General features: G+C 47.6%; 1 protein-coding gene across 7 annotated transcripts; it reads left to right on the top strand.

Annotated features, from left to right (window-relative positions):
• Window positions 1–2669: 2669 nt before the first annotated feature.
• NSMF (NMDA receptor synaptonuclear signaling and neuronal migration factor) lies at window positions 2670–56170 on the top strand. Of its 7 annotated transcripts, XM_074924098.1 has the most exons (16): window positions 2670–2898; window positions 11505–11566; window positions 22821–23300; window positions 27767–27842; window positions 30019–30024; window positions 30585–30653; window positions 34868–34920; window positions 36935–37024; window positions 38649–38770; window positions 40411–40494; window positions 41572–41605; window positions 42135–42205; window positions 44350–44429; window positions 46099–46201; window positions 46576–46651; window positions 48473–56170. In XM_074924098.1, exons 1-16 carry the CDS (start codon window positions 2792–2794, stop codon window positions 48568–48570), a joined length of 1611 nt encoding a protein of 536 aa, XP_074780199.1. In that variant the 5' UTR covers window positions 2670–2791; the 3' UTR covers window positions 48571–56170. The 7 variants fall into 7 exon arrangements, with proteins under 7 accessions (XP_074780199.1, XP_074780198.1, XP_074780201.1 ...); XM_074924097.1 differs by lacking the exon at window positions 30019–30024; XM_074924100.1 differs by lacking the exon at window positions 30585–30653.
• The last annotated feature ends 1629 nt before the right edge of the window (window positions 56171–57799 follow it).

Raw genomic sequence — 57799 nt, 5'->3', positions numbered from 1 at the left:
GATTTTCTTTTATTTTCTGTTGTAGAAACTCTTCGGTGACATGACTGTGCAACAAAAACCGGGGCGGGGGCGGGGGGGATAGTCATGAGTAGAAGTTTAATAGGAGTCATCTTCTGTGGGAAGAAATCCAATGCACTGCCACTGGGTTTAGCTTTGTAACCAAAAAATATCACTGTGAGAAACTTTAGGGTGTTTCCGGGTAGATATGGTGGGGATTACATCGGGATAGAGTATGCCTGTTGGTTTTGGGGTGGGTTTTGTTTGCATTTTTAAAGACTAACATTTGCTACAACTGACAAAGTATTTAAACATAGAAATAAAGAGCATTTTCTCCTCCAATTACACAGGAAAGAAAGGGGGGAAAGCACAAACGAAAGACTTGGGCTGACCTTATTTTTAAAGTACTCCCATGTATTTATCTTTTCTCCCTTCTTTTGACTGGGTGTGCACCTTCAGATCTCTGTCACTGTGTTTCTAGTGGCATTGAATTAGACAAGCATGTATCAGCTCTACCCCACTTGCTTCCAACACACAAGACTGAGGTGTACCCGCCCTAAAATCTCCACCAACGTGGGATCAAGACCGTGACATTTAAAGAAGTCTTATCACCAAGTTCAGCGCTGTGTAACACAGAGCTGTGTTCATCCTGCTTGAGATACAAAACCCCCGGGAAGAGGAGCGATGCTGATCCGCAAGAGCAGCTCTGCGGGGCGAGCGGGATGCAGAGGCCAGCTCCCTCAGCGGCAGTGATGGAGCAGTCGATGCCACTTAGTACCTCTCCTGCGGTCAGCTGGTCTCCGCTAAAAAGCAGGGTGATGTCTTTATTTTGCACACATGGCACTTTTTCCGCTCAGAGCTTGAGTCTAAGCCAAGATAAGTTTCTGAAAGTTTTTTATTCACAGTGAATTCCCCAGTGTATAATAAAATTCCAGCTGATGAGGTATTTACATCCTGCTCCTTGTGTCCACACACAGCAGGGTAATTGGGTACCTTATTCATCTTTTTTCTGCTCTCTACACAAATTACCTTATTTTTCAATTTGTTGATTAATAGACCAAATAGTCAGACTTAATTTTCTCAAGTCCTCATATGTTTTCTTGCAGATTTGACTTTGGGGTCTATGGAGAAAGAGGACTGAAGCTTCTCCCAAACTCTCAGTCTCTCCATGCAGGGTCTCTGAAGAACAGTGAAACGTGATCTTATGCTACAGCCTCTCCCCAGGTGTACGGACACCACAAGGTGTGTGTTTATCTGTTCTCCCTCCTTCAGCTGCCTCTCTTCACAAAGCTTGTAGGAAGTTTAATTATCTATAAAATTTCTACCCCTCTGTCAAATATGGCTGAACGAGTTGGCCCTGAATTCCTGGGATTCGTGCACTTGCTTGCAGAGTCAGGGGCACCACCCAGGTGCTTTTTCTCTATATATTGCAAATAATATTTAAAAACTTGCTGCCCTTGCTCACTCAGTTGCCCTGAAATTAAGATTTATGAAATACCTTCTCAAGGAAAATAATTTTCCCAAATCCTCCCAGGGATCAAAACCTGAAGTTGGTCTGAGGGCTGGAACCCCTCTGCTGTGGAGTTGGGGTTGTTCTGCCTGGAGGAGGCTCCAGGGAGACCTTGTTGCAGCCTTTCAATATACAGAGGGTTTAACCGAAAGGTGGAGGAAGACCTTTTACCAGGGCCTGTAGTGAGAGGGCAAGGGTTTTAACGTGAAAGAGCGTGGATTTAGGTTGGACATAAGGAAGAAATGTTTTAAGATGAGAGTGGTGAGACCCTAGAAGAGGTTGCCCAGAGAAGTAGCGGATGCCCCATCACAGGTGTTCAGGGTCAGGTTGGACGGGGCTTGGAGCAACCTGACCTCGTGCAAGATGTCCCTGCCCGGGCGGGGGGTTGGAGAAGGTGATCTCGGAGGTCCCTTCCACCCCAAACCATTCTGGCATTCTCTGAGATTAAATCCCCCGAGGCTTGCCTGACCAGCAGCCACCCAGCCCTTGCGCTGGGTTTGTTTTCAAGCCTTTGATGACCCCGAGGAAGGAGTTCGCGCTGGCGGGTGACGCTGGACACCCGCCTGGTCCTCACGCCTCGGCCGCCCCGGCAACTCCCGCAGTGGCCCAGGCCCCGCCCCGGGGCAAACCAGGGGAGGGGAGGGGGCACCTGTGTCAGTCCTGCCCCAGCCCTGAGAGCCTGACCTTTGTGAGAGCGCGGCGGGACCCCGGTGCAGCCGCCTCCCGCCCTGCTGCGGGAAACACACCGGGCACAAAACCTTTCGCCGGTTCCGTCAGAGGCAGGCGGCAGTTTGATGTCAAAATGACTGCTCTGGGGGTTTTTTGCAGGTTGCGGGTCTGTTTCCCGGCGGGAGCGCACACCCCCCCCGGGCCTCCCCGCGGGTGCGGGCACCAGCCCGGCAGGGCAGGGCCGCGCTGAGCGCGGGTTCCGCCGGTGGCCGCGCCGCGGGGCCCGAGCGCCCTTCCCGGGGTCACCGGCCCGCGGCAGCGGCGCCCCGGGCCCGGCCGCCCGCCGTGATGTCAGGCGGGAGGAGGCGGGGGCGGAGGGGGAGCCGGCGGCCAAATATAGCGGCGCTTCCTGGGCGGCCGGGCCCTGCCTCCTGCCGCAGTCAATGAGGAGGCAGCGGCGGCGGCGGAGCGCAGCACTCGCCGGGGGCAGCGCGGCGGGGCGGGGCGGGCGGCCGCGGCATGGCGGGGCGCTGAGGGAGCGCGGCAGCGAGGGGCGGCGGCGGCTCGCCCCGGCACCCGGCCCCGCCGCGGCATGGGCAGCCGCGGGGTCCTGCGATGAGCGCTCCCCCGGCCGCTCCCCCCCGCGCGAATATGGGCACAGCCGTGTCCAAAAGGAAGACGCTGAGGAACGAGGCCATGTCGTCCGTGGCGGCCAAAGTGAGGTGGGTGCCGGGGGAGCGGGCGCCGCCGAGCCTGCCCGGCCGTGCCGGGGAGTTCTGCCCGCGGGGGAAGCGGGGGAAAGAAGGCCCCGAGCCCCCTAGGACGAGCCGGCTGCGGGCACCAACCCCCGGCGTGTCCCCCAGGGCCGGAGCAGCGGCTGTGCGGGGCCCATCGGGGCGGGGGGGCTCAGCCCCCGGGGCTCGGGGGCGGCAGCAGAGCTTGGCGGGGCCCCGGCGTGTGCCCGCGACCGGCACGTCCCCCGCGCTGGGTGCTGCGGTGCCCCAGAAGCCGCCGGCTGGTGTCCGTGGGTGGGCGCGGGCCCCCCGCACGCCGCCCAGCCTCAGCCCTCGGGAGGGGATCCCGCTGCTCGCTGCCGGCGCGGCCACCGGCGCCTGCAGGGTTATCCGCTGCCGCGGCGAGGAGCAGGTCAGAAGTGGATTTGTCAGGGCTGGATCTTTCTAATCTTTGGGAACTGGAAGCGCGGTCGGTTTGCTTGGTGGTTTGTCCTCCACGGAAATGCCGTCTGCGTGTCCGAGGGCAAAGGCAGCAGCTTGCTTCAGGGGGTCTCGCTTCTCTGAGCGCAAACCCTACTGCGTGAAAATCGGGCCCAACCTCATCTGCCCTTTCCGGCAGTGCCCCACGCCGCTACCCCTGACCAGTTAACAGATTTGGGTTCTATATTGTGCTCGTTATGTTTTTATATTCCTTCTTCTACAGTATAGAATTTCACTTGCTGCCCGGTCCCAGTGCTTTTTGGTATCAAACATTTACTGCTTAATTGCACTTAGGTTTAAAAAGCTATCGCAGGTAAGCTTGGCTACAGTGCCCTTTGCCCAGAGGGATGGAAACGACCCTTCTCCCACGCTGCGGTGCAGGTGTCACGGCATCGGGGCATTGGCGCAGGTTTTTAGCTGCCCCTACATCATGGCTGTGCAAGAGGGTAGGTCTGTCCATGTCTCTGCTACATCCAGACTAGGTCTTTGCTGCTGAAAAAAAAAATGGGAAGAAATAAACTTTTCAGCTGCATTATATAACATCTCCTTTGTGTTAGACAAAATTGCATTAGAATAACCTGGAGTCATGTGTAGGACTCGATCCGTGCTACCGAGAGATCTCAGCCACCTCTTTGTGACTGTAACTCAGCATTACGGCATCTCTACTGTGCTGGGAGGAAAGATACAGGCTTTTGGCTTGAAGTGAAGAGATCTATATATTGCTGTCTGTTACACTGTAAAGAAATCTATCCTTCAAAGTCTGGACTGCCTCTGGAGAAAGCTGTCCGGGCAGAGCCTGGAACTTTTCCACACATTATAATGCACCCTGTTTGTAACCAGTAAGGAAAACCTGAGTCCTTTCAAAGATCTGGAAGTGGGATTCTTTTTGGCAGATGTCAGCCAAGTGGATATACAGAAATGACACAAAATGCACCAGAACTGTTGTAATGGGGTTCTGGGAGAAGGATTAGACAGCCAGTCACACAAACAAAATATTTGGTAATTGGTAAGATTTCAAATGGTAGTGTGGGTGTTTGGGAGCGACTATCGTGTTTTGAATGCAATGGCTTGCTAGCCTACACCAGCATGGGCAGATGCCACTCAAGTAGTATCAACTGTGTAGAGTCCAGGAGGTGCCTCTGTGGTTCTGGTTTGCTGCATACCTGCTAACTACTGACCAGCTGCTACTGGTGTTACGTGGGAGCTCTGAGGTGTCTCTTGGCGCTGGTGTGAATTGTGGTGGTTTGACCAGAAAAGTTAGCTGAGAGGACTTGGGCTGGGGAACATAAAGTCCCCGAGGTGTGTCTGGTCATGTAGACCACGTCACAGGACAGGTGCTCTTTTGTGACTCCCTGTTCATGCCCCATAAATGCCTAATCGAAAAAGCCTTTGGGGACGGCAGAGAACTTGTTGAGGAACTCCCTGCATTGCCCCTTTGCCTGGAGAAGGTGGTGGTTGGGACAGTGTACCTCCATCCTGCCGCTCCAGGCCTATCTCAGTCCCTGTTTCGTGTGGACTCTGCCACCCTCAGAATTTCTACAGCAGTAATGATCCACCTGCTGAAAGGTTTCTTCCAGCCTTCCCTGAGCACATCGCATCTGCCCTGGGTCCTCCATGCATGTGTCCTTATCTTCCTTATCTACAGTGAAGACTCTGCAGGACAGTAGGTAAGACTACAGAGACAGACTATTCTGCCCTTCTCCAAAGTGTGGGGGGCTTAGATCACCTGTATAGGTAGCACTGCTGCAATGATCAGGTTGCCCGTGGTTTTGTGTAGGCAGTTGTGGGATCATGTTCTCATGCTGCAGGAGGAGATGCCCTGGGATTGTTTCTCTGCACCTCCTGAGCTCTGGTCTGTGCGTATTTCTCCTGAATTCTCTTTTAGAGAGAAAAATCATCTCCTGAAATTCCAAGTGGTCACTGATGTATAGTTATTATGTGTGGCTGGAGTGTGTGTGTGCATTTGACTGTCTTACTGAGCAGGGAGCATCGTTTGTTTGCTGTCGTGAGTAATGTGATCTAAGCAGAAGGTGCGAGCTCCCTAGATTCTTAAATTAAAATCTCTGCAGAGCGACTCAGGGGAGTCTCCTGCCCAGGAGAATTAATTAAGCTCCATGCAGTTTGTTGTGTGCTAGGTCTTTTAAATAGCTTCTTACAAAATAATGGCATAGCTGCTCTGTGCTAGCACTGTTGAGAGCATCCACAGTGCTGCCGGCTTTGGTCTCTGTAGCCTTGTCTTCCCCTGAGAGGGTTACAGGGTGCTGATCCCTTGTATGGCACCAGGGAAGTGACTGTGCCTTGGTGTGGTTGCTTTGCTCAGATCTGAAGTGCCTGTATGTGACATCTCGCTTTCATACTGTGTTTCCTTCCTATGTGTGCTTTTTTGCCTTGCGGCTCCCGGGGCAGGAGCGCTGAAGGCAGGGATGACGCAGTCGTCCTTGAGTCACGACCTTGGTGCTGCCCCTCCGCTGACAGCTCCAGGCTGCTGCGCTTCGGGGTCGTGCAGGTTCTCTTCGGGGTCCTGACCTGAGTCGTGTCCGACACACACTCCTTGGCTTCCTCAGCACACTTTTAAGGGCATAGATGAACCAAAGCCTTTAGAAATGTGCTCTCTTTGTCCTTGCTGCTTTGATGCCCACAGGCAATACTGGCACCCCAAATGTGGCAATAAAGTATGTCTTTTCTTGCAGCTCTGCTTTGTATTGCTCCGGCCTACAGCTTTTCCTTGGGAGCGTGTGATAGTGTGAGCAAACACACATGAGACTTTTGCTGGGTGTTTGCTATAGTTAGCACAAGAAATATTTGAGTCAAGAATGTGGTTCATCTTACCCAGTTTCAGGACTGTGGCATCTAGACCAAGATACCCACAGAGAGGAATGAATTTGGTCTCGTTCCCTCTCTAATGACTAGAGAGAGCTAGAGAGTGAGTTTAAACAAGGCCACAAAGCGTTAATTGCTGCAAAAGGGTAAATCTTGCACTAACAAAATGTCAAGGCACATGAAGTTTCTTACTGTGTGAGCAATTTTTCAGTTAGATCAGGGTTCTTCATGGAGTCTAGGTTCCTTTTTTCAGCTTGTGAATTTTCCTGTGAGTTGTATGAACTTTCATGCTTTGATTATCTTGGTTTTTAACTTCTTCCTGCTCTGTCCTCTCCTTCTGTCCAAGCTAGACTATGGGGTCTTTGACTTTAAGATCCATTGCTGACATCTGATTTCCCTTTCTTGACAGTGAGAATTTAGAATTTTAAAAATAAAATTTTCCAGCTACCATCTCCCTACATAGATATTTCAGAAACCCATTTTTTGTCAGGGTATTGTTACTATTAGGTTTAAATAACGTAGGTGTCAACAGTCTTTTCATGACTGAGCTGTTAACTGTGGATATGCTGGCAGTGTTCCCCTCTCTGCTTAGTGACAAGAGCAGGATTGCTGCTGTAGGAGGACGTAGGTCCTGATGATGCAAGAGGTCTCTTCTCTTCTGTTTTCCTGAGATGCAGCACTGTCAAATGCTGTCACAACAGATTCCTGCGGCAATTCCTCTGGGCAGTACTTCTGAAGGAACACAAGAAGGTGGTGGGTGTTCTTTATTTTTCCATGTAATACTCCTGAATAGTCCAGGAGTATCCAGGTTTTGCTTAGCTTGCTGCTATGCTCTAAATGGAGTTATCTCGGGTGTTTTGTGTATCTTTGAGTGTTTCAGTACCAATCTCTTCACATAGTTCAGCATCAGTTTGGTGGATTGCATAAATTTGTGTGCGTCAAGGCCCTTTTTATCCTGTTGATGTGATTATTTCAGAGGCATGAAGGCTGTTCCATGCTCATCACATTGTAATTGAGATCTTTGTTATTTGGTGGCTTTCTTCCTTCTAGCAAATGTATGTCTAGACTGTCTATGCTTCTTTGCAAAATCTCAAGTTTCTTGTCCAGACCTGTGTCAGGCTTTGACATCTAATGCGCAGTGAGTACTAAAAAATGCCCTCCGAAGGGCAGCTGCCTTTGTCGCCTGTGTTGTGCTACCCCATCCCACCCTCTGCGCTCTTGAAGCCATTTTGATGGAGAAGAAGCTGGAGAAGATGGTGGTGTTTTCTCTGAGGCAGTGGCAGTCTTGTCTTTACTGGTTAGACTCAGTAGTGCAGCGTACCAAGGCTATGGTCCCTGGTTGATGTCCTTTTGTCAAAACAAGCTATGCTGACTGTGTAACATGCAGGTCTGATTTGCTACTAAAACGAAAACCTCTCTCTAGATGAGTCAGGGCTAAACTTGTCATGTCATCAGCTGATTACCTCTCAGTACTACCTGCTCATTTGTATGCAGCATTTGCAGCGTCATACACTCAGGGTTATAGCTCATCGGCCCGTGTTATCTGTAAGGCACCTTCTACTTTATCTCATTTATGTGAAACAAGTTTCCTTTTTTATCTCTTGCCAGTTAAATTATCCCGAGGTGTCTCTGCTCCAAGCCCAGTTAAGGGGTTATCTGTCCAGCCATCAGGTGGCTTGATGGGACTTGAACTATGTTGACTGTGATAGTAAGGGCAAAACTGAGCTGAAAGAAAAGCACGATTGTGTGACTTGTATTAATACAGTGTGTTGATAAAAGAAATAGAAAAGAATGGGATGAATAGAGCAGCTACCATCTGTTTGAATTCTGTTCTGGCTTTATTTCGATCAAGTCAGTGGGTAGCCAAGGAGAGGGGGTAAATGGCACGTTAATGATATGGGCAGATGATGGTAAACTGGGTGACTGTGAGCGCAGTGAGGGCAGAGAGGGAACACAAAAGGGTTGGCAAGGGGAGACAGGCATAAGGAGCTAGCGTGGCCAGCAGAGTCCCCTTGGCAAAGGGCACATGCAGACATCTGTGGGAGATCAGCTGAGGCACAGCCAAGGAAAAGCCAATGGCACTGGGAAGCAGGAATGTAGAAGGCAACCACTGTGATAATAGGCAAAAAAATTAGTCTGAAGTTTGCGGTGTAATTGGCTGGAAAACCCCCGCCGAACATTGTACCGTGCAGGCATCGTTGCCTTATTAGCTGTCGCTGGATAACTGTGATCAAGCGTCGGCATTCATTTGCTCTTAGGCTGGCCTTGCAGCGTCTGAGAGCAGTGGAAGTGGAACGGTAGTGGCAGAGCTGTGGGTTCAGCCCAGCCCAAGCATCAATGTTTTTGAGTGAGTGCACTTCTCGAGTGTGCTTCTGACCTGCAAGGAGAGGTCTGTTCTCTAGGAGCTCTGGCACTTGCGATTTTACCCTCCTCCTTCACGTGCTTGGGGAAACAGGAGAGCGAGGTCAGGGACACTGCAGCACCTTCAAACTCAGGCTCTTACTCTGAGTGACGCTATTTTCACCGAGGAAGAAGGTAGGATGGAGGGCAGCAGTGCTTCTCTCTGGCTCTGTGTTAGCCCTTTGCAGTTTGGGTCTTTGGAGGTGCTTGGTACTGATTTTTTTGAGCCTGTGTTTGCAAGCTAAGGGTGAGGCATCGTTTCAGATTTTAAGGGAGACAGATCAGCTTTGGACATTAGCAGAGAGATAAATGGAGAGAATGACAGATGAACTAACATGCTCTTGGAGCTTTTAAACTAGTTACAGACTAAATTTTATTATCATATTTTAGCATTTTTTGTGTAAATCATGATGTTTTCTCACTGATAATTTACCTGAGAACTTGCTTGCTGTTAATTTTTTTCTACAGCTGCTGCACAGAAGCTTTAAAGTCTTTCTCAAGGGTGGAAGCACCCTGTTTGTGAGTCTTGATGATGCCTTGTAAGGACAGACGTTTCCATGGGAAGCCTTGGAGTCACAGAAGTCTTAGTGGAAGAGATCTTGGAAGTGTCGAGCCCAGCCATCTGCTCAAAGCAGGGCTGTTGCCAGTGCTACGTGAGATCAGCTGTGGCTCTGGCTGAGCCTTAACCACCTCTCAGGTGGAGTGCAGGAGTAGCTCAGGAGTGCTCTTGCAGCTGCATAGCCTGATGTTAGAATTGTAGAATCGTGGAATCATTTAGGTTGGAAAAGACCCCTAAGATCAAGTCCAACTGTAAACTGTCAAGTCCACCACTAAATCATGTCCCTCAACGCCACATCTACATGTCTCTTAAATACCTACAGGGGTGGTGACTCAACCACTTACCTGAAGTTGCCACGCTCCAGCTCCCAGCTTTACATTTGTGTGTTTCCCCAGGACCAAGTCCTGCTTTTTGCCCAGACAGAAAGACAGTGGTTGCAAGGAACAGCTGTGAGGCACCTGTCCTGTTCCATATGGTGAACCATGATGGTCATCCTTTTGTTTTTTGTAGTGAGGATTGTGTACTAATTGTGCAGCTTCCCATTTTACACAGCCTCTGCATGACTGTGTCTAGGGGTGCTCAGGCATTGAGGAAGACAGTTTGGGCAACTGCCACGCCAGGCTAGGGTCCAAAGGCACAGCCTGCTACTAGACAGGCAAGAATCTGGAAACAGAGAAAACCTCGGCACTGTATGTTAGCCTGGAATTATGCAGAAGGTTAAACCTCGCTTCTTGCACAGCTCCAGCGGCGCTGCTCCAAAGGATTTTGCATTTGGCCGTGCTGAAATTTAGTCCCAGGGAGATTGAATTACTCGTTCATATTGATCCCCTCTTGCTGGCTGTGGATGACAAATGGACTTCCCACTCCTTCCAGCTCTAGTTGCTCAGGGAGGTACGTTGTAGTTTTGTTAATCTTTTCCCCTTTGGGAGGAGGTGTATAAAAGCAGTGAGGGAAAATCCTAGCTATAGAAGTTGGGATATGCTGCTGCGTCAGATAGCAAAGCAGAAGGTTGTTTTGGAGGTCAAAGCCGTTTTCCACTGAGATGTTTAATGGCTGTTATGAGCGTAGCCTTTTGTGGCAGCTTGAACTGTAGAGGGATGTTCTGAGGTTGAGCACCTCTGAAGGTGGAGGACAGTGGACACGATGCCTTGGTGTGGAGAGTCTTCCCTGTTGCATTAGGTCTTTGTCTCCTCCCCCAAGAGTTACTGGTGTCCTTGCAGGCTGAGAGTGCTTGGCTACTGGGCTTTGTTGGCCTGGCTTGCCCATTAGGTGGGTGGTTCTTTTCTCTCACTTTTTGTGATCCTTCACCCTGGACTGTCCATTGGCAAATATCAGCCTGATTGTGATGCTGCAGACCTTGGAGAGATTGTTGTACAAACTACAAACCTGAGGAAAATGGATGGCTGGGGAAAAGCTGGTATTAGCTTTCTTGAGTCACAGGTCTGTTGAGTACAGGAGAACAAGCACAGCAGCTGGATGTTACAAATGGCCTGGCAATAGAAAAGTGGAGATTGTATTTACTGTATACCAGGGAATGCATGCTTTGACCAAGGATTCCTTTCCTGGGTGGGTTGCAAGCAGAAAGCTTTTTCTTGGTTGGAGGATTCATTGGTTTTCTCTCTTATGTAGGCCTTGATGTGTGATAAGGGTTGAGCCTGGTTGATTCTTAATATATTTCAGTAAAATCTCAGTCATCCGTGGAACCTGAATCCATCAGAGAATCAGGAACTGCTTTTGTGGGGTGTTGTGGAAGTTTCTCAAATGAGGTTGTCCAGTAATCCAAATACTGACATAGTTGGTGCTCGAGAATTTAGGGTTAAGGTAGGTAAAATGGGTATTAGCATTAATGTCTAAGCTGTGATAGCTCACAGATAGGAGTATTCAGAACCGGAGTAGAAGGCTGGGGTGATGGTTGGGACTGGGGTAGAGATACCTTCTTTCCTGAACTGCCAGGAAGGGTTTAAGGGTTTAACTTGGGGAGGTTAGAGACAGTGATCCAGTTCCTATGTGCATCACTGAAATAAGGCCAAGCTTAATGCAGGTGCATTTCATGGGGTTTTTTGTTTTAACAGAGAAGCTAAAGCCTAAAATAGTTCTGTGCTTGTCGTCTGACTCTGTTATCCCCTTTGGCGAGGGGAAGACTGAGGTGTGTTAACCAGGAAGCCCCCACTGCTATTGCAGCATGTTTAAATTAGTGTCACCTGAAGCTGAGGGAAAGGCAGCTGCAGGAAAACAGCAGCATATTGATACTGAACTGTTCTTTCTTTCCTTGGCCTTTAACCATTACCCATCTCTTTCTCTCCTTTGACGCCTTCTGTGATGCTTGGATATGCAGAGCAGCAAGGGCTTTTGGAGAATATCTTTCACAAAATCATCCTGAAAGTAGGAACGGCTCAGGTAAGAGAATTGACATGCCTTGTTTGTATCTGTATGTGCATGTGTCTATTTATTAATAGGCCTTGAAATGAAAAGTGCATTTATTTATCATAATGGGTTAGTGTGAGATCTCAGCAGCAGAGAGGCAGGAAGAGTCACCCTCTAGATCTGTGTAGCCCTTGAGGAGAAAAGGTAGTCTGGTGACTCAGGGGTTGGGTGGGCTGTGGGGATGAGTTCAGTTTTAGTGGACAAGTGCCCTGTTATAAATTCACCCCTAGAGCTGATGTCCTTGGAAGAAGTTTCAGCTGGAAAGTGAAAGGCTGCCCTGCACAATGCTTCTACACTGGTTTATCACTCCTAGGTCTTGCTTCCACTGAGGAATAGAAAAAGGTGAGTTATAGTGTATTAACTGACATGCTTAGTGTTTGTGCAGCAGTCTGTCTTTTCTGACAAAGGTAACATCTGGATTTATTCCCAGGGTTTGTTTCTACAGGGGTTGAAATGAAATTTGCCTTGCCTAGTGAGGACACCACCATGTGCTAGCTTGTGTGTTAATTTTTTAGACCATCCCTGTCAGCTTGTTATGAGTTCTGCTTGATGGGCAAGAGAGCACCAGAGAAACACACTTGACTTCTAACACGGCTGTGTTTTCTCTGTGAGGAAAGAAAACATTTTACACATAGTAAATTCACTACAAAACCTATAGAAAATCCTGTGTGAACACGCAGCAGGTTGTTCTGTAGCGTTGAACTATTTTGCAGAGGATGAAGTTATTAAATAGAATGTAATATAGAGTGATGTTATAATTTTATGTAAACTGTTAAGTGTGTGTGTTTTTAAACCTCTACAGGCAGGAAACACCTCTTGCTAAAAGAACAAGACCAATCACACTAGTCTTTGACAGCTGACTGAATGAGTCCCTGCCTTTTGTCTTGGATCTGGTCTAATGACCTTCAAGTTGTCCTTGGCTGAATTGTGCTAACTTTGTGAATGGAAGGGCTTTAAAACAATTTACTGCAGTTTTCTTTGATTTTTTTTTTTTTTTTTTTTAGGCATGAGAAACTCCAGTGACACGTTACTTAACATTTAGTCTAACAACCCATGGTGGTAGGAAGGGAAGGGTAAAAAAAGGCTGGGGCTTAATGCAGCTGAGCTGGAGAGTCTGTGAGGCAGAGGGAAGGAGGAGACAGGCCAGGCAGGTCTGAAGAGGCTTCCCAGAATGGCAGGATTCCTTTATCATGGCTATTTTTGCAGCTGCTTCTGTCAGCTGGAGCCTTTGCTGGTCCTTTTCTGCAGTCCCCCCCAGTTCCAACAAGGAGAAGTGTTGTCTCCTGCTCACTTTGTAGTGCCCTTGTGGTATCTGTGGGGTCCCATTCAGGCCAGACAGAGAATCTCTGATGTAGATGAGGGGAAATTGCAGATATGTTCAGGTGCCTGAGACCTGGGGAACCCTGGTGAAAGCCGAGGAGTAGGAGCCTCTCTGCGCAGTTATGAAGCTGTTGTTTTACTCAGCCTTACGGGTGCTCCTAGTTAGTTCCTCTCTGAATGTAGATAACAAGAACATGGCAACGGAGCTGATGCGACTCCTGGGTAATGTGCTGCTGTTGGGCACCTCAGACCAGCACTTAAGCCCTCTCTGTGCTCGTAACATATTCGTAAGCTCTCCAGGGAAGCCTTCTCATACCCGCTTTCTCCTCGGTGTGTCAGGCTTGAGACAAGTATTTGAATTAAAGCAAATTTAGCTGCTGCAGATAAGAATCAAGCAGCGAGAGGTACACATGGAAATACTACAGTCCTTATGGGATCCTTAAATATAGACTTGGAAATAAAGAAAGTTGCCTAGAAATTACTCTAAATGTTTATAGAAGAGGAAAAAAAGAATCATCATTTTTTAAGTCATCTTTTGAAATTCTGTAGTGTATAATTTAACACAGTCTGTAATATTTCTTTAGAAATAACCATGCTTGGAAGGTTGCTGTCCTATAAAAATGTTGAGAGTAGAAAATTTGGCTCCCTTTTGTTCATCCCTGTAGTCCAATAACAGAGAAGTCAACTCCTTCCTTCCTGCAGAAATTCTGTGTATCTCAGTACTGCTTTTGCAAGTTTCTGAACACATCACGTTTGGCTCAGCAGAGCGCTTAAGCTCTATAATTAGCTTTCATCCAGTAACTTCAGTGAAGCAAAGGAGTTTTCTTCTACGTAAGTTGAAGAAGTAGCACATATATAAAAGTACCTGAATCTGCTCCAACTCCTCAGCTTGGCTGAAGAAGGCAGGGAGAGGCAGTGTTGTGGCTGTACGAGCCCACCAGTGTCCTGTAATTCAATTCCTATTTGCGCGTGTGTGTTAGTGGCTTAGGCCCAGCCAGCTCAGCACACTGAAGAATTGAGTCCTTGGTGCATGTATGTTCATTGCACTCTGGGCTTTTACCGTGAGTGTCTTTACCTGGTGGGATAGGACTGCTTTCCACTGTAATAACCCTAGCTGGATGTGTGGGTGTTCCCTGAACTGCCAGCAGACTGCAGCTGGGATTAAGGCTCTACCCTAAATGTGAATGGAAGGAGGCAGGCCTTGACTTCAGTAGTTTATAGTCCATAAAAAAAAGCTTTAAGAAAGGTTTAAAGTCACTGATGAATGCAGTGAGGGGAAAGGGTTGTGGTCTTTGAGGAGCAGGAAGGTGCAGAGTCATCAGTAAGACAGTGGAAGCCTAAATGGAGGAGGGAAGGGCAGGATCCTGCCCTTCTGTGGATCCAAGAGTTAGAACCCTCCCGTCTCCATGCAGAGCACAATCCTCATGCAGAAAATGAGGTGGGTGTGAATCTTTGGGATGCCAGTTCCTTTGCTACTTCACCTGCTAATTCAATTCCTCGGCAGAAGCGTGGAGCTCTGTAGCTCCCCAGGCAGACACAGGAGACCTGCCATCTGGATGGAGATGCCAAGTGTGCAGAGAATGCCCCAACTCACTCCATTTCTGCTGCACTTTGTTCTGTGAGGATTGTCCATTTTGGTTTGACTTTTTTTTATCTTTAGAGTCCCTTGACTTCAAGAAAAGGAGTTGCTATAATGGCTTTTGCATCCCACCTACTTCACATTCCACAGCTGACTGAAGATCTTATTCTTTGGTGCTCATTTTTATACCTCAGAGTCTATTCCTCTGGAAAGCTTGTGTGTATGTTTGTGACAGAATGTCTTTGAGAAATTGGGGAGTGGTAATGAAGAACTACAGAGGGATTGTGTATCAGCAGGGTGGGACAGCTGCTGTGTCCGAGCATTTTTGTGAGAGGTGAGTTGTTTGTAAGGCTTTGTTCACCTTCGCTTTTCAATGCAATTGCAGTCTATCTATGCTCCGCTTCCTTCACTAGGGTGGTGGATATGGAACTGAACATCAGGAGGTGGTAAAGAGGATTAGAGGGTACTGCGGGGGGTACGTGGAGTGAGAAAAAGGTGAGGGAGAGTATTTGTTGTTGGTTGCAACTTTGGATTCTTCCTGATGTGAGGTCTGAGAACTTCCATGGCTCAGAGATACTGTGTGGCTATCCCTATGCAACTCTTTAATGTCTTAGTCTGGAGGAGGATTTTCCAGGTGACTGGAGAGGAACATTTACCTCTCCTCTATTGCTTGGCTCAGAGTGCTCTGACCGTGTTCTGTGAGGTTACAGCAGGGGATGATGGCAATACAGATTTTTCTTCTCTGCTTCTCTTTTGGAACAGAGCAGCTGCCTGGTGATGGGGTCTGAGTTTCTGGCAGAGGGTGAAGGACCTGTGCCTTGGGGATCACTCAGTTTTTTTTTCTCCTGATCTTTAAGATATTCTGAAGAATTAGAAAAAAGGGAGGGTTGGACTCTGCTGCAGCTGACAGGACAGGGATCTGTTAAGGGAGGTGGTGCTGAGGTGGTAATGCATCTCCTCTCTTCCTGCCTCTGTTCATTGCTGGCTTATTCATGCAGGCTGAAGGTCTGGGAGGGTTCCCAAGAAGAGCACTCTTCCATGTTCAGCATTCATTCTGACTGAAAAGCCATTACCAGAGTCCTTGCTGACTCTTGTAGCTTTCTGGTACCTTCCAGAGACTTTCCATCTTGTCTGTGGCTTGGTTTTAATGTAGGAGTGGGTGTCCCTTGGGACAGACTAGAAGTGAGACTAGAAAAAGGATTTAAATGTTGTGAAAGGGAAGTGTAAAAAGGCTGTAGAGAGCAAAACGTAGAAATAATCACTCAGAGTCTCACCAGAGCTCATGGGATAAGGAGTTTTGGATGTTCCCAGAGTCCCCTTCTCCCAGCTGAGGCGTCAGAAGCCCCACACTGTGATACCGCTTTAGATTTCTTTATCTTCATGTACTGGAACTAAGAGGAAGAAGATACCCAGGGTGTGGGGCAGTGAAGTTAAAAATGACAGCAAGCAGAGCATCTGAGAAACTTCCTCCTGTCTGGGGAAGCAGCGATGCATCCCAATGAGTTGGGATTCAGACACAATGATCCTTTGAGGAAAGGAAGGGAGCTGTGCTGGGTTTTTTTCCTGGTACTTTTTTATCAGGCAGTTTCTATTCTGTTTGGTTGGGTTATTTTGAGGGCAGCTACTGCTGCTGGAGCTGCTTGTTGTAGCTGGTGGTCTGCCCACTGCAGACTGGCCGCTCTGGGCAAGTGGTGCATGAAAGGCTCTGGAAGCAAGAGAGGAGGAAAGACCCCAGCAAGTATAAGGTCTGCTTGGTGCTGCAGAGATGATGGGCCTTGGGCCAGAGCTGCCTAGCAGGTCTTGACCCAGATTTGCTGTGGCTATTGCAGAAACAGCATGGCTACTCTGGTTTGTACTCTCTCAGTACAAACCAAAGGGGATAGTTACCTGAAGCAGGAAGAAGTTTCTTTTTAAGCTCAAAAGAAGTAATCTTCACATCTTTTCTTTGGCTTTGCATGGTGTTTCAGCTATCAGTGAAAACACAGTGAAAATAAGAGGGCACTTGTGAGCTTCCCCATGGCAAATAGCAATGGGCAGTGTTGGCAGGACAAAAACACGTTTACTGAGGCTACTGTGTCACGTGCAGAGACTGCACCAAAGCAACCGCTGGTGGCTGCACCCTGGGCTTCTGCTGCTTCAGAAGAGGGTGTGAGCGCGTGTGGAGGGCAGCAGCCATGCAATTCCTGACACTGCCAGGAGCTGACATGGGGTTTGACAAACTCCAGCGTGAAGCTTTGCAGGTGCTTCAGGCTGAGCAAGTGACCTGTGAGCTGTGGTTTTTATGAAGCCACGAAGTAAGGCTGCCACTACACAGTGCTCTAAGAGGCACCTTCTATGTGCCAGTGTTCAGACTGTGGAGCTGCCAGTGGAGCCTGATTCAGGGTAAGAGCACCAAGTCTTTCTTTTCTCTAGAGGATGTTTACCCTGTCCCCCGGAAAGACCCCAGCAGTGCATCTGGCCCAGCTCTCTTGGTGTATCCCTGTGCTGATGTGGTGTGGCCAGCCTTGAGCTATGGAGGTGGCCTTTCTAGAAAGACCTCAGTGCTCCGGAGGGGGTGTAGGCAGTCTGAATTCAGGGCAGAGCAGGGATGTGAAATCTCATCTCTGAGGGTTTCAGGCCACTTCCAGTATTGGCCAGCACAAGTATGGTATGGGTGTATCCTAAAACTTGCCGCGGAGCATGTTTGCTTATGAAGTGAATAAAAACATAGGTCACAATGTTACCATGGCAATGTTAAGGCTAGAGGTGGAGCTGCTGCTTGCTCCTTTGGGTCATATCTCACAGTAACAATTTCATCTATTCACATTAATGTTACAAGCCAAACTAAAAGGTTACTCATCTATGAGGCACAATGTCAACAGCGTCTTCAGTTTGTTTGTTTTCTAGGCCCATTTCAGTGCAGAATACTAATTGGAACCATTTTGTCATAGTTAAGTGACCTTCTGTTTTCTCAGAGCAGCTCCCTTATTGAAGAATCTGCCCTTGCCTTTTCTCTGTGGCCTTGCAGTGATGTTTCTTCCTCGGGAGCAGTAGGGTCAGGGTGCCCACAGAAAGTCACAGCAGGGCTGGCTTTGTCAGGCTTCAGGTAATCCCATAGTGAACGTTGTGCGTGTCGTTAGCTCACTTGACTCTGAAGCTATTGTACAGCTGAAATGCCACTGTGACCTCTTTTAAACTGTTCTATCTCCATTTTTATATCCCTGCCTCATGCTTCAATAATTTGAACAGATTTCCTGGGTTTTACCATGCCTATTTCTTGACTACGTTTCAACCCTGCAGACCAGTGAGGTCAGCTGCCAGCCTGTCTCTGGAGACAGGAGCCCTGTGCTGGCGGGGTCGTGTTGCGGTACGTGAGTGTTGGGAAGGACAGAGCTGACATGGTAGGGAGCTTTGCAGTATGGCTCTACTGCATGGTCAGAGAGGGAGCAGGGGAGAACAGGACCTGACAGCCTGTTGGCACACCTGGGGTCAGTGACAGATGTTCGGGGGGTCTCGGTACTGAAATTGCAAGAGAAACAGCTCAGCTATGCTGTTTGAAAACATATTTCTGTTTTTGTAATGCCCTGGGCTTTAGCCAGTGCACCCATCTGCTCTCCTCATTGAGGTTATCACCTGGACTCCTACTGGTGTAAAATAAAAAAAGCATTAACTTCATTACTACTACTATGAACAATGCAACAAGTCCATATCCTGTAAAGCTAAAATCTTTACATTCGTCTTCAGTAGCTGAGACAGTTTTTTCATTTAAAGTTGGTACCATAAACTCAGGTCTAGAGAGGTCCAGCTGAGGTGGAGCAGAGAGGGAAGAGAGATCTGTTTCTCTGAGATTTATTTTTTCTGAGATGACAGATTTTTTTTAATAGGGTTTATCTGAATTCCCCTTTGCCACTTTGCTTCTGATGCTGGAGCTGAGGTTTTAAATCTAAGGTGTTTTAATCATCAGTTTGGCTGCTAAATACAGTAATAAATTTGGGACTTTTTTTTTTTTTAAAGCTTCTGTCTATGCCTTGTGGCTATATTCTGCCTTGATTTATAAACTTCTCATCCCATGGGGTTACAAGGCAGTTTGCAGCAGATGCGAGTTTGGCTTGGTGAGTCCCTCCACTGTTGTGAATGGGCATCAGTCAGCTGGGGCTTATCCCAGCATGTTACCTCCCCTCAAGAAACATTGTGACAGCAAAAGAAAATGTGAAAGTCCTTTCACGGTCAGAGCAAGTGCTCAAGTTAGGGTTACTGAATGAGAAAGGATGTACTGTAAGTATCTAATAGTAATAAGTATCTAATTATCAGGGACTACATGTACTGATAATGATTTATCAGGGATTCTTTCTTTCCCAAGATACTTCAAATTAATCAGTGCTGATGATCATCACTGCTGGTGGTTGTGTCTTTGGTGATACACGTGCCCTAATGACTGTGTTGGGCAGTGCTGCATGGAAGGTGAAGAAATAAATATCTGAGCAGAGCAAGTGAAGCCAAAGAGATGTATTAAAGTATAACAAATATATTAATAATAAAATAACAAGGGGGGTGAGAAGTGGACTGACCCCTAGGACTGGACTGTTGAGCCCCCAGGCTCTGGACAGGCTGTTAGACTTAGCCCAGGTAGTTAGGGGAGTGATGAAAATACAATTTGAATGTTTCTGTTACCAATAGACACGTGATCTGCAGATCAAGCACTTGGTCCTCTTCCCTTGATATTGCTGTTAAGTATCTTGGGCACAATGAATCCATGTAGGGCACAAATCTAGACGAAAAGACATCTGTTTGCGGAACCTTGTTTGCTCCAGGGTAGCTTTGCAACTGTGTTAGACCAAGATGTTGCTGATGAAGGCAAGTGGAAGAACAGAGTTGTTACCAGGTCAGCTTCATCGGAGTGGCTGGAGAGGAGGGCGCTGTGCCAGGCTTCCTGCGTCACGCTGTCCTGGGCTGGCGTGGCAGTTTGATGGAGCAGCTGGTTGTGGGAGAGGTGGCAAGAGCAATGTGAAAATGAAATGGAGCAGCAGTAACCAGGCAGAGGGTGTTAACAGCAGTCTGCTTCAGCTGACTCTTAGAAGACAATTCCAGTTATTGCTGAAGTCCCCTGTTGCTGTTTCTCGTTTCTCTCCACTGAACATCCCTGTGGCTCAGATTTAATTCAGCACTGATTTCTGGACCAGCTTGACTTCTTTCCTAGCAGAAGCAAACTAGAAAAGTAGTAACCAAAAATGCTATAGTGGAAGCAGGTGCGGTGCTTTGGCACCTGGATCCCGTTCACTGCAAGCACAGACAAAGGAACTAGTCACTGGTAACATCTCTGGGCTGCTGGTGTGCGTGAATGCGTGTGTGTGTGAATCTTAGCACAGACTTGCTTGCTGAAATGGTGCAGGTTCACTTTTAGAAGCCAGTAATTCATTATGATGGATATTTGAATCTCTTTTTCTTCCATACTAGGTTTTTCCTGTAGATAAATTCTTCATTAACTAGAAGTCTTGAATAAAGCTTCACATTCCCTTTCCATATAAGGTGCTTCTCCAATATGTAGTTACTGAAGGTGCTAAATTGAATGATAAGAAACAATTATCCCATTGTTTGACAAAGAGAAAGCATATTGGTGTGGTGGCAGGCCTTTGCAGTGTCCACCATGAAAGATCCTGGATAAGTACAAGTGAAAACAGGGACAAGTAAGGTAGGAAGAAAGGATTATCCTTGCATTTTTCATGCTAGGTCAGACAGGTAGTTTATGTCAAATATATCCAGTCAAGAATTGTAACCCTGCCATGATTTCAGTAAAAAAATGACTCTTACTTGAAACCAGTCATGTCCCACCTATATGTCTGTAAATTTTATGGGACTGAACAGACCTCAGTGATTATAAAACAGAGATTGGAATTGGACTCTCTGCACTTGTGATCATCAGCATTTTCAGACATACTGTATTTTGGGCAATTCATTTTTCTATTTACCCACAAATACCAGAGTTCAGAAATTCTCAGATCTCTGAATTGCCATGCTGTCAGTATGTGAGTAAAGGTTCGTGATCGTGTGTGTTTGCTCTAATGATGCTTATACATCTTCCATAGAAGTATTCATTTCAGGAGGAACAGGGGCAGCTGTCAGCCACTATTTTGTGGTGTCTTAAAAAATATGTAGCATCATTGTGCCCACACAGATTAGTAAGTTTGGCGAGATGAGTACTTAACACTGGCCTTTGTTTCTAATTTAAAAAATGGTGTGCTTGGCACTATTATGCAGCACAGATCTTGGCAAATCTTGAAGAGTCGTTCGGTGGTGTTTTCCCAAGACATGCCCACTCCAGCCTTAGAGTTTCTGGGGAACGAATGTGGTGGCCTTCTGCCTCTTGAGGGGTGACAAGTGGTTGGACTTTGGAGCATGTGAACACTTTCTGCAGAGTTTGGTCCATGACAGTGTATCCTGCAGCAGTAGGACTCAGTGGACAAGCTGCTGAATGACAGCTGGTGGAGCAGTTTCTTTCCCTTGAACGGCTTGCAGTTGTTCTGGTGGTGGCCCTTGCTGTCCATCAGGCTCTCCTCCTGGAGGAGGGTCAAGTGTCCCTGCTGTCTCTGCACAGGAGACCATGGGTGATGTAGACTGCTGCCTGCCTTTCATATTTTATCTGGACAGTACCAGTGAGGTGCATGACTCCTCACTACTCCTAGACATGCATTTTGGACTCCATGCAAAGTCTGGAAAGACAGCATCAGCTGTAGAGTCAAGAGGCATGGCCCTTTCTTTAGGGCTTCTACAGGCAGCTCCTCCTGGTCAGCTCAAGGAGTCACAGAGCTGCCAGCTACAGCATCTGGAGACTGTGAGGTCTCACTGGGAGATAAATGAAATGAACCTGGGTTGTGTCAGCCTGAGCGGTCCTGACAGTCACTCCCTGAGCAGAGTGGCCAAAGATGTATTTATCTCCTAGTGGTGCTGAAGGAAGTTGTATCTCCAGGATAAGAATGAGATAAGGGTGACAACGCTGTACCAGGACCAGCTCAATTCAATTCAATTCTTGATTGCAGACAGAGCAGGGGGGAGGCCCTGGGCAATGTGAGCTCAATTCAGGATGGGCTTCAGATTCAAGAACTGAAAGTATATGTCCTCACCTTGGGAGGGCTTTTTTTCAGCAGGGCACAAGAGTGCTTCGTAGGGAGCAGAGTGTGACAGCAGTGAAAGGTCCATGCTGCACACAGCATCAGACTTGTTCTGAGATAGGTCTCTTTCTCCTTCATCTCTTCATGGCCAGCTACAAGGTAGCCAAGACTCAGATTGTTGCCAAGTTCTTCCAGGTCATGACTCAGTAGCCAAAGGAAAGATGTTCATTAAATGTCTAAGGAAGTAAAGGCTTGGGTTTGCTTTCTGCCTCTGTTTAAAATGCTGCTGTCTGTGCTGGACACTGATGATTTTATTTTTTCTGGGGTAGTAGTCACATGAATAATGCATTCCCTGCTGAGCGTTTTTAACAGTCCCTAGCTTCCCATCTGAAGGGAAGTGTAAGAGGTAATTAACAGCCACTTGAAAAAGGATTAGCAGGTGGGTGGGAGCTACTGTTGGGTTCATGCATGGAATTGCCATGGAAATGCTGAGATTTCCTGGCACTTCATCCAGTGTGTGGGCTCCAAAGATAGTTGCACTCATGGGCCTCTCTCCTTTCGATCTTCCTACCCTGCAAAGGCAAGGGCTGTATTTTCCTTCAGGACAGCTTCTGAAGATGTTGCCATCTGTGCGCGGTGAGGCCTGTTCACCAGGGGCAGGACGCTGGGTTGCAGCTGTCAGCTGAAATCTTTTTGTATTTCTTTCATGTCAAACCAATTGGCAGAAAATCGCGGGGGGGGGGGGGGGGGGGGGAACCAAACCCTAGTAGTTTGCCCCTTTCTTTTAGTTCTAAAAAAAATAGTAGCTTGGTGCACAGAACACGCAGAGTTTGTCACTTCTTAGAGAAGTTGGTGCTGATCCTTGCCCTGCAGACTTTCACTGGCTCAGTAGCCCTTGGGTGGCCAAACCCGCTGAAGCAGACAGGACTGTGCAGCTGAGCAGGAGCTGTTTTGCACATAAGCATTTTCAGGTTGTGCAATGAGACCTGCGTTTGCTTCTAGCCTTGTTTGGTGGCCACGCAAGCTTAAAATACTGGGTGTATTTGTGAGAAGAGTCTCTCATTTCAGTGGCAGCTCTGGAAGTTTAGAAGGCTATGGGCACATGTTCCACCGAAAAGGTTCCTGGGGGAACTTACCGTATCTGTCTCTCCAGTCCCTTTTCTGCAACAGTAACAAAGAGCCTCCTGAGTTTGTCGGTGTCTGGGGTGCTTTGGTTTTAAGGAAAGTGTGCCATTTGTTTCAGATCACCTGTTAGCAGACTCCTACATCGGACAGGAGGACTCCCCTGAGATGCAGCAGGCAGCACAGAACAAGCGCAGGCTCTCCGTCATCTCAGACGGCAAGTTTGAGAGGAGCTTTTCTGAGGAGCAGGCAGAGAAGATGCCAAGCGAGGGGCCGAAGCCACGAGTCTACACGATCTCTGGCGAGAGGCCGATGCTGTCAGACCACGAGAACGAAAGTATGGAACTGGTGGTGATGAAGGGGGCTGCGCAAGAGGAATGCCACCATGGCCACCAAGTGCACGGTGCTGGTGGCTCTCACGGTGTCAACAGGCATTGCAAGGGCTGGCCGGGCAGCCGGCAGGGCTCCAAGGAGTGCCCAAACTGCACCCGGCTGGCTGCCCCTTCCCAGCATTCCTTTGACCTGGAGCAGCATCAATCCAGCGAGACCGGGTGGCACAGAAAAAGGCTGGAGAGGATGTACAGTGTCGATCGAGTGTCTGGTAAGTAAGGGTGGGTGCTGGGAGGGCACAAAGGGACTCTTTGGCACAGGAGTGAAGGGTGACACCCATCTTATCCCAGTATGGGGGTTTTGTTGCCATGTGCCCCAAAATGGGCCCTGCAGTGTTTCCTCTTCAGCACCTTGCTGGTACCTTGCACCAGCGTTCATGGAAAGGGTTTATCAAAAGGGGAGTTTAAAATCAGCCGGGTTCAGTTTGAGGCCAGCTCATCCAAGCTTCACTGTCTTTCCTTCTAGTTTGTTGGCAGCAAATGACCTGGGTGGTTTTCATGCCACTTCATGTAGCTTAGTGTGGTTGATCTCTGTGGGTTGCCTTTCTGTTGAAGGAAGAGCAGGAGAGCAGGGGCAGTGCCAAGACACCTACATTTATGCTCATCCAGGATGCAGTTCAGAGCAGGACCCTCTCTCCTCTGCCTCATTTTGGCACTGAGGCAGGTGAAATCTTTGTGAACGTGCCAGGGTGCTCTTGAGGGAGCCCCAGTTCAGCTCAGGTACAGTGTTCTGTGCTTTGGTGTGTCCCTGAAATGCTCATCTGCACAGCTGGAAGCAGTTTAGCAGGGTCCCTCACCTAGTGCCACCTCACAGTCTGCCCATAAATACTAATGATACAATATTGGGCTTTTTTCCCCATTCACTCTCCATTTGCTCAATATTTTCAGGGAATAGGGCTTGGAATTAAATTACATTTAAAAATTCCTGATCATTTTAAAAAACTGTTAATCGAATATATGTCGCAATCTGTACGTTTTGGATTATAAACTAGTACGCAATCCATCTTTGTCAGCTCTATATGTGGCTGGCAAGGAGTCTGACCTAATTTGTCTGATTTTTTTAAAATGTAAACACACATTAAGGTTTTTGGAGCAGAATGTCCAGCCAGGAAAGGTCAGGGTTTTCTCCTTGAAAATAAATTGAGTGTAAGGACTGTGGAGGTCAAACTGTGCATCTTTCCTGGGTTCATAGTTTTCAAGTAAATATCATAGTGATATTTACTGTAGGTAAAATAACAGAAGGGTGGAGTTCTGGATTATATTTTCATGCCTAGGTGTTTGAAATTCCGTGACTAAATTAATACAAGGATTAATACTGAAAAATAATAATTAGAAAACAATTATCAAGTGTGCAGAACACTTAGAGCCCTGCTAATTCCTGTGTGTAGTTTTTAAGCATTATTTCTCTGTTCCCTGTGATGTTTGGGATTCACATCAGACACTACATGTGCAAGTTTAGACTTTATTGTTTTTATTTCTTAAGTGCAAGAAAATGAGTGAGAAGAATTTTCCTGGATAAAAACCTTTTATGATCATACATGTTTTACCTGCTAAAAGATGGCTCTGCATATGATGACACAGCCAGAAAGCTTGTGTGAAGATAGAAAAAGAAAGACATTTCAGTCCCAGCCTTTCAGGAAAGAACATCACCAGCCCCAGGGACTTGGTCTTGTGGAGATCAGGGTGCTGAGTTGAGTTCGTTGCAGCCTCATGATGTGTAGTGAATTGGGAAAGCAAAGATTTCATGTTCCAATGCTGATGGATTTATGTTAAAAGCTTTCCTGAACAAATGAAAAATACACTAGTGCACTGTGAGACTGAAGCAGGTTACTTGATACAGAACCAAAGGAAAGCTCCAGATCACTAATGGATCCTCCTGGCTGGAGCTAAACACCTCTGTCTGCTGGAAAACATGGCCTAGCAAATGCTATAGAGAGATGCCATGTTTCACTTCTGGGCCTTGGGATTTATAATATGTATTTTCAACTATGCAGCAGTTGTTGTTAGGGCCAGTTATCAATGTGAAATGGAGATTTGCCTTTCTGAAAATGTACTGGAGTAGTTACTTAAATGGGAACAAAATGGACAGTGCTGAACCTGCAGATGAGTATTTCGTGTTTCATACAAGCAGACAGCAGCTACCCTCCGCACTTGTCTCAAGTCTCTGAGTGCTTGCACGTGTGGCTGCACAGGCAGCGCTGTGCCTCTGAGACCAAATCCTGTCATAGCGCTGGCATCATGGAATGGAAGTTTTCTCAGCTTGGTCTCGTTTGTTACTCAGAGAAAAACTGAGAATTGAGTGGCACAACTGTCACAGGTTGCAAGAAGTAGTTCTTGGAATGTCCTTCATGCATGGCTAGCAGAGAAAACAAAGCAGAGATGAATGGAGATGAGAGCGAGCGACTAATTTCCCCAGAGGTTCAATTTACAGCGCTGCTTTCTCTGTTTGGATTTACATGACACATTGTTGCTGCAGAACCAACATTCATGGCAGTTAGGCCAGATTGGCATAATTTAATATGGATTTTTATGCTGAGTTTATGACGCCTAACACTATTCCAGAGAAGCACAAGCTGTTGTCTCCTGTGCTGTTCCCAGCATCTGATGCAAACACATCCACTCATGGACAGAGGTGCTGAGATTTTCATGCAGCCTGTCAAGTGGCTGGAGATGGTGAATATGGTGGTGGTGGTGTTCCTCCAGTCTTACCCAGGCCTGTGGTTCCTTGACTATTTCATCACAGTTGATGATAACAAGAAAGGAGAGTAAGATGCTGTGTCTGGACTAAAAGGAGTGTGCTACCTGCTCCTGGAAGCAAATTAGTTGTACTCATAACCTGAATTTTAATGAGCCAGATCAGCTCTGGAGCTAAACTGTGCTCCCTAGTCCCCAGCTGTGTGCTTCTCTGCAACTGTTCTACCTCTGGCTGGTAAAGAGGCATCTCTGAAGGGTCACACATCCTTTATTCTCCACTGAGTGCTGTGGGTAGGGGAGTGATATCTTTCCAATGTGGACTTCTGTCTTTCAGAAAAGGAGGGAGGCTTCCAGTGTTGTCCAGGCAAAGCCATTGTTCATAAATTCTGCTTTGAATAAGCTACTGGCTTAAAAGCTGTAAAATATATTAAGAGATTGTCAGTCCTTTGAGATGCGTAGTCCCTGAGAAGTCTGTACAGATTTGTTGGCTAAAGAGGAATTTGTACAACTTCTCCTCCTTCACCGCTTTTGTGGATTCAAGACTTCAAACAAGTAATTAATTTACAGTCTGAACTGTTTTGAATTTCTTCAGTCTTTTTTGAAGAAGAGCAGGCATAGGAACTTCATAAGTATTTAGCATACTAGAATGCAGTTTTCACTTAATGTACATATTTCCTTAGGGTGCCTTTATACAAGGCTTGACATAAGCTGTTAGATGAGAAGAGTGTCTGTTACAGCTTTCTGTATGATTTCTTGAAAGCTTCACTTCAAAGGAAGCCTCTCCAGTTGTATTTAGCATGTTTTGCATCTGTAATTGCAGCAGGACCAGTCTGTAGTAGATGATGATCTGTGAAAAACATTTGGTGAGATACCTCGTCTGTAATAATTATGTCTGCAGTATGCATGCAGGGTTTGTTTGGGTTTTGACCAATGAAAGTGAATAAAAATATTCTCTTGACAATGCCAGAATATTAATGACTAAGATACCATAGTTGCTAATGATCTCAAAAGGAATGAGTGAAGCAAGACACATGATGAGCAACATGTGGCAAGTCATTAAGCAAGGAAGCTGTAAATTGGAAGTGAAGCAAGATGAAAAATCAGGTAGCCCCAAATCCCAGGGATCCAGTCCACTGAGATCTCGCATGTCTTGTGTCAGTGGATTTTAGCACACCTCTGATTCCCTGCCTCAGCCTGAGAGTTCTCAGTGGGAGCTTCCTCTTGGTAAGATTCCTCCTTCTGGTCACCACCATCCCACACACATAATTAGTGACTTAATTTACTGCCTGCTTTTTGTCTTAGTGGTCATTACGTGAAGATGATGAGATGTCCTAATGCAACAGAATTGGGAAATAATCACAGTTGGTTCAGGCAGGGCAGTTTACAAACAGGAGACCGAATAAGCACAGAGTTATCTGCAGTTTGTGTAGCAGATGTGCACTTTGACTTCTAAAAGCAGAAAAATTCACGAAGGCCAGGTCATCAGGAGTGGGTGTCTGAGGGCTTTATTGAAACTTCAGTGGTAGAAAAAGAGAGTATGTCTCAGGCTTACAGTTCTGAGGAGAGGAAGGTGAATGGTTCTTGTCTTCCACTGGAGGCTGTATCAGAACTGGATGAATGGGACATTTCAAATGAATGGTAATAAGGAAAAGGCAGAGGGTGGAAAATGCTCTTAATGGAAAGTATTTCTTTCCCCTGTTTTTTTTTCTTTTTCAAATGTTTCTTCTGTAACTCCTGGATCATTCTAATCTTCGACGCTTAGAATAGAGCTTTCATTTTTCATTTTGTAGCCTGATAGACCGGCTTAGCGCAAATTTATAAAGCACTTGGTAGTAGTGTGCATATATATGAGGAGGATGAGACTCTCCAGTTTAGTATAGGGCAGGATGCTGAAGAAAAGTACTAGAAGAAAGAATTCAGAAAATCTTGCTGGCTGAATGCTGTTTCTGCATGCTGGGTTCTCAGGTTTTGCTCTCTCTTCCAGATGAAGTCCCCATACGAACCTGGTTCCCAAAAGAGAACCTCTTCAGTTTTCAAACTGCTACTACAACTATGCAAGCGTAAGTGAAACTACTGCTGGAGCTTTTATTGTGTATTTTAAAGTTCGTGGCCCTCTCAAAGCTGTATCTGAGTGTCTGGAGCAATTGAGTTGTGTGTTTGGCACCGCAGTGCAGGGGTGAGAGAGAACCTTGTATTTTATTAATTTATTTTTTGTACTTAGTAGTTCTCTTTCCTACTACTCCCATTTGTTTGGTTTTACCTTCTTTAACTCCTTGGGCTACCCAGCTCTTCTCTGCTTCCCTTATTTTCTCTGTGACACTGTGCCCTGTCCCTGGCTGCCTCTGTAGAGCGAGAGTCCTGTGGGAGCACCAGCTGAGACCCTCCACCACTTGCTTCTGCTGCAGCCACTGCCCTGAGGGAATATTCGAGGCTTGCCCTGCATCCCTCACTCCAGGAGAAGCGTGTCTGTATAGAATGAGATTGTAGCCCTACAGCTTCTGTGCTGGTCTGGTCATTTGAAGAAAGTGTCAGTAAAATTTCTTCAAAGTATGAATGAATCTGAGTTAGGAACAGCATTTCCCTCCACGCTCTGCACAGGTTTTGGTGCCCCTGGTTGCTGTGTGTTGGGAGGAGGCAGTTCTCAAAGGTCTGAAGAGAGTAAGGGAAGCCTTATTTCCAGGTTGTACCCAGCTTGTCAGGAAATGCCATCTTCCTGGTTTCAAGTATTTCCTACCTGGCTGGAAAGCCAAGGCAAGCACTGAGGGAAATGAGACACTGTTGTGCTTTCTAAGGCCCTGCTCCAGCCTTGTCTTCTTTTTCCTGGTTCCTACTTTCTGTGTCTGTCATCCTCAGCTCTACCACTCTCTTTATTCCTCTTTGTCTAATCTAGTGTGCTTTTTGTAATCTGTTTCTCTGCCATTTCCTCTTTCCCTCATACCTTTCCTTTCTCAAATCCTGAAAAGAGGCTGTTCGTTGATCTTGGGATAACCCAGACTGGATCACACCTGTAAGGACTGTTACAGGGAGGGCTGGATCTAGAGTTGGGGAGAGGGGTGGCTGCTGAGATACTGGAAAGGTTCTGCATCACACAGAAAAAAAGGCTTACCATTACGCCCTTCCCTTCCCTTCCAGCTTGGCTGGATGTGTGACCCACCCTCCTAGCCTGAAGAACAGCACAAGGGGAGGCATTTGCATGGTGCCAGTCTGTGAAATCTGATGCATTGTGGCAGGGTGCTGAGCCCACCCTGACGGTGGCAGTGGGGAGCCTCTGTGAGCTTCTGCTCTCTCTGTATTGTCTTAGCACTGCTCCTCTTATTTAACCCTATGTCCCCCTGCCTCCTTTCCAGGGATTGTAAATCTGGTGGCATCCCAGCTGATTCACACTCCTGGGCACCAGGCTGACAGTCCGAGGGGAATTTGACAGATACTTGATTTGCTCTTTAAAAATGTTGGCGGGTAACAGTGAATGATATTTTACAATTCTGATCTGACAAACCAAAACCGTGCACAAAATCAGCACATTTCCTTTGCCTTTGGGCACATCCTTTGTTATCTGAAGTCATCTTTGCTGGGTACAAGGTTTGTTGCAGGATGATGGCTCATGGCAGGGCCTACAGGGCTTGAAGGCCAAAGTGAGGTTGGCTTGGGGAATGGTGCTCTGAGGAGACACTTGAGGAGCACAGCTCCCTTGGTTAACATAGCTCCTTGGTTGATGTTTCTGGAGGTCCTGTGTTGCCTCTAGAAATTGCGTAGAAACTTCTTCAGAAGTTCAGGGCACCTCCTTAAGTGGCTCCCCCAGGTGCCCCTGGCCTCCTGGCCTCTCCTCTAGCATTTCCAGCCCACTGTGCTCCCTTCCTTCATAGACCAGACAGCATGAGCTGACTTCACAGGTCACTGTGGGAGGAGGTCTCCCTGCTCCAGAAGCCCATGATGCTGAGCTCCTGCTGTAGCCTGACAGGCCGTGGTCAGCTGTCAGTTGTACATCTGCATGTTCTCTGGATCTACATGGAGCTTAATTTGCATCCAAGCCACATGCCAGCACTGCCCCAGCGAGGATTTAGCTTGGTCAAATAGGAGTCTCACCACTGAGAAATGTTTAATTTAAAAAGCAGTTTCCTTCCACCTAACAAGAACTATTCCTTCTGGAGTGAAAATTCCCTCAGAACACTGGCTGGGGCTGAGCACTAATGAATTCCTCTTCTCTTTCTTTTTCCCTGCATCTCCTGGAATCTCTAGCATCTCGTAAGTATAATCTCAATTTTTTTATTACCTTGTCTGTTGGTGTCCTGGATAAACTCTCCTCTCCTGTCCATCATATTCATTCGTGCTTTCCCTGTGCTAGGACTGTTTGTCAGCTGGCAAGAGGTTAGATGGCTACAGCTCGTAGGCCTACAGGGATCACACTGCATCCTCATCTTCGAAATGGAGGCTACAGTTGCTAGCATGCTTTTGTCCCTCTTGATCCTGGTGTACACAGGTTTTGTGTCTGCAGTCTCCTAGGTCCATTCTGCTGTAGCAGGGATGATGGCTGCTCTTCTCCACTCTTTGAGCCATGCTCTGGCCACTCTTATGTTTGCTTTAGGAACAGTGGCTTGTCTAGCCACCTACCCCAGAGAGTGAGGACCTTTGGTTCGGTGAGTCTTTTGCCTGGCCCCTGACTTGCACGCAGTCCTGCAAGGGCTGGCTGTCTTCCTTGGTCAGCCTAATCTCTCTTTGTTGTCTGAGAGCTTTCCTGTCTGTGTTTCGTGTTCTCTCCAGTTCAAAGCTGTGTAGTTGGTTAATGGCTTAAAATGGTTTCCCAGGGCGTTCAGGGGCTACGCAGAGAGGAAGAGACGGAAACGAGAGAATGATTCTGCAGCTATTATACAGAGGTAGGGCCCATTTTCTCCCACAGCTGTAACCTTGCCTGGTGTTGCATGGGCCCTTTGGGTGTCATTAGTGACGCTTGATGACATTGAACGTGGTTGTCCCTGTCTGTGTTGCTGTTTGTAGGGACACTAGCAGTGGTTGCATTGGAAATGTGGAGGTGAATGATGCTGCAGTGCTCAAGACAGCTGATCTCCATCTTCTTAAAGAACACTGTCAAGTTTCTTTTAAGTTTAAGCTTCCAAATATAATATACAGGATCTGTGTCTCAGGCAGAAAACCAGATTATATATATATAAAGAAATTAAAGATGAAGTTTCCCCAGCCCTCTCCCAGATACTTGGAATTTGTTTGAGGTTAGCTGAGTAAGTAATTTCAGGTGTTGTTGCTGCATCTAAAAATGCACCTCAAAAATCTGCAGCCTAGGCAAAATTAACATCCCTAGTGACCAGAAGTCTATTATTCTAATCTTTTTTTTAAATAACGGAAAGGGAAGAAAATGGGATGGGGACTGATTCCTTGTCTGGGTGTTACAGAAGGGCCCTGGTTTCCCTCTGCTGGCTTCACAGGGCACACCACTTAGCCACTGTGGTGATCAGAATTGTTCTGGTTTTTTAAATGTGCCAAGGCTCCTCTGTTTTGGCAGTCTGCTAAGAAGGATAACGTGGCATTTGTGTCATTGGTTAAAAACTGCCATGATCACTTCAGAACTGTTCAAAACAAAGTGGGAGAAAAACATCAGTTTTTTTCTTAACTGGGAAATTGCCAGGAAGATTTTTTGTTTAAGCAGTTTAAAGTTGATGGGTGTTTTCAACAATAAGGAAGATAAATAAGATTCAAAACTATAGATGCTGTAAATAAATAGACAGTGTATCTTTAAAAAGAAAGAGATTTATCAGAATTTGTTAGAGGTAAGTCTTCATTAGAAATGGCTGGTTGATGTGGCTTCTGAGTACAGGAGTAGGAGTCATATACCTCGGAGATGCTGTGTAGTCAGGATAGACAGGGTCATGTCATCCTTGTGTTGAGTGGCCAGCATGTCCCTTCATCTCCTGCGGACACTGAAGGCAGGATTGTACAGTGGGAACACATCTGCATTTATCTTGTCATAAAGAGGAGATAGGATAGCTCTGATGGATTTTTGGCTGTGCCATGCAAGCAGACCCTGGCCAGCTGTCAGGATTGCTGGCAGTTAGTGTTCAGCTCTCTTCTCCAGGGAGTGGGAAGGATCCCAGACCAGCTGCAGTTTTGGATGCTTGTTGTGCAGCCCTTCATGGCCTCAGGTGTTTCAGAAGTTCAGTTGTCACTGCACGGCCCCTTCAGTGCTTGGCTCTGTGTCTGGTGCCCGGGGAGGCTGGTTTGCGTGGCACAGCACACGGAGGGGGTTTCCTGGAGAGTGAGTGATGCCCAGCGGTTTGTTGAGCCTTGTGTCTGCTGCAAGGAGGAGCTGGGCTGGAGAACAGGAGAGGTGCTGTTGGGAGTTTTGCCAGAGCATTGATGTATGTCAGTAATTCCATCACTGACCTGTCAGGTAGTGAAAATGTTGGAAAATGAACCGCTGCAGGCGGAGCTGCAGTGTGTGTGAAGCGTGGCTACTGTGTCTTGGAGACCCTTTGGCTGGGATGGTACCGTGGAGGTGGCATGGGGTTGTGCAGGCCACGTGGCAAGCTGGAGCCTGTCAGGAGGAGGACTGTTCAGGAAGGGGAGTAATAAGGAGATTTCATCACTGTAATTTGGGGGATGCTTGTTGAATTTTGGTGGTGAAGAGATCTTGCTGGTGATCAAATAACACTGAGTTTTGTGGGTGCAATTGCAGGAGCCAGGCAGGAAAGACGGGGCAGGTTTATGCAGCCCCACTGCTCACAGAGCAGATTGCAGCTCCCCAGGGGCTGCTGTGCCAGTCCTTTCATGCTCACATCAAGCACAGAGAGGCCTGAGGACCAATACAGCTGCAAAAAGCACTCAGAAGGATCTGGGTGACCGCAGGATGCCCACATTGAGAGGCAGTCCCAAGCTTGCACCTCCTTTCCAAAGTGGTTTTTTTTTTTTTTCTGGAAGACATGAGGAGGGGAAAAAAAGGCCTTTGTCCCTTCTCTGAGCATTTAGTGCTGTGGTTAACCTTGAGCAACTGGATTCTCCCCGGAGTTGCTCTCAGCAGTATTCGGATGTATCCAGCCAGCTGCCCTCGATGCGCACTCAAGGGAGAGACCAAGCTGTCTAGGCAGCTGGGAGCTGTGCTCCTCTATGGCAAAGACTGCTTTATCCCCGTTCCCCCCGGGGTCTGAAGAAGCTCCTCTGCAGAGAGGACAGCTGAGAATTTAGCAGAAAAATGGATTTTACTCCAAAATGCCAAAATCCCAAAGGATTTAACAGTGGCCTTGGCAATTAACATTGGTGCTCAGTGTCTGGTTTGATCTCAGTCTCACAATAGACCATAAAGATTTTCATTCTGATGAGTTACAACATATATCTAAGACCTTTCTTGTAAAGAACAACCCAAATAAATATTGTATTTATTTGGATTTGAAGCTGATGAACAGTAGGACAGCCCACATTATCCATCATCACATGCCCCAGAAGGCTTTGTACGTAGAGCCAGACCAGCATGTCCTAGTGAAGCGAATTTTTTTTAGTTACTTTTCTAAAGGGGGCAGTTGTCTGATCCACAGCAGTGAATCTTCACATACCCAAGTACAGCTAAAATAAATCTTTGTAAACTAACAATAGCTCAAGTACAGATGGAAATTTGTTGTGGAATAAGGTTGCTCCCAGCTTCACTACCCAGCTACTGGTTTTCCTTCCTGAGCTGCTGAATTTGGGTCCTGATGACAGCATGGGATCCAAGGCCATAGTGGGGGACAGTGCAGAAGGTGGCGTGAGTTAAGGGTTGTCCCATGAGGGCTGTGTTTGTGTCGATCTCTGTATAGGAGTAAACGTATCTGACTTCTCTGAACAACTTCATGTCAATGCTGGAAGTGTCTTCTAGTCCAGTTAGTTCGCCAAAGCTTCTGCATGGTTGCAACGTGTCCTTACTCATCCCACTAACTTGTGTGAGCCAGACGACCTTGTCATTTTACTCGTTTCACCAGCAGTAGTCTCTGTTGCTTGATGTCTGCGGTATATGTTGGTGGGGAAGAAAGGAATCTAGGGAGGCTCGCCCACTCCATGCAGGCTGCTCACTGACATCCCTGGGGGCCATGGGGGCTGCACTGAGTTGGCCATCCTGACTACATAGGGGTCACACTTTTCTTGATAGTCCGTGTGCTGCTTCTTCCCTGTGTCTCTTCTGGTGTCCTCTTTGGTTCCTGTCCTCTTTGGTTCCTGTCTAGGTGAGTGATGAGAAACTAAAGGAAACAGGTCCCTTGCACTCAGAGGGGCTTGGATGAAGAGTCCTTTTGCCATGGTCTCTCTGAAGGGGCCAGGATGGTCTGTTTGACCCATGGCTGTGGGGTGTAGCTGCTCCCCAAGGCTTACCCTCTGGTGGGCTTTCCCCTGGAGCTGTGTACTCTGCTGCCCCACTGAACTCTGCCTGTGAGTCCTGGGCAGGGAAGCATGTGGTTAAGCAGGCAGCATTAGCAGAGAGCAGGCCATGAGGACAGTCAGCCTTGCTGAACAGCGCTATCTGAGAAGGAAGAAGCTGCTTCAGTCTTTCCCAGCTCTTGCCCCGGAGAGCAGTATGGGCTGCATGGTTGCTAACAGCACAGGTGGGATTTTAGCAGCAGCTGTGAATGTGTTTGGGAATGAGCACAGCCATGAGCACGGTGTGTGCATGCTGCCTAGCAGGGTGCACCCCACTTGCTGGCTGAAGCATGTGTGGAAGAAAGGAGAGAGGGGAGCAGTTACTGCTGTTTACCAGAAGAGGGAACATTGCCAGCATGGGCAGTGTCAGTGTCTTCAGCAAAGTTAGAGCACAGGCGTGCCTTAGTCATAGGAAGGTGAAAGCAGGCCATGAGAAGGGGACTGCCACGTAGGACCTCACTTGCCCCATACCACCAGCCTGGTGAATTCAGAAGAAACAGCCACACTCTTGACAAACATAACTGTCCCCAGCACGGAGTAGATGCAGGCTGGGAACCTGGTGTCCAGCTTTTGAATGCCTAGAAGGAAATACATTGTCTTCTCATATTTTTTTTTTTCCTCCCAGTTTTTTCAGTCCCGCTGGGCCCAGGTATTGCTTCGTATTACCTTTCTCAGAGGTTGTGTTTGACCTTTCTTTCAGGAATTTTCGGAAGCACCTCCGCATGGTGGGGAGCCGAAGGGTTAAAGCACAAAGTAAGTGAGTACCTGTAAGATGTGTCTGTGAGGAGTTGGGGTTTGTGCCGGTGGGACACGGGCAACCCTATGTTGTGTGTAGATGTGGACAGAAAGGACCTAGCATTGGGCCGGAGAAAGGATTTGACCTGCTGGTGCCATTTTACCCTACAAAAAAGGCGGCCAGGTTGTTGCAAGTCTCCAGGACACACGGACGTCTGCAAGCAGCCTGTAAGCTCTTTCTGAGGACCCTCTGCCTTGGCTGTGAGAGATGTTTGTGGCCTCAGTGCAAGGAGTGGAAGGAGAGCTGCAGCGTCCCTTGTCCCATGTGCGTGTGGTTTTCTGGAATCACCGGCGTAGACACTTGTGATGAGGACCAGAGCTGAGAGTTCAGCAGAGCTGGCGAGGGCTGCCTGGCCTCTTACAGAAGCTGTGGACCAGCTGTGGCTCCCTGGGGACAGTCGGTGTTTTGTGTGTCATGCGGACTGGTGGCTTTCTCTTTCCTCCTCCCCTGTCCCATCACCATCTTGCAGCAGGACCTGGGGGAAAGTTGCCTGGTGGGAGCTGAGAGGATGGTGGAAGAGAGAGAAAGAAGAGGAACAGGGAAGAGATTGGAGCGAGGGAGAAGTAAGTGAGTGTTATGCCTCACTGGGGAAGAAATCACCTCTCAGGCCTGGGAAACAGCAGCTCCCTTTCCTTGAGGAAGGCAACGCTCCACAACCTGGTTGGGGCAGCTCCCTTATTGCTGTGAAATGGGCCGAGAATGGTGGGCCGAGAATTGCTCCAGAAGAGGAAACAGCTTGTTCTTCCCACCCCCTGACCAGGCATCACATACAGACTGCCCACAGCAAAGCCCTGCTGAGTTGAATTTTCATTCTTTACTCTCCTTTCTCCTGTGCTGTGGGAAGTGAACAGCAAAGAGCATTGCCCTTTAAAGTGTCTTTATTGGCATCTGAGTTAGCACTGCCTGCAATAAACAGGGCTCACCTCCCCCTAGAGCTGTCTGGAAGTTCAGGCACGCCTCTCTGCCTTGGTAACTCTCGGGTCATGTTTTCAAAGCTCTCTTCATGAGCACAATAGCTAAATTCATGGGTTTTAAAGAAAGCTGAGGATGGAGATCACCTTCTGAAGAACTTACTATGTGATTTTTCTCCCTGGACACCCATGCTTGGACACTGTAGCAGAGGACAAGTTGCTTCTCAGCTCTTATAATGCAGATCTGCAGTGAATTCCTGTGCTGTTGACATGAGATGCTGTTACTAGATATGCTACAGCAAACTTGCTCTGTCTGCTGCCAGAAATAGGTATTAGTGGCTGTTAATCTAGGCGTAATGGCTCTCACGTGCGCTTGCCAAGTCAGACATTGTGGTTGGCAGTTCCCAGGAATTTGCCTTCAGTGCAACCAGATCCCTGGATTCTGCCTGGGAAATGCCAGCACAAACAATATAATGCCCCTTGGAGAAAAAAAAAAAACACCTGAAGGGGGAGTGCTCATGAGAATGCAGGCAAGCAAAAACTGAAGGATTTTCTCTTTTGCAATAGAATTCAGAAAGCGTGAGCTTTCCAGAGGCCCCCCTCTGATCCAGCTCTGACTGGGATGGCACTAGAACATGAAGGGAGAACTGACTGGAGAACTACTGCCTTCTTCTGGTCATGTATATGTTGTTAGCTTTTGAGTACATATTCCTGTGAGGCCTTTGAGTCAGAGCATTTACACTAAGACTAGAATAGCCTTGATTAAATTGAGGTTTGAGCTGTGTGCATTTAAGGAGAGACTATCAAGTGACCTCATTTTTCTGTGTTGCATACCCTGTAATGGTCCTGCTCAGAAATTGGGCACCTTGTCTTCTGCTGTCTAGAATATAGACCCTTGTTTGCTGTGTGGAAAGGAGTCACATTTGGCAAGTGGAAGAACAAGCACAGGGGAGTCCGTGATGTGTGGCTTTGGTGGAAATCTACTGGATGTTTTGTTTTGCTGGCAGCAATAGAGGTGGCTTTGGAGTCTGTTTAATGTCGTGCTTTGGTTTTATCCTAGCATTTGCCGAACGGCGTGAGAGGAGCTTCAGCAGGTCCTGGAGTGACCCGACTCCCATCAAAGCTGATTCCTTCCATGACTCTCGAGAAAGTGAGTTCTGAGTCCTTTGAGCTTCCTCCTGTGGCCAAACCCTCCGGCTGAGGTGTTGAGTGGAGTCCCACTGGAGTAAATCCTCTGTGCCCTTTTGTCCCATCTGTGATTAGTTTCATGAGATCTGAGCAAATAACACTCCAGCTATATGCACCTGTTCATCCGTGTGTACCTATATTTATTTGTAGAGCACAACACATCTAACCTTATGTTATTGTGCAGTTGCCAAAGGATACCCAGTGGCACAGCTGTCTTACAGTCCTCTGTTCCGTCATCCCTTATTCACTTGGGACCAAAACAACCTACCTGGAAGCACACCAGGCCAAGGCTACATTCACCATAGTGGGGCTATGCCTGGCTTCCCGTGCAGGAGCCCCTTCTGAGCTCTTTCCTAGGCTAGAATAGCTCAAGAGCACAGCTGCAGTGCTCCATGAGATGTAGCTTTGATTTTCTGGCCGTGCTGGCTGCACAGGTGATGGCTTGGGGCAATGTGATCTTCGTTTGGGCTGCCAGGAATTCCTGTGGGAATCCCCAGTAATGCTGCAATGTCCTGCTTTTGCGAACTGAGACGCTGTTGTGTTAATTTACAGGAGGAAATGCCAATGTCTTCCCACTGTCTTTTTATAAAGGGAATGGCTGCTTTACCCAGATTTTATTGAAACCCTATAGGCAAGGGACTTGGTGGACATGAGTTTGCTGATGTTGAAATGGGTTGTAAGTGAATTTCACTGACCTACCAGGTAAGCACGAGATCCAGCCCTCCTAGCTGTAGAAGACACCGCACCAGGCTGTAGGGGAAGATGTATGAAAGCCAGGTTCAAAACATGACCCGATTGTTCCTTTGCAGTCTGATTCCTTCCCTCTCCCTCAGCTAACTCAGAGGCGAATGGAAAAGACATGGTTCAGACAGGCTCCAGGCACTGCCCACTGACACTTGGACATCCCAAAAGGCACAAATAGAGGCATCTCGGTTCTCTTCCTCAGTCCCTGGCTTCAGGGAACCATCTCTATTTTTAACCTTTAATGGTCAATTATATTCCTTCCAGATTTTTTTTTTTCTCCAGGAGGCATTGAAGGCCAACAGGTAAGGTCAATTTGGAGAGAAAATTCAAGTATACTGTTGCAATACTACTGTGCTTGCTACGGCTGTCCACACACTCTGGGACTTCTCTGCCAGGATCAGTTTGACCAACAAGGCAGAGTTTCTTTATAACCACTCAGAAGATGTAGTCAGAGCAGTAATTATTGTAAGGAGACCAGCTTTGAAGTCCTTGGACTTTTGCTCATCAGCTTGGCAATGTTGAAGTGTACTGAGTCTGTCTGTGTTCTGTCTCCTTCTCTGTTTCTGAAATGACAGGGTGACTGTTGCAAATTAGCATTTGAAAGCTAAACTTGGTGACTGTGAGAGTGATGAAAAATTATGTGATATGTGGCATCGGGCTCTGTGTGTGTGCTCTTCATTTGTTAAGTGTTTGTCTGTTTAGAGACTCCAGCCCCACAGTGTGGTGTCTGTCACTCTGTAAAACAAAGGGCACAACAGCTTGTGGTACCTCTTGTGAGGTAGCTGCCAGACAGGATTGAGTGGGGAAGGCAAGCCCTTATAATGCACACTGTGTTCTGGCAGGCCATGATCTTCAGGATTCCTGTGGCACTTTGGATGGCGACTTTGACTTGAACTGGGAAGCAGAAAAGGAACTTGAAGCTGTGGCATGTGATGGAGAAGACTTTATTCCACCAAAAATAATGGTAAGGGTTTCCAACTCAGCTACCTGTATCTACTCAGGCCCTGTCTGTCCTTTCAGAGCTGCTAAGTTTAGGATCTTCATAGGAAGAGGCAAGTCTTTTGTATAGGTAACTCTTCAAGTGTGTATGAGGGTCACTCAGAGATCAGCCAAGACATGACATAGCATTTGGCATCTGTTATTGCTGGGGATAAAGTGTTGAAAGAAAACTAGAAGTGGAAGGACTTGTAATCCAACCCCAAATCAGAGCAGGACTGTCACCAACACTCAGTGGAATTAGCCTGAGTCTCAGTAACCCCAACAACAGAGACCTGAGTCCCCAGTCCCAGCAGTCCCTCCCTCCAGTTGTTACTGACCTAATTCACTTTGGAGCCATATGTCACCCCTTGAGGTGCCTTCATCTCTTTTATCATTCCTTGATGCAAGGCCTCCCCCTGTGCTCCACCCTGCTCTGCTCTGTGGGGTTTGGCAGACAGGACCACAAGCACAAGTACTCAGGCAAAATGGGGTCTTCAGCTTTCCAGCTTGTTCTCAGGGCAGCATTGCTAGCCCAGCATGGCAGTGCTGTGCTTCAGTGGGTCCTGCTAAGACTTGGGAAGAGTGAAGGACATGGAGACAACCTGCTTTTATATGTGTTCCCAGGCTGGCTGTGCAGGCCAGCCCCAAAACACCCTCAGGGCAAAGTGTCCAGGTGAGGCCCAAACTCTAGGAACCCAACACCTGGGTTTGCTCAGCCCTTGACAGCTCCAGTGAGTCTCCCAAGTGGTGCAGGTGATGACTGTCCATCCCTGAACTCTGTATTGTGCCTCTTCAGAAACTTTACATTAACTCCAAAGCAGTGGTGCACTGCCTGCCAGGAGGGAGGGCTTAGAAGCTGGCCCAAGCTGAAAGCCATGCTGCTCTTACAAGCCCACCAGCACCGCTGCCTGCTCCCCTCTCACAGCAATGAACAGAGGTGCCTGAAATCACAGCACGGTCAAATTGACCATGTTCTCATAGTCCTTTGGCTTGTGCTGATGGCAGCCCCATCCTCTCGGGCTCTCATGCTGATGCAGCCAGCAGAAGCTTCAGCCAGAGTTGCCAGGTAACCTGCGTCTGCCTGACATCCCACGGCTGCGTGCCTACCTGTGCCTGATGCCATTCCATCCCCTGGCTGGTTCCTGCGCAGGTACACAGCTGTCCCACCACCAGCCAGCCACGTGTGCTGGTTTGAACAGTGCTCTACAGCCAGAAGCACAGCCCCTCGCGTGGAGAAAGGCTGTACAGAAGTGATCTTTGCTGGGATGCAGCCGTTCATGGTGATGCACAAGCTGCTTCATCCTCTCTGTGCAGCAGTCTTCCCTTTAAAGATTTATCTCAGACTCAGTCCTGCCTTTTAGGCAGAGCTGCGTGCTCATTTGTGGATGGTTGAGAAGACTGTGATGCATGGGGGTACTTGGCAAGCCTGGGGGTGCTCTGCAGTGGACCCCAGACTTGGACAGCCTGCCACAGGGATGCAGACAGGCAGGATTAGCTGCTAGTTTGGGTAACACCTGAGAGCAACTGATCAGGGCACTGTTATTCTGGCCTTTGTGCTTCTGTCCAGACTTTACTGGTTTCTCATCATGCTGTTGCACTGCTTTTTTTTTTTTTTTCCCCTTCTAGCTCATTTCTTCCAAGGTACCCAAAGCAGAGTATGTCCCGACAATTATCCGCAGGGACGATCCCTCTATCATCCCCATTCTCTATGTAAGTATATTACTTCTGCTGTGTCTGGATGTGTGGGAGCAGGTTTCATACGGAGAATTTTTCTTTTGTCCCTATCCGTAGTTCCTGCTACGGTGATTCTGAAACACTGATGTGATTTGGAAAAGCTGTCAGGAAAGGTCTGGGCATGTGCTGAGCCCAGATTTGGGGTCTGGGGTAGCTTCGTGGGGGTTCAGGTCTAGGTGGAAGAGTAAGGTGGAGTGAAAATTGCGCACGCGAGCTGCCGGTCTGTGCAGGCACAGCCAGGCAGCATGGGGAGATTATCAAGGGAAGGCAGGGCTCACACAAGCAGAGCTGTGCGTTGCCAGTCTTAGGGCTCCTCCTTATGCTCCTCCTTAGACAGGATGAGCTGGATCTCAGAGCTCTGCAGCAGACTGCAAACCCCATCACCCTGTGTACAGTGGTCAGTCATTAGTTTAACCTTGATTTTTCACTAGAAGTCCTGCTTGAGCAGGTGTCTGAAACACCAGCAAGGAGCCATGGATCTCTCTTTCCTAATCACTTTGTATTCACTAAATTTGAAAGGGAAAGGTGGGACTGACAGCCCAGAAAACTCAGTCTCCATGTGCAGCAGTCAGTGCCACTGGGGTTTTGGCTTTGCTGCTCTCTTTCTCTAAGAGTTGGATGGTTGTCCTGATGACCCTGCCATGCCAGAGGCCAGATGGATTGGGAGGGTGGCTGTTTGTTAGCCACCGTGGACGTGTGTAAAGCCAGAGGCTGGCTACAAAACATGGGCCAAGAGGCAAGTAAGCATTGCTGATGCTGACTACATCTGATGGATGGTGTGTGCTTTGGGCTTGTCTGCAGGATTAATCTTAGCGCCTTTGGATGGACTTGATCTTCATGGACTGTTGAGTCTTTGGCTTCTTTGCTGAGACGTGTTTTAGGGTGGTAATTACTGTGATGTGACTAGAAGCTCTCAGTTGGTATAATTGTGCTCTTAAAGCATCTGTTTGCCTGGAAATGGGATTGTGTGTGTGATACTAGAGACTATAATAACATCTTTGGAGCTGGTGCAGTGACAGTGAACCCTGATATGTCTTCTCTCTTGGTTTCCAGGACCATGAACATGCCACCTTTGATGACATCCTAGGTAAGTGAGTGTTATTCTTTAACTTCTGCCAACTGCAAATGTAACTGATCAATATGTTAAAACCACTGCACTGCCCTGTGCCTCACCTGCCACTCATAAAGATGTTTTTATCACTCCAGTGACACCTGACAGTCAGGCAGCTGCTGTTAGATGTGCTCCAGTAATAAAACTTCACTTCTGTGCCCATTTTTGATGCCAAGTTTCTGGTTTCTGAAAGGGAAGCTGAGGCACAGGGCAGCAGAGATCCTGCCCAGTGTACCTTTGTTAGGTGAGCATTAACAGAGGGTCTGGTACAGCTCCATGGTTGCTACAGAGCCGTGTCTGGGGCTGCACTGTACCTTCTCTGCCCTGAGATATGCTGAGCTTTCCACAGCACGAAAGCAAAGGGTTTGCTTTGACATCAGTGGGAATGTAGGTGCTGAGCACCTCTCACAGCTCAGCCTCTTCCCTTCAGAACTAAAGCAAGAAAAAGTAAGATTAATTTTTAATTTCCTCCATGGTTCATCTCTTCCAATGTATTTTTTTGCAGAGGAAATAGAGAAGAAGCTTAACATTTATCGGAAAGGCTGCAAAATCTGGAAGATGCTGATATTTTGCCAGGTACATGAAAGCTGCTAAGCGCTTGGGTGGTTTGAATCCCAGAATCATCCAGGTTGGAAAAGCCCTTGAAGCTCCTCCAGCCCAACCATGACCCTCCCCCTGACCGTTCCCAACTCCACCAAATCCCTCAGCGCTGGCTCAGCCCGACTCTTCAACCCCTCCAGGGATCCCGGGGACTCCCCCCCTGCCCTGGGCAGCCCATTCCAACGCCCAACAGCCCCTTCTGCACAGAAATCCTTCCTCAGAGCCAGCCTGACCCTGCCCTGGGCAGCTTGAGGCCATTCCCTCGGGGCCTGGCGCTGGGGCCTTGGCTCCAGAGACTCATCCCCCCTCTCTGCCCCCTCCTGGCAGGGAGTTGCAGAGGGCCAGGAGGTCTCCCCTCAGCCTCCTCTTCTCCAGATTAAACCCCCCAGTTCCCTCAGCCGCTCCCCAGCAGACCTGTGCTCCAGACCCTGCCCCAGCGCCGTTGCCCTTCTCTGGCCATGCTCGAGTCATTCAATGGCCTTTTTGGGGTGAGGGGCCCAAAACTGAACGCACTCATCGAGGTGCGGCCTCACCAGTGCCGAGCACAGGGCTCAGATCCCTTCCCTGTCCCTGCTGGCCACGCTATGGCTAACACAAGCCAGGATGCCATTGGCCTTCTTGGCCCCCTGAGCACACTGCTGGCTCACGTTCATCCAGCTGTCGATCAACCCCCCCAGGTCCCTCTCTGACTGGCAGCTCTCCAGCCACTCCTCCCCAGGCCTGTAGCGCTGCTGGGGGTTGTTGTGGCCCAAGTGCAGCCCCCGGCATTTGCCCTCAGTGAAACTCCCCCAGTTGGCCTCAGCCCATCGCTCCAGCCTGGCCAGGTCTCTTTGCAGAGCCTCCCTACCAAAGAAAAATTTGTTACAAATTTGTCTTTTTTTACAGGGAAAACTACATAGAGGAACCAGTATTCCAAAGTCATTTTCTGTTAAAGTAACTGCATGTGTATGGCTTTTACTTCTCATTTCCCCAGACACCAAGCACTCTCAAGTTGCTGTGACAGCAGGAAATAAAATCTGATTTATTGTGGCCAACTCCAGAGCTGGGCTGCTTTCAAGGAAACCGAGGCAAACCAGCATTAGTGCAGACCTCAGTAGGAGGATGCCAGAGAAGGGAACTCACACCTGCGATGTGATGGTTCTGGTTTCTGTGCAGGTTCAGTCTGGGTGACAGTGGGGTGTGTTGTGGCTCAGCCCAGAGCTGCAGGGGCGGACATGGGAGAGGGGGCAGGGCACGGGCTGGCCCAGCTGGGGATGGGACAGGTTCAGCCCAGTTGGATCTGGGGCTTGATGGGGATTTCTTTGCCAAGTCTCTTGCTCCTCTGGGTGGTCAGGTTCGAAGTTCCCCGCCAGCTGTGCAGGGAACCTTGAAATGAGAAGTTCGGGCAGTAACCAAACTTGAACTCCCTCCCACGTGCCTAACGCTGCAGAATAGCAGAGTTTGCAGCACACTGACCTGAAAATTTCCCTGATGTTGTGTTCAATTGTTTTATGTCTGCTACTGCTGAAGTCCAGTACTGCAACAGGGGACGTTCAGGCTGGGCATTAGGAAAAAAATTTTCAGAGAAAGAGTGGTCAGAGATTGGAACAGACTGCCGAGGGAGGGGGTGGAGTCACCATCCCTGGGTGTGTTTAAGGGTCGTTTGGGTAGGGCTGATGTTTGGACTCGATCCCAAGGGTCTTTTCCAACCTGAATGATTCTGTGATTCTGTGACTTCTTGCCTTGCTTACCCTGCTTTGCTCAGCTTCTCATCTGCCTGCCATGGCAAGTCCCCCAGCATCCCCAAATGAAAGGGGCTTTCTCGTCTTCCCATTTATTCTCCAGCCACCCACAATGAAGATTTTTGTCTGTTATTGTGCTTTTCTAGAATGAGGTGGGCATACCACAGTAAAAAACAGAGAATCCACCCCACACACACACTCTCCATATGTGAATATTTCCTGAGCAAGGCCTTGGGGTGTCTGCCTCGGAGGTTGCAGCAGCAGTGCCAGCCTGGCGTGTCTGCTCTGCTTCCTTGTGGCCCTTCTGGGTATGGCAGTGCAGGACAAGAAACATACCCAGGGTTTGTTTCTTCAAGGCCTCCGCAAAGTGGTTTGCATCTGTCTGTCTCTCTCTTGCAGGGAGGTCCTGGTCACTTATACTTGTTAAAGAACAAAGTTGCCACTTTCGCCAAAGTGGAGAAGGAGGAAGATATGATCCTGTGAGTGGCTGTGTTATGTTTTGCACTCTGATAGCATTTTTCTGCTCAGTTTGCTCATTTTTTGTAGCACACGGCCTAGAAGAAGAGGTGGAGGGAGCTGGGGTGGCTTGGTCAGAGGAAGAAGAGGCTAAGGGGGGACCTAATAGCAGCTCACAGGTCCTTTGGGGGGAGTTGCAAAGGCAACAGAGCTGAGCTCGTCCCTGGGGTGGTGTGGCCCTGGGACAGGTCACCAGGAGATTTATGCTTTTATGTGCTGTTTAATGTGTCTCTGGACTAGAGACTATCACAAGAAAAAAAGGAAAATATATATTTCCTCTCCTAACAAAGGTTTTGCTGACCAGAAACCAGAACATGCACCTCGTGCCTGTGTTACTCAGAAGTGGCTGAGATAGCATTTCTAAGCAGGCGACTAGTGGCAGGAATCGAAACCATTCCCCTCCCAGCTGTCCTCCAGTAACTGACCTCCTAATTGCAGGGGGGAATGGAATTTGTCTCTGCAAAGCCTGCTCAAAGTCCAGCACGTTACTGAGGAGGATTTTCGCACACATGCCAGCCTGTCAGCTGGGGTTGTTGAGGCAGTTCTGCTTCTTGCAGGGAGCTAAGCTTTGCCTGTTTTGCTGCCTGCTCGCTTGTGCTGGATCAGACCTACTTGGCTAACAGTGCTTCGTTGTGGGGGAGAGGATGTATACCAACCTCTTCCTACACAACTTTTTGTTGGCATGAGAACTGAGGATTAAAGTCAACATCTGTTCAGCGCTCTCATGCTCTGGCACAAACACTGTCAATAAAACTCTTCAGCACATGTGCACATACACGCTTCTGAACATGTTCCAGGCATCGCCAGGTCCAGAGTTGTAATTCAGGGACCTTCAAAAAGCTGTAAATAAACAACTGAAAACTTGGGTCGTTGGAAATGAATGTTTCCATCCAACCTGTATGTCCCTGGGAGGCAGTCCTGAGAAAAACTTGGGCTATGATCTGATTGCAAACCCCACAGAGGAACCGCCGGGCTCCAGAGCCCAGCAGAAGTCTGCTGTAACCCACTGCACAGGAGGCGAGGTGGTTGGGTTTCATGTCGCTTAGGCAGTGTGCCTGGTCAGTAGTCACAAAATGTAAAGTGGGTCTGACTGGTGAGCAGCACCAAGCACTGGCTGATGTGGAACAGCCTGGTTTGGTGGTGTGTCTCTGGCTATGCAGAACAAGCACCTCTCCAGTGGTTCTCTGCAGGTTTCATGCTCTGGAGATGAGCCAGTGCACTGGTAACAACACTCAGTTTATAAAGGGCAACTGATAGAAATGGGAAAGGGGAAATTGGAGGGAACTGCTACAAGAAGAGGATGCTTAGTAAAACTAAAACTGTCAGTCCCAAAGCACTCCTGGTGGACTTTGCTCCCTTCTCTTCACCTTCAAGCTTCCTTGGTTCAGTGGGCCTCTCCTTCTATGTACCACACGACTCAGACCTGCTCCTCAGGCCCTTGCTCTGCCCTGCTCTTCCTTGTCTAAGAACCAATGGCTCTTCCTGAACAGTTTCTCAGGTTACAAGCCTCAGGCCCCCTCTGAGGATTGTATGCACACACATTCTTGTGATTACTCGTGCATATGAGGAGGTCGTTGGGGTTTTGGGGGGTTTTTGAAATTACGTATTTTGCTTTTTCTCTGTTTATTCCAGCTTCTGGAAGAGGTTGAGCCGGCTGATGAGTAAAGTCAATCCCGAACCAAATATCATTCACATCATGGGCTGCTATGTTCTTGGAAACCCCAATGGGGAGAAGGTAATAGTTTCCTGGGTCGCCTCTCTGGGAGCATCTGCTGAGTAGCACCAAGCCCAAGGGGGCAATAGCCACTCTGTGAACTAAACCTTCCTCTTCTGCTGCGTGGGAAGCGTGCTGCCATCCTGTCCATGAGTGGCTGTAAAGGGCAAACCACCCCATGGGTTGAGCCTTCCCCACAGGGCAGGGGAGAATGGAATACTGAAGCGTTTAAGGAGAACAGCCATTCAAAGCGCTTTATTTACTGATGAGCTAGATGTTTTAAAGGACATGAGGGGAAGGTTTTCTAGAGGTAGGGAACAAGTATGGGCAATTCTGGGTCCCCTGGAGTCCATCTTTGTTTTCAGCTGCTAACTCTTGATATGTTTTCCTTTCAGCTATTTCAGAATCTGAAAAACTTAATGAATCCTTATAGGGTTGCCTTTGAGTCTCCACTTGAACTATCAGCTCAAGGTAATTTATTTTCTGTACAAAGATACACCTTCCTAATCAGCCTGCCTCCTTCAGTGGACATCTTCCTGAAAAAGCAATTGTGAGCTCCCTTAAGTCCTGCCATGGTCTTCATTTTGCTTGTAACACCTTGTGTTGTACAGTTGCTGGACCTGGTTTTCCCCTTGCAATTCCTCCACGTTCACATTTCATCTATCCTGTTTGTTGTGCCTGAAGCTGCAGAGCCCTCTCCCAGGCTAGTGGAAGTGGCAAAGTAGCCTAAATAGTAGGCAGCTTTCCAGACTGAGTTTATGAGATTAATCATATTACTCGGGCATGTGAAGTCCATGGGAAAAATGCATATGGGGGCAGAACCTTTTCTGTAACCAAGTGCAGGGGTTTCTTCTCCAGGACCCAAACCACTGGTACCAAGTGAGTCGTGTCATCAACAAGCGGCTGGGATATAGCCCATTAGTGCAATTCTGCATCTCAGTCTGCTTTGCTTTTTTTTGCCTGTAGCTCAAGATATTTCAGGGGGCTAAAAATTTTTCCTGTTCTTTGGTCAGTGTCAGTAACTATGGGTGCAGTTTCATAAGCAGCATATTCTGAATTTGCCCTTTTTATTTTACCTTTGCTGTAGTCCTTGGTACTTTGTTCTCTTGGAAGATAAAACCATGCAGCATTAGGCTATGAGCACTGTGGATACTTTGTCTGCTGCTCACAGCTGGCATCAGCACTGATGGGTGGTTATTCTTAACTCCCACTTACTGTCACAGGAATGCAAGGGAGTTGAACACATTTGTGCTGCCCAGAGTTCTCTGTGCGTGTCCTGTCAGGGTTTGGACCTGGCTTTACAGATTCCACAGCAAATGGGCCCAACACATGTGCCAAGAAGCAACTTGCAGGGAAATTCCTGGGTTCACATGCAGCTTGGCAGGCAAGGCAGCGGGTTCTGTGCACATGCACCCAGTGATCTTCCAGGAGGCTGGGCTGAAGAATACATCTGAATTTATCCCCTTGATCAATCTGGGACACGCTAATAGTGTACCCTCTCTAATCCTGTGCAAAGTCATCTGAAACTAATCTTAATCAGGCCTCAAAAGCGAAAATCCCTTCCTTGACCCTTGTCTCAGGGTCCAGGGTTGTTTGCCCTTGTGTTTTCAAATGCACTCGCTGCCTCCAGCGCCAGCCCCATGCGTGGCTTTTGGTCTGTGACTGCCTTGTGAGACACCCCCCACCTTCCATCTGAGGTGTCAGTGGTGCAGAACCTGCTTTAATGTGTCCTGCTGAGCTCTTTGCTGTGAGAAGAGACAGCTCTGCAGGACAGAGACAGCCTGTTAATGTTAATTTTTAAAAAAAAAAAATTATTGAATTTTCAATGTTAATTATTTTTAATGTTTCTCACAAATCTTTGCAGTGAGTTTAATCTTGCTTTGTAGTTTCCTGAAGTCCCTGTTCCAGGTTGCCTTGTGCAGGCTGTTGGAGCTGTTGTCTGGTCCTCTGCAGCCCCTGCCCCACCCCCTCCTTTCACAGTCAGTGCAGAGAGGTCAGAGTCTGGAGACAGACTTTGTGCTCAGTTCCCAGCCCCATGGACAAACCCTGACGGGGGATTATGAGGAGCTTTTCATGGTTTGAGGATGTCTAAGAGGTGTTTGCTTCTTGTGAGCACCTTCACGTGCCCTAGGTAGGTGCTGAATGTTGGCGCTCTCCAGATGAGGCACATGGATGAGTTCTCCTGTGCCTCTGTCAATAGGTGGGTTTAGGGTTTTTTTGCTGCTGCAGCCTCTCGCATCTCTCCCTTGTGCTGCAGGGTGTAACCCCTCTGCTTCATTTCACTTCTCCTAGGTAAGCAAATGATTGAGACTTACTTTGACTTCCGCCTTTACCGCCTCTGGAAGACCCGCCAGCACTCTAAACTATTGGATTACGATGACATTTTATGAGCTGGAGAAGACTTTGCAAGAGGAAGTTGATCACCGGTGTCCAAGAAGTCATGCTTGTTGCAGAGAGACTTTTTTATTGGCACAGGGAGCCCTTCAAAGCCCTATAGGAGGCAGCAGTGCTAAAGGGAGGGAAGAAGGAGCCCTCGGAAGTGTGTCGGGAGGAAAGTCTGCTGGGTCAAGAGAGACTGGAGGGAAAGGGTTTGGCACCTCGCTCGCCTCAGGTCAGAGCCGTGGTGTCTCAGGAGGAGCTGTGTGAAACGAGGACAGGATGGAGTTCCTTGCAGAACTGAGCTGTTTTGGGTCAGAATGGGCCAGATTTGATTCCAGGTCCTTTTAAAGACTTTTGAAGCTCAGGTTTTCTTACAAAAAAAAAAAAAAAAATCAATTACCCATGCACTACAGTGAAGAAGTGACCAGAGCACAGAGGGAGGAGGGGTGTGTACTGATGGGACCTTCTGTTCTGCGGATCTTGGAGAGCAAGGACTGCTACACCCACTCCTGCGAGCTTAGATCCAGACGATCCAGTTTCAATGTGAATATATACTGGAATATAGAATTGAAATCTAACCCTTTTTTTTTGTTTTGTTTAATAGAAAATAAGTGCAATTTTTATAGCGAGGGGAGTAAAATCCCTCCCAATATTGAATTAGTTAAAAATAACACACCAGTAACCAATAGATGAGGTATTTTTGGTCTGCTTGAAAATATATTCAAAATGGTAATATATCTTCTGTAGACATATTTAATCACCAGCAAACATGGTTTTAACATAACTTAGCAGACCCTGCATGTCTGCTGCATTGATTACTCCGGTTTGGTTGTTACTGTCAGAGTAGCTGTGTGGCACTAATGGTACCTGCTCTCACGGATGTAAATTTCTCCTCCAATTAGACACAACTTTGTTACTTTCTATCTTGCTGCTTGCAAAACTATGGGACTTTAGTTTTGCTGAAATACTTTAGGTTAGAAATACGGTACCTGGCTGAGAAACCTCTGTCAGGTTCACTATGATATAAAAATGAATTAGAAATTAATAGCCATGGTAATTACCTGTTCATGCCAGTGTTTTGCTATGTGTCGAGAGACAAGTTCTCTTTCTCGTCTGCTGTGTGGAGCAGCATGGTTACACGGCCATCGGAAACCCTCCAAGGAGACTGTTTGCTGAGGCATTTGCTTCTGGAGGAATACAGCACGGGTTTGTAGCATGAGTTTGAATCTTCCCTATGTTCACTCGATTGCCAGTTGTTTGTGCATAAACCACCTTTTTTCCAATGCTAAAAAGACCTGTTCACTGGTCTGAGCTGCTCACATCCCTTTCTGTGCAGGACAGAGTAAACCCAGAGCTTTGTCCAAGCAGCCGTGGTTTGAGAACCCAGATTTGTACTTGATATTTGAGGATATATTTTGGAATATGTTTACTTTTTGTTTGTTTAGGTCAGGGATTGCTTTTTGTTTTGGGAAGGGTTTTTTTCATCTAATTTCCTGTTCAGAGGATAACTACTACTTAGAGTCTGCATAGGTCACTCTGGCAATTCTGGGAGGTGATACAAGTAATTTCTTTTATAAGTGGAGATGTAACAGGGAAGGATTTCCTTGGTTTCCTGATTTCCTGGTATCTAAAATTAGTTGATTGTGAAGGAAAATATATGTACAAATCTTCTTTTAACTACTTAAAAAAGAACTAGTTGTTCTGATCTGTAGAGTACTCCTTCCCCCGTGACATATCTGTGGTTGTAATTTTGGGGAGCAGGCCTCTGGCTAGAACTGCTGAACCCTGTACATTTATAGCAGTTTTATAGCAAAACTTGTGAAGAAATAATGTACATATAGTAAGTAAGGAGAGAAATAGGTGGAGAGAGATGGTTTAAAGTAATTGAAGACAACATATTGAACCAAACAGGTGAGGGCTGTTGCCTCCCCCTCTGGTTCAGAGCTGTTGGGAAGCTGCTCTGCTGAGGTTTGGGGCTACATCTCATCCTGGGCTGGACTCTTACCCTCTTGACTCAGTCATGTTTTCTAGACTTGTAGTGAAGGGGATAATAGGCACCCATCTGTAGCTTTTGGGAGAAAATGCCAGATTTAAAAAAAGAAAACAAAATTGATGCCAATTCTCTATTATTTAGCATGGTAGCTTCCGCCAGCTGTGCTTGTGAGAGGTGGGAGTTGTAGGTGCAATGAAAGCACAAAGTCTTGTGTTACTTGGAGAAGGAAATGGTAGTGGCAAGATTAAAACGCTGACACAAAACTCTCTCCTTTCTGACCCTTTTACCTCCTGTGGTTATGCTCCTAACTGGAGACAGACAAACTGTTCTTTCTTTCTCTTTTCTAAAGTAAAATCCCAATTCAGTGAACTTGGTAGCATGAATGTAGCATTGTGGAACTATTGAAAATCTTATTTAACTCCGAAAGGGCCCATTTATGTATCCACTTCAGTGATTTCTCTGTAGAACTATTGTATATCTATCCTCATTAACCACTTGTAGAACTAGGGGTGCAAAGTAGAAAGGTAGATTGTACAGTTGCATAACTTCTATAGGAAGATGTATGTTTGAATGAACATTATGGACTGTTTTACTGGTGCAGTTGACTGTAGTATAGTATAATGACAAACGATGAATGCATTTCTCTCTTTTCCAAAGATCTATACTCCTCATAGTTTGTGATGGTTATGACATGAGCATATTATTTCCTTTGTAGCGTTCATTTGACTTTATAAAGAGATGAAATACTCCTAAAGCTGTGATTGGAAAGACAATAGAGTTTTGATGTTTAAAGTCCTTTGTGCAAATAGCATCATTGAAGTTAACCATTTCTGAAAGAGGAAAACAAATTTCTTCCCCTTTTTAACTGGTTGAATTTTTCAAGTGGCTGCTGGGAAAGGAAGGGATCAGCAGAGGTTAGGATGCAAAAAAAACCCCAAAATGTAATTATTTAAACTTTAGAGTTAAAAATAGAGCCTGTAGCTTCGTCAGTTGGACTAGCCTGTAAAGGATTACCTCTGGGTGGGCACTGGGCGCCAGCGTGGAGCATGGTTATGGCCAGCACATCCCGAGCACCGGTTCCTCACCCCCAGCACCTCGGCAGACTCTTCTCGGGGCGTGTTGAGGCCAGGCCTGGGCACAGGGATCTCTGCCTGGGGCAGCTGAGGCCACAGCACAATTTGTCGTTCCACTTGTACCTGCTGCTTTCAGCTGCCTGCTCGAGGACTGTGCCTGGCTGAAGCCCTGAAGCCAGCGTGTTGCCGTGTGAGTCCAAGCGGGCTGGGTGGAGCTCACCTCTCCTCAGGGTAATTGGAGCGAGCAGCTTAGGGTGGGGGTGAGCTGTCCCCGCCTGCTCTGTTAGAGGATCCCAGCCCTGTCCCACCACAGGGAACTGCTGCTGCAGATCCTGTGTGGTCTGGATTTGCTGGAGAAATGGGGGCACTTGGTTAACCCCGGAGGGAAGCAGATTAAACTGGAATAGCTAAATTGGGTGCCAACCCAATTCCTGCTGCTTTGGCTATGAGGCACTATTGGATGTGACCTCAAACCCTGTGCCTGGCCTGATGAACATCAGCAGAGAGCTCTGCTCGTTGTGTTATGGCCTGGGCTGGGACTGTCACCTCCAGGAGAGAAGGGTGGGCAATGCGTGCCTCAGCTGTCCAGTCTGCTGCCCCTCGGACTGGCTCACACCCTCAGAGCAGCTCCCAACCATATTCTCTGGTGCCTGTAGAGAATAGGAGCTCAGCTGTAGAGGCTTGGTGGGGGTTGTCTTCTTGGATGTATTGCTTGTCTTATACAGGGTTTTCCAGAGAGGCTTTTCTCTTTTTTTTTTTCTCATTTGGCTTGGAAGGAAAGGGAAGAAGAAAATTCAGGTTACCTGAGGGACATAGAAATCAGTAGAAAATTGAGATGCAGTTTTTTGCACCCCTCCTCATGCTGCAGCCACCAACTTCCCTTTGCAGTGGCACTCCAGGCCGGGGGTGGGAAATAAATGAGTTATCAGATAATCCCTTCCTTCATTAAAAAAAAACAAAAAACCAAAACAAAAACCCCCAGACAAATCCTTGCAGCTGTAGCAAAACATCTGACCAGCCAACTCATCCTGCCCCATGCGAGGACTCTGCTGTGTGCATCCGTGGGATCCCACCTGCTTCGGCCTCCAAGTGCCTCTGGAGCTGCCTGAGCCGTGGCCCATGGCAGGGCTCTGCTCTGCCTCTGCGGAGGGGACTCTGGAAATGAATTTGTTCTTTGTTTCTCAGCCTGGACTTGTTGCCTGGCGCTCAGCACAGGTTTCCTGCTCCAGGGGCTTCTGGAGTATGTGTGTGTGTGTTTTCGCGTCATCTCTTCACACACGGGGTCTTTCCCGTGGTCTGGGGGAGGCGCTCCCCCTCAGCTGCCCTCACTTGTTTTGCCACATGTGGTAAAGCGTGAGGCAGCGTTCTGGTTGTCGTCCACGCTGTGTGAGCGTCTCTGGCTCCTGGCACACATCCATTTCACAAAGAACTGCTGTTGTTTCGGGACGTGACTGTGTTAGTGACCTGTGGCAGGGAGTTCCTGTTCCCAGGGCTCTGCTGGCAGAGTGACTGCAAACGCTGCTTCGTCACCTTCAGCCAACAGAAGTGGGGTTAGTTGAAAGAATGGAAAATGCTGATTTTAAATAGCCAGCCTGGCGGGATCTGGAGATGGGAGCATGTCCTTAATCCCAGACCAGACAGGAGGTGGAACGACAGGCTTGCTCTGCTCTCTTGGTGTAAGTGTAAATGTTGAACCCATCAAAACCCAGTTTAAAGGTCACACATATTATTAATGTATTGGTGCAGAATAAGGTATGTTACTGTATGACTTTAAAAAAAATCTTTCCCTTGCCAATTGGCACATGTTGCCAGAACCATGCATCAGAGGATGCGCTGGGTTGTCTCATCCTTCCTGGAGTGATGGGGCCATGCTGCCCATACTGGGACACAGATTTGCAGGTACACGTAAAGCTGAATCGCTCTCTACTCTGGGTTTTGCTGTGACAGTCCCTGGAGCTGATGATACAGCCAGCCCTTCCCGAAGGACACCATGCAGTATCCTCCCAAGGGACAGTGACCGGCAATAGCATTTTCCATGCCATCTGTAAAAAGTTGTTTGTGATTCTGTATTTTGTCCCACTGATCACAGAGTATCCCTGGCTTTCTGCATCTTCTATGGGACTACTTTTTAATTTTCAGTTGTGGAAACACAAGCCAAAGTCAACTGGAAATTGTTACGGTTTTGATAAGTCAGCCTGCTAATAATATCGTATAGAGCTGAGTAAATGGGTGGTTTAATGACCATGAACCTGATTGTGATCATTGTTACTCCCAGGTTATCCTGTTGTGTAATCAGCAGGATTAATAGAAAGATACCAGAGTTTGCTGTCTCTGCCTAAAATGCCAGTGCACAATCTCTTGCAAAGGTTGTGCATGAGCTGTTGAAGAGCAGTAGGAACCAGAAGCTGCTTTCAGAAATAAATTCAGCCCAGCATACTGCCAATCAGTGTGAAAACCTTAAAACTGGAAGGAATAAACATTATAGACATAAAACTTAAAGAATCCATCTGAAGGGAAGGTAAATTGCATTTTTCTAGAAATGTTTGGTAAATTTTAAAGAACTAATACAACCTAATAATTTTTCACATTATTGTATTGCTTGTAGAGTATCCTTAAAATTGACATACTTGAGGTCAGATAAGACCCATCTAGGAGTGTCTTACATTGATATAGGCTATATTTGGTTAGTTAATGGGGCACTCTGGTCTTTATTACCTCAGCATCCAAATGAACTGGTGATTAATCACAGCAGTAATGGCCCTATAAGCTTTAGCCAGAGGAGACTCTCCACCCACATTGCGAAGCCTTGAGCAAAGCGAACGTATATTCACAGAGACCCCCCGAGCAGCTGATGGAGCCAAACTTTCATCCCTGTTCCTGGGTGGCCCCTCCCGTGATTCACGAGTATGTACAGCAGTAACCTACGGGCACAGCCTCTGCCTGCTCCTGCTGTCCGTGGGGTTTCAGTGTGTTTGAGTGGTGTTTTTCTCCCATGGGTGTGCAGGGGACATGCTGACTTGTCCATGGGAAGCGTTTCTTACCTGGGGAGACAACTGCAGCACAGAAGCATGCCGGTGGTATTCAGAAAGCTTCAACAGAAAGCATGGGGTTATGAGATAATTTTTCTTGTAATCTATTTTTTTAGTGTGAAAACACAGTCCTTTTAACTCGGCACAGAGCTGGGAATTCAAGGATGAGTATCTTTGCCCTTACATTTGAAATGCCCCAAAAGCAGCAGAGATAAGTACAGCCAAGCAAGGCTCTTTGAGTATGGATCCTGCTCCCCTGTGCTTCCTCTGGCCCCTGTGCTGAATGAGACATCCTTTTGCTAGGTGTTAAGACGGGGATGACTGAAGAAACCAAGCAAGTCTGGTATTCCCCATCCCAGGAAACCAGGCTGGCAGTGTACCGAATGAGCAAGAAGAGGCTCTGTAGTTTTTCCACTGTGTGTTTCCTGTTGTTCTTTAACAACACTATTCCTGGAACTGGGGTGACTTCAGCCGCAATACCAAGCAACAGCAGAACTGAGCTTTTGGGATCTTTACTGTTTCCCCTTGGAGTTCAGGCACCAATTTTCATTTCCAGCTCCTTTGCCCAGTTGTGAGCCCTCCCTTTGCTACTGCAGAGCTGCTGGTGATAGGGGCATTATTGTGAGTAATGTGTGAGTAATAAGTGAAAAAGGTAACAGTGCAAGCTTTGAAAATGGACCCGGTACTGTTGAGAAGGATAGGTTATATCTGGTAATGCTCCTAAACTCTGAGATAATCAAGAAAGTTACTTTCACTCAAATAAGAAAAAGAAAAAGAAAGAAGCATAGTTGTCAAAATAACAGAAGGAAAAGACGCCAAACCATCCAAGTGTAAATAGTAATCAACCATTTGACAAACTATGTGAAGATAAAGCACTCTATAGTCTGATTCTGCCTCTGCTCTCAGCTGACTTCAGAGGCAGCTGACAGCATCCCGCTCCTTTCAAAATCAAACTCAAGTGCAGGGTAGCATGGCTGTGTACCTCTGTGCTGCTCCACGCTGCTCAGACGAGGCTGGGTCCACACGTGGTGGTGGGTCCGAGCACTCGGGTCCCTCTTCTGCTTACCCCATCTCAGCAGGAAGCTGAAGGCAGAACGGATGCACAAGGAGCTTGAAACATTGGCCCCAACAGAACCTCTGGGTTAGAGAGCTCAACCTGAGACATGTTGGTTTGGGGCCAAAACTGTCTTAAAGTTAATGGAGAGTTTTGAAAACAGAGATTGTAAGCTCCAGGGTCTTGGTGGGTCCCGGACCAGCAGGTTGGTTCCTTAGAGAAGTCAGAAGAAAGTTACTCCAAAGGCCTGTCCCTGGTTTTCGAGGCTGTTTCTGGCTGGCTGCCTGCTGCCCAGGCGTGGGGCATGGCCGTGGTGCAGGAGACATCAGCCATCTCTGCTGCCTCTGTTAACATGTTTCTCTGAGACTATCTGCTGCTTCGTGTATGATAACCAGGTTTCAAATACATGAATGTTTCTAGGTTTTAAGACATGATTTAATAAAAAGAGCTGTTTCTGGGAAAGCAGGTTTTCTCTCGTTTGCTTTTTGTTGTGTTCTCTGGCCGAGTTTATATCGACCCATGAAATGCCACTTGGCAGATGCTTTGCTGTGCTGGCAGGTGAGGGAAATGCTGGAAACTCAAGAGCAGAGCCCCAGAGGTGCAAGAGGCCCAGATGCAGTTAAAAGGGGAGGCGAGGAAGGTAAAAACTCCTGATGCTTTAAACAAGGGACCATCTGAGAGGCACAAATCCAGTGACAGGGATAGTACAGAGTGATTCACAGTTCCAGCAGTATCCGCAGCTTAGTGAGCATGGACTGAATCACTAAGGAATTTAGCGAGCATTAAGCATTGTGCCTTTTCCTGGGAGGAGCACCATCGTAGACACTGAGAAACAGCTCTGGAGAAATGCAAGGGAGGCTAAAGGCCTGATAATCCCTCTGGGGCAAACAGACCAGCTCCAAAATAAAGCAGATCCCCAGGAGGGTAGAAGGCATTGAATTCCGATAAGCCACTTTCCTTATCACAGGTCTGTTTGACTTAATTGCCAAAGTGAGCATGAGCAGGTCTGGCTTGAACTCCCAGCTGTTATTTTCCCCTTTAGCTCCAGTGCTGACAGTGACATGCATGTTCACCTTCCATTAAATGTGGTAACTGCAGCCCCTCTGAGCAAAGGCAAAGATAAACAGGCTGGACAACTTGCCTTTATTTTTCTTCAGCACTGGGATCTGTCAGCCTTCATTTCTGCTTCTTCTCCATGTGCTACCACCACAGTGGGGAAGGCCATGACATTCCATCTCCGCAGTGTGATGGATGACAGAAATCACTTTTAATCCCTTAACATCAACTGCACAGCCAGTTTCTGGCCAGAGACCTGGCCACGGTTTTCCCTAAGGCCTTTGTAGCATCACTGATGCTCAGAAAGGTGGCTTTTATTCTCTATCCTGCAACCCTGCCATGCTGGCACTGTCCTGTTTTTAAATTAGCATCATAAGGTGCAAAGTCAAATTTGCTGCAGAAACCCAGTTACAATGGCTTATTTCTACCCATCGCTTTCTTTCCTCTCCCTTTGTGCTTTGTTACACATGGTGATGGACACAAACCCAGAGCAGGAGCTGTGCAAGTGGAGTTTTGCTCTGCCCTGTAAAAAGGTGAGGCACTGAGATGTCTCACGGGGGTTCAAGGTGAAATCATATGTCTCTGAGTACTGCTGGGCCCAACCCTTTCACTGTTCCCTTGTCACCTGGCTGATCTTGGGGTCATCCCAGCAGATCCTACCGTTGCCAGCCCCCACCTCCCTTGCAAGCGGTCGGTGCCACAGCTGGTGCGGACCTGTGCTATGTGGCACATCCCACATCAGCTGTGGCCTGGTGCTTGCCATCACCCCCTCCAGGTCCTGTCCCCTGCCATCATCACACCAGGGTTTTGTAATTGAGCATTTGTTTTTGTGCCAAAATATGAGCGCTGAACAGGATTCCCAGGAGCCTCTTAGCAACTTGGGCTCTACTCCCGTGTTAACCATGGGTGTAAATACAGTGACGCAAGGGATTAGCTCCAAAATGTTCGCTTGCCAGCCAAGTTTCACTGTCCAGTCTTTAACGCTGTTTCACTGACTCAGCCTAGGAAAGAAACAGTTGACAGAAATGATAGAAG

This window comes from Athene noctua, chromosome 20 (genome assembly GCF_965140245.1).
Source record: "Athene noctua chromosome 20, bAthNoc1.hap1.1, whole genome shotgun sequence".
NCBI classification, from domain to species: Eukaryota; Metazoa; Chordata; class Aves; order Strigiformes; family Strigidae; genus Athene; species Athene noctua.
This window is presented reverse-complemented; position numbering and strand designations above follow the sequence as displayed.

Bases quoted from the DNA above. Each gene is read 5' to 3' on its own strand.
- NSMF (XM_074924098.1), top strand. From the start codon at position 2,792: ATGAGCGCTCCCCCGGCCGCTCCCCCCCGCGCGAATATGGGCACAGCC. The intron at 38,771-40,410 runs GTAAGGGTTTCC...TTCCCCTTCTAG, and splicing joins TTATTCCACCAAAAATAATG to CTCATTTCTTCCAAGGTACC. The intron at 46,652-48,472 runs GTAATTTATTTT...CACTTCTCCTAG, and splicing joins ACTTGAACTATCAGCTCAAG to GTAAGCAAATGATTGAGACT.